The sequence below is a fragment of the Felis catus genome, chromosome A2, assembly GCF_018350175.1.
Source record: "Felis catus isolate Fca126 chromosome A2, F.catus_Fca126_mat1.0, whole genome shotgun sequence".
NCBI lineage: Eukaryota > Metazoa > Chordata > Mammalia > Carnivora > Felidae > Felis > Felis catus.
This window is the reverse complement of record NC_058369.1, coordinates 100,478,703-100,542,680: the sequence shown is the minus strand read 5'-3', so window position 1 is coordinate 100,542,680 and position 63,978 is coordinate 100,478,703. Positions and strand designations below refer to the sequence as shown.

The 63,978-nt window shown below is 39.4% G+C and overlaps 1 long non-coding RNA gene across 1 annotated transcript; it reads left to right on the top strand.

Annotated features, from left to right (window-relative positions):
* Positions 1 to 3,515: 3,515 nt before the first annotated feature.
* LOC123383883 lies at positions 3,516 to 15,509 on the top strand. The gene is made up of 3 exons (XR_006594224.1): positions 3,516 to 3,629; positions 14,200 to 14,336; positions 15,343 to 15,509. It is a non-coding gene; the product is annotated as an uncharacterized LOC123383883 (long non-coding RNA).
* Positions 15,510 to 63,978: the final 48,469 nt, after the last annotated feature.

Genomic DNA, 63,978 nt, shown 5'->3' with positions numbered 1-63,978 from the left:
AGGATAATGTTATTATCTACACCATAGTCTCATGTAAGGATTTAAAAGATCGTGAAATCCTGGTTCCCAGAATATCACATTCAATAAATGTTAGGGTGGGTTTTTTTTTAGTATTTTAATTTTATTATTTATTAAACTAATGGTATTTTTAATCATATGAGCTAAACATTTCTATACTCTAAGGATTTGGCACAAGACTTACCAAAAAGTATAAAACCAGAAAAGGATGTTGATGAATGGCAGAGAACACTAAAGTACAACATTAAATCATTATCTCAAAAAGAGAGAAAATGCATTTAAGCAACAGAACAGAATATTGCCTATTTACAGTGATTGGCTTTATATTATTACTATTTACTTCTAGGTAAGCAGGAATCAGAACTGGAATGAGGAGATTGCAAAGGGAGTTACTTTTAACTTACTTGGTTATGCCCTTTTATCACAAAAAACATGGAAATCACAGGTCAGTATCACTGATACATGTGATCATTAAGTATGTTTCCACATGGGTTGTGGAAGAGCATGTCTAGGCACCACTGCTGACTAATGGAAGAGGCAAAATGGAAGAGAATTTGCACTTAGTACTGTGTGTTCATCAGGATCTCAACAGGAAGCAGACGCCACAATTGAATTAGGAAAATCAGAGGAGGGTTTATTTACACAAAAACCATTTTCAAGGTATGGGCAAGGAACTCGGCTAGAGACAGTAGAGCTCCACCACCAACCAAAGGCCTAGGAAACTGGAAGAAACTTGGAAGGAACTAGAAGACCATAGTCATGTAGGGAAGGCCACCAGAGAGGAGTTTCCTTTATTTGAGAAGACAGCCAGACCTAGGCAAACTTCAGAAGGGGGTTAGAGAAAAGAATACCGTGACATCATGCGTCTTGCTCCCTCTGATTTCTTGCTCAAGATCCACAATGTGCTGAACCCTTCAGAAACTAGGGCCAAGGGAGATCCATTGATGTATTCCACGTTGGCCAGACAGACCCCCTTATGCAAAGAGCAGCACAAAGAAAAGTGGGGACAAGATGATCTAGATATCCAACACATGGTGCCAGGGATTGGTTTCTTCCTCATCCTATACGTCTGTCTTAAATTTGTGAAGATTTCCAACTACTATTCCAGCCTGCTTCCAACTCTCCTACCTCAGGCCTGGATCCTGGCAATGAACAACTGAATTAAGGGGTCTTTGTTTCATCTGCCCCCAGCCAAACTGTGCTTCATAGCATCTCCAGATCAAACTTCCTCTCTTCTACTTAGTTTCTATAACCCATCTTTTGAGAACCTTCCTTTAACATTCCTGGACTGAATTGCTTCTTCCCTTGTGTCCTCACAGATGTGGAATGCAGTGAAGAGAAGGAGGAGAAAATGATATGGAACAAGTCAGTTTCTATAACCCATCTTTTGAGAACCTTCCTTTAACATTCCTGGACTGAATTGCTTCTTCCCTTGTGTCCTCACAGATGTGGAATGCAGTGAAGAGAAGGAGGAGAAAATGATATGGAACAAGTCTCTGAAGGTGGATTGCCAGGTTTTGAAACCCATATTTGGCCAATTCTTATCTATAAGACCTTGGGCGAATGACCTCATCTATAAAATGGAGATAATAATAGTACCTACTTCACTTGGTTGCAAAGAGAACAGAATTTAGACCCAGTCTAAAGCAAAAACTCTGTAAACATTAGCTACTATGAGTATTACTACTACTCCACACCAGCTGCTACCACCATTGGCACCCCTGCTCCATTTCTCATGATTAATTATATTTGGTGAGACCTTTGAGGGTAGAGCCATGCCTTATGTATCTTTGAACACCATTTGCTTTTTCTCATTCGCCCTCCTCCATGTGGTCTCTTTCCTGAGAATTTCATAGTTTGGTGGAGTTAATTCCCATCACCACTGTGCTATCTTAGAAGTACATGCAAATGCTATGAAAACTCATGCTCTGCCCTCTTCTCACATTCCCTGGTTCCCCACTCTGTTCGTTAGTTAAAAGCTATCACCTGAGGATAATGACCATGCTGAGAGCAGCGGTTTTCCAACCTTGGTTGCACACTTGGATCACCTGGGTTGCTTTTTAAATGCCAATGCCAAAGCCTTACCCACAAATCTCCCCAGGTAATCACTGAGCAGCTAAGGTAGAGAATTACCTGTGGTAGAGGGCAGGAATATTATAGACTAGAAATATAGCCTGGATTTAAAAGACATTGAAGTCACAGCGGTGACATTTGTAGCTGCCATTCCTTTTTTTTTTTTTTTAATGTTTATTTACTTTTGGAACAGAGAGAGACAGAGCATGAATGGGGGAGGGGCAGAGAGAGAGGGAGACACACAGAATTGGAAGCAGGCTCCAGGCTCTGAGCCATCAGCCCAGAGCCTGACGCGGGGCACGAACCCACGGACCACGAGATCGTGACCTGAGCTGAAGTCGGACGCTTAACCGACTGAGCCACCCAGGTGCCCCTGTAGCTGCCATTCCTAATGCTACCTGCTGAGGACTACGTTGTGATTTTTCTGCATCAGTCCACCATGGTGCAGCCACATTTTTACTTCTTTGGCAGCCACATCTCCTGAGTCATTATGATTTCTTTTTAATGTTGATTATTCACTTAGTTTATGCTTCTAATTCTTTATAAAAACATCTCAAATATCAAAATTAGTTTTACTTTTTTTCAGGTGCAAAATTCTGATGCTCATTTATGTAGATATTCCACCTTCGAGAAGTGGGGCATTCCCCACCCTTCTGAATAACTCCCATAGTTATTTACTTCCAAAGAAAATGAAATGCGGCAAAAAGCATAACTTTATGGTGGAGAAAACTGGCCAACACTACCTCAGCCAGGTGATCAAAGTCAGCATCATCAATTATAAGTCATGTCAATAGTTTAACCTTTGATATGATACGATGAGAATGTCACTTTACCTCTGTGGTCTCCCTCACCCAAATGTGTAACCCTAGCCTAATTATGAGTAAAACATCAGACAAATCTTAATTGAGGGGAATTCTACAAATACCCAACCAGTACCCCTCAAAACAAGTCCATCAAAAACAAGGAAAGTTTGAGAAATTATCACCACCAAGAGAAGCTTAAAGAGACCTGATGAATAAATGTAATGTGGTATCCAGGTTGGAATCATAAAACAGATAAATGACAAGGCAAAATCTAAGGAAATCTGGACAAAGTATAGGTTGTGATTCATTAATAAAGTATAAATGTAGGTTTATTAATTGTGACAATGGTACTATACTAATGCAAGATCTTAACAATAGGGGTGTTGATGGGGTATATGGGAACTTTGTACCATCTTTGCACCATGTAAATATGAAAGTGTTCTAAAATTAAAAATTTCATTGAAAAAATATGGTGTTGTTTTGCAAGTCATTGAATGGTACGCTTTTTTTGTGACAGATGTTTCTACTTTAGTTTCAATCCATCGCTGTTTTACCAGTAGTTTCAAATTTGTGCAATTATCACATTCATCTGGAGGGCTTGTTAGAACGCCCACCCCACCTCTAGAAGTCCTGACTCGGGTGGGAGACATTTGACCAAGCCCACTTCTGCATAAAGCAGTCTCCGAATTCAGTCACAAGTTTTCCCTCATCGAGCTTTGCGAGCTGGCAAGCAACGTAAGATATTTTTGTCTTATTATGATACTTGGAGTTGATGTTATAATAACTGATGTGTAACCATTTTAGCATAATTTCCATTGCTTTTGTTTTATTATCTTGTGCACGTTTTTGGTAATCAGTAAATGCTGTTGGTAGCATTTGGTTTAGTTTTTGAAAGGCTTCATTACAACAGACGAATGGGAACTTCCAAATGAAGTGCAGCTCTACTGTAAGTCTTCAAGAATGCAATAAATAAAATATAAGTCAAAATCCCATAGGAAATCTGAAGTTTGCTGTGAAGTTTCGCAACTGGAGAGTGCATGTCCTTCAACCACAAAGAGGGGAAGGAAGTCCATGGTTGGATGTTTTCGCTTGCAGTTTTTATCTGTCATAATTAACTCAGAGGAGTGTGGGAGGGCTTATCCATTTGATCAGTGTTGGAGGATTCACAGCAAAGACCTGCATTTGTCTTTGGTTTTGGCTTGTGAGGGGGGTCAGGATGAATACCTATAAAAGCAAGCTTAACTTGCCTGAAGTCACCGTGTTTAACTACCATGAAGCTATTGATGTCTTGATTTGAAGCATCTTCCAGAGGTGTCTACTCAAAAACCTAACAGGAAATAGCACCCATAGATTTTCTTCACATAGATTGTGTAGTGTGGGAAGAGGGTTTTAAAAAGGGAATTACAGGTTAAGTGAGAAAAACACAGTCATACACACACACACACACACACACACACACACCCCAAAACGTGGGCTTCTCACCCTTCAAAATACATTGCGTTTTGGAGAGGATAGATCATTGAAAGCCTTTGACAGGTCCATAAGTTCTTTTGTATGCACAGTATCATTTCATTTTAGATCCTTACTAACATGTTTTGAAATTTAGTGACTTTAGTAATGATAGGGTAGAACCCAGTATGTCACTGTTCCTTATTACACTGATCTAGATCCTCTGTTAAAAAAAAAAAAAAATTAAGCCCACAAGGCAGGGTGCTAGATGTCTCTTTCAAAAACCAGCCAAGAAGAGCTCCCACCCATTTTGATTCTAGGGTTGTTGTTGCCGATTTCTGCAATAATTATCTGCATTCCAACACCATATTACTTTTAACTGCAGCCAGCCATGGCTCACGGCACATGAAACTCTGACTTTGGCCTCTATAAGGAGGACTTGGTTTTCTCCACCCGAGCTGCAACGGTGGCCTCCCAGGAGCAGCAGCTCAGGTGTGAGGAGGGGGCAGCCACACTGCAGGGGCGGAAGCACTCAGCTCATTTACCTACCAGATAAAGGGAGACGCGGGGAAGGAATGAAATAGCAATAGGAAAAAATAGCAACTGTCGACAGAGGGACTGACAGCTAGGATTGTCAAAAGTCCTCCCCCGGCCCTTCATGCCAAGTTTATTTAAAAATAACAATACAGGAAGCAATGGAGAAATAGGCCTTCTCTTTCAGGAAAGTTGCTCCCTCCTACTGAATACGTGGTCTTCTCCGGAGACTCCAGAGTTCAATTCTCCGTTCCTTTTGCCCCTCGCTGCTCAACTTTGCTGCTTTTCTTTGCGCCCCCAATTCCAAAACCAGGGGAATGCCAGGGTTCTGTAATTGGTATGCATTTAGAGACTTATTCTCTTAGATGTTGTTGCTATGATTAATGATCCAGATTCAATCTTTGCTATGTGTTTATTTTTTCCTTCTGTTTTTTTTATCCTTATAAATTTCTGTACCACTGTGTGTATGTCTGTCAATCTCATTTGTGCTTTCTGGCCCTCTGTTGGTTTTCTCTGACCCTAGTTAATACAAATATCCTTTTACTCCCATTTGGGGACTCTGGCTAACCCTTTTCATTTCTTCCTCTTTTTATTTTTCTTATGCTGCTGTTTTTATTTATTATAGCACTAGAGTTACTGATTTTGCACAGTACCCATTTACCACTTTTGTTAAATGTTAGCAGTGAAATCCAGCTGTGCTTACTAGTGAAGAAAAGTTTCATACTTATTTTTTAAAGTTGCACTAACTGCCCTGGGCATAGGAGTAGGACACTGGTAAATGCTACCCCTCAGGAGCCAGAAAAGAGAACTGAGAAGTTTCTTTGCAGATCTATTAAGTAAGCAACACCTAGAAGAGAAGCATCCTGGTAATAGAGATTTGGGCTCAGAGCCAGAAAGAGGTTCCTAATCCAGGTCTTGGCATTTATTAGCCATGTCACATTAGGTGTGTTTCCTAGCCTTTTAGAAACTTCATGTGCAAGTGTGAGGGGGGTGGGGATTCATCTGAAAAATGAAGATGGTACTTGCTCTCTTCCTCAGGTTGCTATACAGAGCAAGTGAGATTTTTGGATTTGAAAACCACTGGCAAACTACAAGTGCTTTTCCCAGTATACGCTGTACAGATGCAAACTGTTCTTTAATCAAGAGAAAACTAGTACTTCTTGAATTAGGAACGTTGCAACACATTTTCACGATACCTGCCTTCTCTACTGTGATGATGCCAGGGTGCCCAGCTGGGTCTCTCTGGGTGCACTTGCTGTGGCTTCTCTTCCTGGGAGCAAAATCCAAAGTCTTTGGGCAGCCTCCTCAGGGTCCATTGGCCCTTGTCTAGATAAGAGCGCAGGGGCTGGGGGCCAGACACACCTGGGCTTGAATTCCAATCTACCACAGCTGTGTGATCTTGGGAAAGTTCCCCGACTTCCCTAAGTTCGAATTCTCACCTCTGTAAAACTGGGGCAATTGTTCCCTTAGGGTTCATCAGAGTGTTTCCAACTCCTAATAAGCGTTCCATAGTCATAACACTGAACAAATAATAAGTGTTGCTTCATTTTATGCATGGCAACAATAAGCAAATAATAGAAATGAGGCCAGGAATAACATCTAGAAGGAGAGGCAGGAAGTGTTTGCTGCAAACCTTATGCATTTAATCTGAAAAATCTCTCCAGCCCCAATGTGTAAGCTTCTGATCCTTTGCTGTCCTAGGCTGACTTGATCACGGTTCCCTGTCTTCCCTTGTGATGGGCATTCCCAGGCCTTAAGCTTGAGGTACCCCCCTGATGGCAGTGGGAAAGATAAAATGTGCATTGAACCATTCTAGGGTCTCAAGCTTGGATTTTCCACATCTTCAGTCCAGAGGCAACTTGGAAACCCGACCTGATGCCTGCAACTGCTGTTACCGCACAGAGTGCAAACCCTATTTTGTTACCGTGGAGTCAAGATGTGAATTATTACTCCATGGAACGGAGGATTTGAGGTGACAAATGTCTAAGAGCTGTGCTCTACACTGCTCTTAATCAACAGGGACAAAAGGTGGAATGACGGAAATCCTCTTAGGGAGAGACTGACAGTGCCAAATAAGCCTCGTTGACAAGTCTTGCTCTGTCAGTTTTAGGCAAATTAGCAAGTTCAAATAGGTGGCAACTATTCTTATCTTTCCAGCTGTGGTGATTCTCAGGCTCAGTGTGATACTTTTAACTGCTTCCCTGATCACAAAATGCCTGAAAGCTGTGTCCATTCCTCCAGGGTATCATTAAAGGAAATGGGAGTGTATCTAGGGGCCTGCCAATCTTCCCCATCATAGGCTGTGTTTGACTGGCACGTGCCACACTCCTTCACAGTAGGTGGGAAGCCCAGACCTAGCTTTAGGTCCTTAGAGGAAATAGGAAGAGCCCAAGTCCTTTTTAAAAAGAAGCCATTTTTTGAAATGAAAGCCTGCTGTTCACCCTTCTCAATTTCATCATGTTCTTGGAACACTCTGTGTCAGATACCTTCTGAAACTTTGCGGGGTTCCTATTGGGGAAATAGCATCCTATGTTTCCTCTGCCCTGCGTCTGAGACTATAGAAAGACAGTGCCCTGTCTCTGCATCCAAGACTATAGAAAGACAGTGAGAACTCAAGTTCTTTCATTACCTTGGCTCTTCTTGCTGGTAACTTGATGGCTGAGATCTATTCATTCATTTATTCATTACCTCCTCATTTTCTCTTTGGGTCCCTGTCAGTGCTTGATGGCTTCTCTCATAAACACAGTTTGGCTTTGTGTGGATGTGGGTTGTAGAGTGGGATTTAGAAATAGAAACAAGAAGAAATCCTTCTTTTTGGACATCATGATAGCAAACGCTCAGTATACTGAAATAATGGCTTAATCCTTGCATTTAGGTTCTGCAACATATATAAAACATCTGAGAACTAGCCAAGTCCCAGATTTTTTTTTTTTAAATAGACTTACTCTGGTTCCAGAAGTATTGACTGGCTCCATCTAAAAATTCAAACTGCTTTTCTGAGTGTCTGATCACTAGCTGGTCCCATGATGATGGTTTTAAGATCTATTTTCTTCTGTCCCCCATCTGCATTTCTTAACTGAAACCCCAATCTCCCACTTGACTGATATGTCAAAGAAAGCCATTAATTTCTTTTTTTTTTAATTTTTTTTTTCAACGTTTATTTATTTTTGGGACAGAGAGAGACAGAGCATGAACGGGGGAGGGGCAGAGAGAGAGGGAGACACAGAATCGGAAACAGGCTCCAGGCTCCGAGTCATCAGCCCAGAGCCTGACGCGGGGCTCGAACTCACGGACCGCGAGATCGTGACATGGCTGAAGTCGGACGCTTAACCGACTGTGCCACCCAGGCGCCCCAATTTCTTTTATCTCTATCAAATAATACTATAGTAGTCCTGTGCTTCATTGCCTATTTTCATGGGTCAAACAAATCTGTCCTGCCTCCCCTCCCCTTGTTTTTTTGTAAATAGTTTTATTGGGACAGTCATGTTCGTTCATTTACGTATTGTCTGTTTTTTGATACCATGGTTGAGTTCAATAGTTGGGACAGGGACTGTGTGACTTACAAAGTCTAAAATGTTTTTCATCTGGCCTTGGACAGGAATAAGCTTGCCAACACCTGCTCTGAGAAAACGGTGATTGTCTTCCTTACAGGAATCCCTGTTGTAGTCCATGGATCCCACCACCTCCCTACTCTTCTGTTATCAGTCACCACCAATCCCCTTGCTCCTCACATCTTCAGTTTCTTCTGGTCCTTCCAGTGTTCAACCTGGGTTGCTTTCATTAGAGATGGTTCAGTTCCTAACTGACATAAAAAGTCCTGGAGGAACAGTGTCTGCAGAATAAATAAACTTCAGGCTCTATGAGCCAGTGCTCTCTGCAGAGCACCTCCAATCCCCATTCAGTCATCTTGTTTCTATCCCAGAGTCAAGTGGGATGATATTCCTATACCCCCCAGCTTTCACTTTTGCCAGTCACTGAAACCATCTCTTTTAGTTGTTTACTGTCCTAACCTACCTCTCTCTCAAAACTGAGTTGAAACCACACCTTTTCCCACACAATCTTTCTTTTCCTCCCCAAATCTAATCTTTTTCCTAACTCAACCACTGCCAGGCATTTGTACCCTTATGATGTTTATCATGTTCTATTTTGTATTTCAATTGCCTACTTTTTCCTCCTCCTTGTAGTCATTGAAACAATGGCAGAGTCTTTGCCTTACTCATCTTTCATGCCTTTATAATGTCTTGTGCTGTGTAAATACTACCTAGATTATGTTGAAATGGTTTGGGTTTTCCTTGCCAGGAAGGTCACTTTTGTGAATGGAGAGGTTGGGGTTTCCTAAGTTATTTTCCCTGAAATGTGTGAAAATCTAAAGAATACATGCCATGCATACCTCAGGTTTTGCCTTTTGAGTATTGTCAGCTTTTAAAAATTTCAGTACTCATTTATGGCACTTGAAAAATATCACCTTGACTGATTTTTTCATAAGTCAGCCCTGTTATTCTATCAATTTGTGCCTTGTGTGGAAATGCCAAGATGGTTACATACAACTGAACCTTTATTTTTTTATAACTGCAGAGTTTGAGATTGAATTTGCATGATAATTTCTGTGGTGTTTCAATTGTCCTTCCTGGTGAGTGCATCAGTTTAAATTTTGAATTGATAATGAGCACTGCCTCTTGAAGGGAATTAGCTGGAGAAAATATCAATGTATGTCAGGGTGGGTTTGTTTTTGTTTTTGTATTTTTTTGGGTTTTTTTAAGGATTTAAGAAAGACGGTTACAAATGCCCTTTAAGAGTTGTTCTTGAAGGCATATTTTGTATGAAACCTTGCTCATCAGCTTAAATATTTTCTTAGGTCTGCCATCCCTGCTGTTGGATTAAGTAATTTAATTCCTCTTAATGGTTGGGGTTTAGTTTAGCAGGTGACAATCTGGTGCTCAGGAAGCCAGAGTCCATGGCTTTAGTCCTCACAGAGGTCCGTGTGCTTCTGTTGCATGGCCACAGCCTACAGCCAAAACCCTGACAAGGTGTCTGGAAATGTGTGCAGTCTGGACCAAGGGAAACTTGACAACAGTGTGGCCAGGTCTCTATAAATTATTTTTGGGGGATCCCCACTCAGGACACTATAAACATTATTCAAGAAGATGAGAGGCGCCTGGGTGGCTCAGTCGGTTAAGCATCTGACTTTGGCTCAGGTCATAATCTTATAGTTCGTGGTTTCGAGCCCTGCATCAGGCTCTGTGCTGACAGCTCAAGAGCCTGGAGCCTGCTTCAGATTCTGTGTCTCCCTCTCTCTGTTCCTCCCCTGCTCACACTCTGTCTCTCTCCCTCTCTCAAAAATAAATAAACATTAAAAAAAATTTTTTTAAAGATGGAAGAAAAAGATCTAGTATCTTCAGAGAAATATTTGTTACATTCTGTCTTAGTGTCAGTTTGTGTTTTGGGGAGTTCTTAAAGTTTTGATTTAGGTCTATGGCCATAAGAATGGCTAAATGAGTCTGAATGACTTAAAAGGAGAATGGAGGCATAGAAGCCGAAAGCAATACTTTCTTATTATAAATCCTAATATGCATATTTTGTTACGGAGTAGATTGGGGAGATCAAGGACCCTGAGGCCTTGACCCAGCCCATCCCAAAGGAGTCGTAGAAGACTCTTCATCTCTTTGCAAGAAAAGAACTCAAGATTGGACCAGACAGTGGTTGACCAGTGCAAGTGAAGAGTTCATCAAAGACCATGTACTGTGTCCATTCTTTTTGAAAAAAAATGTTTTTGATGTTATTTTAGACAGAACACAAGTGTGTGTGGGGGGGGGGGTGCAGAGAGAGAGAGGGAGACACAGTATCTGAAGCAGGCTCCAGGCTGTGAGCTGTCAGCACAGAGCCCGATGTGGGGCTTTAACCCACACAATATGAGATCATGACTTGAGCCGAAGTTGGGCACTCAACAGACAGCCATCCAGGTGCCCCCAGTGTCCATTCTTACTATGTGAGAATGGGTGAGCTCAAGGGAGAGCTGCCTGCCGTGGGTTTGGGTTTATTTTTAATGATCATCATTAACTATGAGGTGGAATATTATTTGGGGAGGGGATTTGGGGGGGAGCAGAGTACATGCCTTTTCTCCCTTACTTGGTCAGGGTCTTGGGCCTTCTTAGTCTTGGGCCTGTCTGGTTTGATCTGACTTCTTGTGGCTCTATTTGTGGAATGCTGCCAGGACAGGTTGCTAACTTCTCTGATAACTGGCCCAGACTCCCTCTTTGCTGACCTCCAGGCATCTTGTTAAAACCTAACTAGCAGCTTACTCTAACAGTAATATAAGCACTACTTGAAATAATCCTAGTTTTAAGCTAAAAGCAGCCATAAATATCCATTCTCCTTACAAGCCCAAAGGGATGAGTTGCTTGATTTCAGGAGACAGAGTGGCAGTGACCTACAACTTCAACTCAGACCTCTTTGCTCCAAGTCCAGTGCTCTTGCTATTCAAGCAACTCTTTTCCTGACATTTACGACTTTGTCTTCGTGCTCCATTAAAATGCCTTCTGAACCACAACTTGAAGGTCTGACTCTACCATGCTTTGCCGGAATCTTCCTTTAAATAACTTTTAAGCAGTATGCCAGGATCATTTTTTTTTCTTGGGTATTTACACCCTCAATTCAAATAGCAGACATTTACTGCATGCTGATTATGAGGCAGGAGGCCCTGTTATAAGAGTTTTATATGTACTAACTCATTGAATGCTTGCAGAAATCCATGCCACTGGCACTGTTATGAGTTAGTAGACTCTGGCAATCTGACCAGAACCCATGCTTTGAACACTATACCTATACTGCTTGTCACATGAAACAAGCATGTACACATATCTCATTAGGAGCTACACAGAACTGTGAGAGATAATCACACGCATTTTGTGGTATGCACCAAGCCCTTACTCTTGCCCCAGGTCCATTAAAAGTGTTGTTCTAAGTCTGTCGTCATCTTGCCTACGTGTAGAAACTCATTGTCCCAAAGCATAGCTGCTGATGACTACCAGATTAAAGCTCCCTCACCTTCAGGTGGGAGTCTATTGACTCAGTGACATGAATGTGGGGTCAGATGTCTTTCAAATCTGTACTGCTATAAATTTGTCTAAGACAGTTGGATTATTCCCAGATACCAGTGCCTTTGTGTGAAAGCGTAACTATGAATAGTACAAACATGTAAGAACTTTCAAGAACCTGAGGCATGTCCATGTCCTTTATCTGTTCCTATCCTGAATTCCCTGGAGAATTTTCTTGCTTCACAATTATTCCTATATAGATTCTTTGTTAAAAAAAATGTTTACTTTGAGAGAGAAAGAAAGTACATGAGCAGGAGAGGGTGGAGAGAGGGAGAGCAAGAATCCCAAGCAGGCTCCATGCAGTCCTTGCAGAGCCTGATGCAGGACTCAGATTCAGGAACCATGAAATCATGACCTGAGCTGAAATCAAGAGTCAAGACGCTCAACCAACTTGACTTACCCAAGTGTCCCTTCTATATAGATTTTCTAAAGGAGAATGAATTTCTCCAAAGATCTCTGCAATCACCTAAACTAGTGCCTTGTTTGAACATTAGGAAAGTTTTATGGTAACTTCTTCAGTGGAAGGGGGAGAAGTGAGGGATACAGTCTTACCAGGAGGAAGACCTCAGGGCAATGGGAACAGATGGCTGTGTCGATGTTAGCTCAGGAAGGCTGAGAGTCTCCATAAATAGAGATAATCTGGAGGGTGGGAGAAACAGAAATATGTATGGCTGAGGTTGGCTAGGGACCTCACATGGACTGGACTAGAACAGAAGTCTCCTTGCTGCATGAGTGGCTGTCAGAATGACACTGGGGAGAAAATCCTAAGCTGAGAAGTGATAGAGTGCGTTGTACTGTAAGTTCACACAACCAGAGTCCAGAGTTTCATAAAAGTTGATAAAATGTTTTAACTTTCCCTAAATCACATCTGTTCATTAATTCCTAAATCAAAATCAATTTGTATGCTTTGAGACCAACTCAAGTAAATTATCCTGAACTACCTCCATTCCTGGAAAACAAATAGAATCTCATTTGGATGAATGTTTTGCCTCCATTCCATTTGGACTTAAACCTGCTTGTTCCTCTTATGTGACAAGGTCTTGACAGAAATTCCCAGTTAGTCCATAGACACTTAAGTGATTTTTCTTTCTTCTCCTTCCACAAATCCATAATTTCTCAGGAAATTTCAATAATTATAGTCAGTATGGAAGAGATTGAAGACTCCAAAAAGATGCACTCTCAGAACTGGGAACAATTTCAGAGATCATTTTCTGACCTAAAAACTTGTGGAGATCTACCTGAAATGGTTTAGATTAGTGGCCAGGAGAAGTAGCCCACATTGGAGAAAGTTTAACAGCTATGCTCCTGATGCTGTTAACAATACTTCTCAAAAACCTCACTAGTCAAGAGACTATCTTACAAATCCTACCTATATATGCCTATTTTGCAGAGAGGGAGAGAAAGAGAAGAATGAACAAAGGAATGAATGAGTAAATGAATAATAGGGGAATACTTTTTTCTTGGCAGTTAGAATAGGACCCTCCTTTGCTGAAAAGACCCACCTATTTTGATCTTATAAACTCCTGTTGGAGGTGGAGGCTGAGCCCTCACGGGGGCCTGTAGGAGGAGTTGGTGCTCAGATTAAGAGCCCAAGTGAGCTACACTGCAAAAGGGAAATGAAGTGGTCTAGTCTATAAGGTAGGAAAATGCTGAGCAGGGAAAGCCCCAAGGCTGTGCCGAGAGAGGGAATTGGGCAAAGAGAGGTGACCAAAGGCATTCTACAGTTTTGTGAGAAAATGTTCAAATACATATGACAGAATAATGCATTTCTGTGTAACCACCTGGCTTCAACAATTACCGACACATGTCCAATATCTAAACTCTACCTCCCCACCCTCCTCCCTCACTTTTTAAAAAAGTTCATTTACTTATTTTGAGAGCATGCAAGTAGGAGAGTGGCAGAGAGAGGAAGAGAGGATCCCAAGCAGGCTGTGCTGTCAGCCTGGAGCTGGAACCCACGAACAGAACTGTGAGACTATGACTTGGGCCAAAACCAAGAGTCAGAGGCTTAACTGACTGAACCACCCAGGCGCCCCCTCCCTCACTTTTTAAAGCAAATCTTAAGCATCACATTTCATTCATAAATATTTCCATATGTATTTTTTTAAATGTTGGACTTTTTTTTTTTTTACAAAAATCCAGTATTAACAAAACCCTCAGCAATTCCTTAATATCCTCCAATATCAATGTTCATATTGTCTCATAAGTGTTACTATTTTGTCTAACAGGGATGTACAAATCTTAAGTTTGCAACTTGAGGAATTGTCACAAATGAACGTACCTATGTAATGAGGACCCCAATGAAAAAGCAGATGACCAGCACCTGAGAAGTACCACCCCCCACCAGTGACTATCCCACCCAAAGGTAACCACTATCTTGAATTTTGTGTAAGTGGAATTATATGGTCTGTGCCTTGTTGGAGTGAACATTGTTCATAATAATGTTTTAAAGTGTACTTGAGGGACGCTTGGGTGGCTCAGTCAGTTAAACATCTGACTCTTGATTTCAACTCGGGTCGTGATCTCCACTGTGCGATCCAGCCCCTGTCTTGGGAATATCTGATTAATTTCTTAGGATCTGGTATCCTTTGGATGAACTGATAGAAGTTTTCTGAATCTCTACCACTGAGCTTCAGACTCTGCTGCAAAACCCCAGCTCAAAGTGACGAAAGTCTGAGAATCTTTCAGGTCTATCATTCTCCCCGCCCCCCGCCCCCCCAACCTTCCCACCATCTTCACTGGAAGAATGATGGGAGCCATCTGATGAAATACATCAAGTTTCCTCTCTGGAAACATGTGCTGGAAGCATCTAAATATCAGTACAACTTAGACAAAAACCTACAGACAAGAGGTCTTTGTTTCTGGGAACATCATAAATCGGATACGCAAAGTCATGATACAAACGTCAGTGGTGCTTAATGGATTTAGGTGCTGGTCTAAGTAAAGGAGATTAAAACAAGCTTGGCTGTTTGTTTATTGGGTTTTTTTCTCTTAGGGAATCACTTGGTAAAAGTATTCTATAAGTAAGGATAGTTTAGAGGGTTAAAACTATGGACATACTGAAACTGATAAACAAACAAGATTTTGTGTAATTTGCCTATTTAGGGAAAAGCCCAGATATCCTCAGATTTTTTAAGGGGGCACATGATCAAGAAAGAGTAAGAACACAGCAATTTCAATTTTTTTTAGGTCCATGATCTATAAAATAAGGTTTGGATGGTAGAGGGGTGGGTAATAGGTTTAAAGCTTGTTTAAGAGGCTTTGCATGGAGCAGTAAATTTTGACTTGTCCTGCCAGGCATTACTGATGGGAATTAAGTAGGGGTACCTCTGCTCACCTACATGATCACTGCCTCCAGATTCTTCTTCCAGCTTTCTTCTCAAGTAGTCTGCTGACCCTGTGATCTTAAGTTCTTCCTGGACACTTCTGGCTCATCAGTTATGTGAAAGTGATTTGCTTTCTTGGAAGAGAGGATGTATTACTTCCTTACTACAGGAAACTGTTGAACAAGAAATAAAGAGGACTCTACTAAAGGGAATGATTTTTTAATCAAGGTGAATTTTATGTAATGGGGAGAAAAACAGCTTCTGAACAAGAAAATAGGATGGCAAAGTTTCACTTAAATTTCTGCCTTTAGCCAGAAAGTTTAGATTTAGATCTTAGCAGTATTTATTAGTAGTAGACCCTTGAACAAACATGGGTTTGAACTGTGCTGGTCTGGGGCACCTGGGTGGTTCAGTGGGTTAAATGTCCAGCTCTTAATTTTGCCTCAGTTCATGGTCTCACGGTTTGTGAGACTGAACCCTGCATCGGGCTCTGTGCAGAGAGTGCAGAGCTTTTTGGATTTCATCTCCCTCTCTCTGCCCCTCACCTGCTTGCCCTCCCTCAAAAACAAATGCTTAAAATAAAAAATGAACCGTGCTGGTCCTCTTACATGTGTTTTCTTTCTTTTCCTTCTTCTTTTTTTATTCTATACAGTCCTGTAAATGTATTTCCTGTTCCTTATGATTTTCTTAATTTCTTTAGCTTACCTTTTTATAAGGGTACAGTATATTGTACAACATACAAAATGTGTGTTGTTACCAGTAAGGCTTACAGTTAACATTAGGCTATTCATAGTTTTTGGAGAGTCAAGTTACAGATTTTTGACATTATAGGGGTTAGTGCCTATAACTCCCATGTTCAAGTTTCAACTGTATAATGTTTTTTAAAATGTTGCGAAATTTCTTCTGGACATTAGCCATATTCAGATGAAGTCAGTGTCTAAAACCAGGTATAAACTGATGAATGTTGGACAGAGTTGAATCCACAGGCTTGGAAAAGGGGTACAGGCTTGGAAAGACTTGTATTCATATTTAATTAAAAATTTTGGAGATCACCTATAAATTTAGCTTCTCAAAAAATGGAGGTTGTATCAGCCCTGATAGGGCAATAAGCATTGGGAGCTAGGGCACCTGGTGTGCCAAAATCTATTCGAATCCAGCCTGCATTTCTCCTTGTTAAAATCTCCTGGGTTTTAAATTAAACACTTGAGACCCATTAAAACTTTGTGTGCTAAACTTGGATGTGATTCTGGGGACATGAGGAGTTATAAGAGCTATATTGGGGAAAGGGGACTGATGAAATTGATGGAGAATGGACTACAGGGGAGTAAACCAGGAGGTAGGAAGACCATTTGAGGATATACCTGTGGTAATCCAGACAGGAAGCCATTAGAACCTGAAGAAAGGCACAGCTGTTAGGACTAAGGAGACAATTGAGAGCTGTGGAGAGGTTAAAGCAACAGGACTTAGTGATGAGACAGAGGATTAGGAGTTTAGTGCAGGGAGAATTGAGTGACCAGTGGAAAGGTAGTGCTATTCACTATTATAGGTAATATAGAGATAAATCATTTGAAGACCATTACCCATTCTACTTCTTGAAATGACAAGACAATTCCAAGTAAATGTAACAAGAATGTGTCATATGAAGGCAAAGGGAAAGCCTGTATAAGGACTTGAATACTCTCTCAATCCAGGTCCAAACAGCTGATGCTGGTCTGTGGGCTGCTTCTCAGGCTGTGTGAGAGGCTGAGCTAGCAGTTATCATTATCTTTCAAACTAAGAAGGGTCCTACCCCGGGGACCTAGAGCAGTAATTGACCAATATAAGGGTGAATAAGACTTCTCAGGAGTGTGTTTTGGTATTCTGTTTTTTGTTTTGTGTATCAGATGCCCAGACCTTCTAAATCAATATCTCCAGAGAGAGCCTGGAGATGTGTATCACCTATAAGAGCATCCCAGGTGGTGGGGCATGTGGGTGGCTCTGTCAGTTAAGCATCCAATTCTTGGTTTCCACTCAGGTCATGATCTCACAATTCATGTGTTCACGTCCCACATTGGGTTCTGAGCTGTCAACTCTGAGCCTGCTTGGGATTCTTTCTCTCTCTGCCGCTCCCCTGCTCATGCTAGCACATGCTCGCTGTCTGTCTGTCTCTCTCTCAAAAATAAAAAAAACACCCTGGGTGGTTATTATTGCTGTGTACTTATCCCCAAATAATCTTTTATCTGTTGCTCTTATGCTTATTGCTGTATGGTTACAATTATTGTTTGCTAACTTAGAACACTTCCTTCTTCCCTACTTGAAATATGTTCATTCTCCTTATCCCACTCACCTATTAAGAATTGTTCTGTTTTTGGAATATTGGATCTTCCCAAGAAAGAAATAAAATGTATGCTTTTAAATTTTTATTGTATAATTAATAAGCATAATAAGTATAATTAATAAGGAAGTCAGAATTGTAGGGGGGGAATCTTTTGGCAAAATCAATATGATACTGATTCACTGTGAGTTGTTCTTGGATATTTCTTTCCTGTGCTTCCAAATCTGAGCAAAAGAATATGTAATAGAAGAAGATACATGGCTCTGCTGACTTTAAAACAGGATGAAAAATGGGAAGAGAGCCCCTGTTTTATATGGGCTCAGGTAAGGTTCTGTGAATATCTTTCTGCTGTTGTTGATTATATGTTTTAGGTAGAGAGGCACCTTGTAGTGTTTTAATCCGTCCCTAATACTGTGAGTAGAAGCAGAAAGATAACAAAATTGTTTACAAAATGTATTACTTTCAGATACAGCTAATCTGACAAATCAGTCCTTGGGGACCACATAGCAGTTTATATGAATAGTTTGCTTGTGGGTCCAGCTTCTTCTGGGCTAGAGAATTCTGAGTAAAGAGTACACGTAGTTATCTGTGCTCATTAGATTCTCTTCACAAATACTTGAAGCATTTGATCTTGAAACTTATTTCTACTACGTGGGGAGTAATTACTTGGGAGAACACTGAAAACATGATCTGATCCAGGACTCCCTCCAGAGACTTAATTGTATCTCAGAAAGCATTCATAGCAAAGAATGCATGTGGAATACACAAATAATTCTTTCAGATCGTCTCATACACGAGCCCTGGCTTCTTCACTTCTTTGAAAAAAGTAGACAGTCTCTGGGCTATATGACCAGCAGCAGAGGAAACAGTCAGTTTGGCCAGCTACTTGACTAGCTTTCTTCAGTGGGGTTTTATGTTTTAGTTGTGAAGCCTCCTAATTATTGAAGCATCTGGAAGATCACCGACTGATGGTACCTTGCTGTCTTTTTTTTTTTTAATTTTTTTTTCAACTTTTATTTATTTTTGGGACAGAGAGAGAGAGAGAGAGAGCATGAATGGGGGAGGGGCAGAGAGAGAGGGAGACACAGAATCGGAAGCAGGCTCCAGGCTCTGAGCCATCAGCCCAGAGCCTGACTCGGGGCTCGAACTCACAGACCGCGAGATCGTGACCTGGCTGAAGTCGGACGCTCAACCGACTGCGCCACCCAGGCGCCCCTTGGTACCTTGCTGTCTTAAAGAACACCACTGCATCTGGGAAGGGAAGCTAAGGAGGAAATGACCAACTGAGCTCAGTCTGCATGCTTCCAGGAAGGCTGCCAAAGCTACTGATGACAGGTGCAATACTATACATTACTTCCTTTTCTGGGAGAAAGAGCAGATCTGGATGTGGAAGGGAGTTTTGTCAAATACAACTTCTTCCCCACGCAGGCTGGTTTTTCTCCTGCATATCCCTTTATAAGGACAAGTTCTCTACCAGTGTTCATGATCTAAATTGAATGGCATGTCACTCTAAGTCTATATGAGGGACACTGTAAAATAAGTGAATTTGGGGTCATTCAGTGTGCTGTCTTTAAAAAGAGCGCTAGAGTTATCTCCTTTTTAACTTTGAAAGTCTAAACAGGCACCTAGTAATCAGATTGATCCTTTCTGAGGCAAAAAGGATAGCAGTTTCAGAGCACAGACTCTGTAACCATACTTCAGGGTTTTTGTTTTTTTTTTTTTTAATCCTGGCTTCACTGCTTACTATCTATCTCTGTGGCCTTGGGCACGTTATTTAACATATCTTTGCAATTTCTTCCTTATCAATAAAACAAGCATGATAAGCACAAATCCCCTAGAATGGTGATGAGCACTGCTTAAATGACTATAGTGAAAAATAATATAACTGGCAGGTAGAGAATACTGAATAAAAATTTAGCTATTATTAGAATTCAGACAATCAAAAATGAGGGACAACTAGTCATTGATCAGGAGGAGATACCAAAAATGATGATTCTCACATGAAAATGCTTAGGTTTTGGAACGCAAAACTTAAGTGATGTCACATAAACTGTTCTTCAGATGCTTTAGGTCAGGTTCCTCAATCTTTTGAAGCCATGTGTAAAGGTGTCCCTGGAAGTCCGCTATTCCACTGTCCTTTTAGAGCTAAGGAAACTAAATTGAAGAGAGGTTAAATGACTTGGGTCAAATGATTGCACTAATGCCCAAGCATTGCTTTGAGGAGACAACTTTAAAGAAGGGAAGGTGGGATTATGAGGGAAACAACTCTTCACCCATCACCCAACCCACCTCTACAGTATACCAGTGGAGAATAAACAGCCAACAGACCCAGGACTAGAAATCCAGCCATATAGGAGGAGTAGCCATGAACTTGATGAAACCCAATGACAACCTGAAGGCTTTATGGGATTGGGTTTGTTGATTCCACAAACACTTAGTAGCCACCCAACATCCGTGCTGTGTTGGGTGAGAAAGTTCTAGGCCACTTTTATATGCAGGAACATGTGGGCCTTGCTTACCTTCTGTTTCAGTTCATGTTGTAAAATAAGATACACAGCAGTAGTCCCAGATGAAAGGGATGTCCTCCTACAATATTGTGGCAGTGTGGCATCATGGGAAAACATAGGGTATAGAGTCTCCAGATAGGTATCTTGGCTCTAGTACTTACCAGTAGGAGCTATGTAGTCTTGACTTAAATCTTTATTTCATTTTTCTCATTTATGAGGGAGGGACAGTGTTGGGTGGGCTCTCAGAGGATGATACAGGGTTTGAGTAAGATGATCTGAGGACCCATTTCAAGGAACCCTACCAGTGTAGTTTGTTCTTGACTCCCTAAGTTGTGTTCTTCCAGTATGAAGCTTTTTTATTTTTCAATATATGAAATTTATTGTCAAATTGGTTTCCATACAACACCCAGTGCTCATCCCAAAAGTGCCCACCTCAATACCCATCACCCACCCTCCTCTCCCTCCCACCCCCCATCAACCCTCAGTTTGTTCTCAGTTTTTAACAGTCTCTTATGCTTTGGCTCTCTCCCACTCTAACCTCTTTTTTTTTTTTCCTTCCCCTCCTCTATGGGTTTTGGTTAAGTTTCTCAGGATCCACATAAGAGTGAAACCATATGGTATCTGTCTTTCTCTGTATGGCTTATTTCACTTAGCATCACACTCTCCAGTTCCATCCACGTTGCTACAAAAGGCCATATTTCGTTCTTTCTCATTGCCATGTAGTATTCCATTGTGTATATAAACCACAATTTCTTTATCCATTCATCAGTTGATGGACATTTAGGCTCTTTCCATAATTTGGCTATTGTTGAGAGTGCTGCTATGAACATTGGGGTACAAGTGCCCCTATGCATCAGTGCTCCTGTATCCCTTGGGTAAATTCCTAGCAGTGCTATTGCTGGGTCATAGGGTAGGTCTATTTTTAATTTTCTGAGGAACCTCCACACTGCTTTCCAGAGAGGCTGCACCAATTTGCATTCCCACCAACAGTGCAAGAGGGTTCCCGTTTCTCCACATCCTCACCAGCATCTATACTCTCCTGATTTGTTCATTTTGGCCACTCTGACTGGCGTGAGGTGATATCTGAGTGTGGTTTTGATTTGTATTTCCCTGATAAGGAGCAACGTTGAGCATCTTTTCATGTGCCTGTTGGCCATCCGGATGTCTTCCTTAGAAAAGTGTCTATTCCTGTTTTCTGCCCATTTCTTCACTGGGTTATTTGTTTTTCGTGTGTGGAGTTTGGTGAGCTCTTTATAGATTTTGGATACTAGACCTTTGTCCGATATGTCATTTGCAAATATCTTTTCCCATTCCGTTGGTTGCCTTTTCGTTTTGTTGGTTGTTTCCTTTGCTGTGCAGAAGCTTTTTATCTTCGTAAGGTCCCAGTAATTCATTTTTGCTTTTAATTCCCTTGCCTTTGGGGATGTGTCGAGTAAGAGATTGCTATGGCTGAGGTCAGAGAGGTCTTTTCCTGCTTTCTCCTCTAGGGTTTTGATGGTTTCCTGCCTCACATTCAGGTCCTTTATTCATTTTGAGTTTATTTTTGTGATTGGTGTGAGAAAGTGGTCTAGTTTCAACCTTCTGCATGTTGCTGTCCAGTTCTCCCAGCACCATTTGTTAAAGAGGCTGTCTTTTTTCCATTGGATGTTCTTTCCTGCTTTGTCAAAGATGAGTTGGCCATACGTTTGTGGGTCTAGTTCTGGGGTTTCTATTCTATTCCATTGGTCTATGTGTCTGTTTTTGTGCCAATACCATGCTGTCTTGATGATGACAGCTTTGTAGTAGAGGCTAAAGTCTGGGATTGTGATGCCTCCTGCTTTGGTCTTCTTCTTCCAAATTCCTTTGGCTATTCGGGGCCTTTTGTGGTTCCATATGAATTTTAGAATTGCTTGTTCTAGTTTCGAGAAGAATGCTGGTGCAGTTTTGATTGGGATTGCATTGAATGTGTAGATAGCTTTGGGTAGTATTGACATTTTGACAATATTTATTCTTCCAATCCATGAGCAGGGAATGTCTTTCCATTTCTTTATATCTTCTTCAATTACCTTCATAAGCTTTCTATAGTTTTCAGCATACAGATCTTTTACATCTTTGGTTAGATTTATCCCTAGGTATTTTATGCTTCTTGGTGCAATTGTGAATGGGATCAGTTTCTTTATTTGTCTTTCTGTTGCTTCATTGTTAGTGTATAAGAATGCAACTGATTTCTGTACACTGATTTTGTATCCTGCAACTTTGCTGAATTCCTGTATCAGTTCTAGCAGACTTTTGGTGGAGTCTATCGGATTTTCCATGTATAATATCATGTCATCTGCAAAAAGCGAAAGCTTGACTTCATCTTTGCCAATTTCGATGCCTTTGATTTCCTTTCGTTGTCTGATTGCTGATGCTAGCACTTCCAACACTATGTTAAACAACAGCGGTGAGAGTGGGCATCCCTGTCATGTTCCTGATCTCAGGGAAAAAGCTCTCAGTTTTTCCCCATTGAGGATGATGTTAGCTGTGGGCTTTTCATAAATGGCTTTTATGATCTTTAAGTATGTTCCTTCTATCCTGACTTTCTCAAGGGTTTTTATTAAGAAAGGGTGCTGGATTTTGTCAAAGGCCTTTTCTGCATCGATTGACAGGAACATATGGTTCTTATCTTTTCTTTTATTAATGTGATGTATCACGCTGATTGATTTGCGAGTGTTGAACCAGCCCTGCATCCCAGGAATGAATCCCACTTGATCATGGTGAATAATTCTTTTTATATGCTGTTGAATTCGATTTGCTAGTATCTTAGTGAGAATTTTTGCATCCATATTCATCAGGGATATTGGCCTGTAGTTCTCTTTTTTTACTGGGTCTCTGTCTGGTTTAGGAATCAAAGTAATACTGGCTTCATAGAATGAGTCTGGAAGTTTTCCTTCCCTTTCTATTTTTTGGAATAGCTTGAGAAGGATAGGTATTATCTCTGCTTTAAACATCTGGTAGAACTCCCCTGGGAAGCCATCTGGTCCTGGACTCTTATTTGTTGGGAGATTTTTGATAACCGATTCAATTTCTTCGCTGGTTATGGGTCTGTTCAAGCTTTCTATTTCCTCCTGATTGAGTTTTGGAAGAGTGTGGGTGTTCAGGAATTTGTCCATTTCTTCCAGGTTGTCCAATTTGTTGGCATATAATTTTTCATAGTATTCCCTGATAATTGTTTGTATCTCTGAGGGATTGGTTGTAATAATTCCATTTTCATTCATGACTTTATCTATTTGGGTCATCTCCCTTTTCTTTTTGAGAAGCCTGGCTAGAGGTTTGTCAATTTTGTTTATTTTTTCAAAAAACCAACTCTTGGTTTCGTTGATCTGCTCTACAGTTTTTTTAGATTCTATATTGTTTATTTCTGCTCTGATCTTTATTATTTCTCTTCTTCTGCTGGGTTTAGGCTGTCTTTGCTGTTCTGCTTCTAGTTCCTTTAGGTGTGCTGTTAGATTTTGTATTTGGGATTTTTCTTGTTTCTTGAGATAGGCCTGGATTGCAATGTATTTTCCTCCCAGGACTGCCTTCGCTGCGTCCCAAAGCATTTGGATTGTTGTATTTTCATTTTCATTTGTTTCCATATATTTTTTTAATTTCTTCTCTAATTGCCTGGTTGACCCACTCATTCATTAGTAGGGTGTTCTTTAACCTCCATGCTTTTGGAGGTTTTCCAGACTTTTTCCTGTGGTTGATTTCAAGCTTCATAGCATTGTGGTCTGAAAGTATGCATGGTATAATTTCAATTCTTGTAAACTTATGAAGGGCTGTTTTGTGACCCAGTATATGATCTATCTTGGAGAATGTTCCATGTGCACTCGAGAAGAAAGTATATTCTGTTGCTTTGGGATGCAGAGTTCTAAATATATGTGTCAAGTCCATCTGATCCAATGTCTCATTCAGGGCCCTTGTTTCTTTATTGACCGTGTGTCCAGATGATCTATCCATTTCTGTAAGTGGAGTGTTAAAGTCCCCTGCAATGACCACATTCTTATCAATAAGGTTGCTTATGTTTATGAGTAATTGTTTTATATATTTGGGGGCTCCAGTATTCAGCGCATAGACATTTATAATTGTTAGCTCTTCCTGATGGATAGACCCTGTAATTATTATAGAATGCCCTTCTTCATCTCTTGTTACAGCCTTTAATTTAAGGTCTAGTTTGTCTGATATAAGTATGGCTACTCCAGCTTTCTTTTGGCTTCCAGTAGCATGATAAATAGTTCTCCATCCCCTCACTTTCAATCTAAAGGTGTCCTCACGTCTAAAATGAGTCTCTTGTAGACAGCAAATAGATGGGTCTTGTTTTTTTAACCATTCTGATACCCTATGTCTTTTGGTTGGCGCATTTAATCCATTTACATTCAGTGTTATTATAGAAAGATACGGGTTTAGAGTCATTGTGATGTCTGTATGATTTATGCTTGTAGTGATGTCTCTGGTACTTTGTCTCACAGGATCCCCCTTAGGATCTCTTGTAGGGCTGGTTTAGTGGTGACAAATTCCTTCAGTTTTTGTTTGTTTGGGAAGACCTTTATCTCTCCTTCTATTCTAAATGACAGACTTGCTGGATAAAGGATTCTCGGCTGCTAATTTTTCCTGTTCAGCACATTAAAGATCTCGTGCCAATCCTTTCTGGTCTGCCAAGTTTCAAAAGAGAGATCAGTCACGAGTCTTATAGGTCTCCCTTTATATGCTAGGGCATGTTTATCCCTTGCTGCTTTCAGAATTTTCTCTTTATCCTTGTATTTTGCCCATTTCACTATGATATGTCGTGCAGAAGATCGATTCAAGTTACGTCTGAAGGGAGTTCTCTGTGCCTCTTGGATTTCAATGCCTTTTTCCTTCCCCAGTTCACGGAAGTTCTCAGCTATTATTTCTTCAAGTACCCCTTCAGCACCTTTCCCTCTCTCTTCCTCCTCTGGGATACCAATTATGTGTATATTATTTCTTTTTAGTGTATCACTTAGTTCTCTTATTTTCCCCTCATACTCCTGGATTTTTTTTTATCTCTTTTTCTCAGTGTCCTCTTTTTCCATAACTTTATCTTCTAGTTCACCTATTCTATCCTCTGCCTCTTCAATCCGAGCTGTCGTCGTTTCCATTTTATTTTGCATTTCGTTTAAAGTGTTTTTCAGCTCCTCCTGGCTGCTCCTTAGTCCCTTGATCTGCGTAGCAAGAGTTTCTCTGCTGTCCTCTATACTGTTTTCAAGCCCAGCGATTAATTTTATGACTATTATTCTAAATTCACCTTCTGTTATATTATTTAAATCCTTTTTATCAGTTCATTAGCTGTTGTTATTTCCTGGAGATTCTTCTGAGGGGAATTGTTCTGTTTTGTCATTTTGGATAGTCCCTGGAGTGGTGCGGACCTGCAGGGCACTTCCCCTGTGCTGTGGTGTGTAACTGGAGTTGGTGGGCGGAGCCACAGTCAGACCTGATGTCTGCCCCCAGCCCACCGCTGGGGCCACAGTCAGACTGGTGTGTGCCTTCTCTTCCCCTCTCCTAGGGGCGGGATTCACTGTGGGGTGGTGTGGCCCGTCGGGGCTACTTGCACACTGCCAGTCTTGTGGTGCTGGGGATCTGACGTATTAGCTGGGGTTCGTAGGCAAGGTGCAGGAGGGGCAGGCTTAGCTCACATCTCCTTAGGTGATCCACTTCAGGAGGAGCCCCTCTTCCGTGGGCCTCTCGTCTGCGCTTGGCTCCGGATACTCCGTTCTGCTAGTCTTCTGGTGGTTTTCTGGGTTAGTTAGGCAGGTGTAGGTGGAATCTAAGTGATCAGCAGGAGGCGTGATGAGCCCAGTGTCCTCCTACGCCGCCATCTTCCCCTCATGTCTATTCTCCAGTATGAAGCTTTTATGATGAATAACAGCTGGTCTGATACCATTTGTTTTCTCCTTTCCAACTCCGGGTACTCCAAAGCGTTCCTTATCTCCATGCTTTTCTAATCTTTTTTCTTGTGACTATGGTATAGTCATTAGAGATTTAGACTTCTAGCTTTTCCCGATTTGCTGTGTGTGCTATATGCACAGCTATGATGCTTCTCTCATTTGGATGTTGGGATACTAGACAACAGAAAACACCTATGAATTTGAAGAAGGAAAATCCCCAGAACCACGACTCCAGAGGCACTCAGAGCCACCTAGGGGGCACTTACAATGCTATCTAGGACAACTGTTCCAAGAGACCACAAAGAATACTGGATGGGACCATGGAAAAGAAGAATGAAAAGCTCTCCTTCTGTGTCCTTGGAATTTCCCAGTTGTCTTGGGATGTGAATTAAAAATGTGTGAGATGTCTTCAGGACCAATGGCATCATCCCCAGTTTGGTGATAAGGAAACAGAAGTTTCACAGAGATTGAGGAACAGGTAATTTGACCAGAATTCATGAAGTTTGTAAGTAGAGTTGGAATTTTTGCCCACAGATTTTCTAACTGCAGAGTTCCTTCTGCATTATTTGCTTCTGGATGATTTCCCCTTGGTAAATGAGAACTTCTACAGCTTCTGAGTTGTACAGAGTATGGCATTAGTCTGAATGAAGCTAAACTGGTTGAAAATACATAATTCAGGATCTATGCTATCTGTAGTTTCACAAGTTATCACTGTTGTCATTAAATATTACGCTTATGAAAACATTGCTTTAAAGCAATACTATAATCTCATACTTCTCATGTGTGATCTCCAGGCCAGATTGTCAACATCAGCTGGGAACTCCTTAGAAATGAGAATCCTCAGGCCTGACCCCAGATCTGCCTAATCAGAAACTCTGCTGGTAAGGCACAGGAGTCTGTTTTCACAACTCTTCAGGTGTATCTGGGTGCACACTCAGGTTTGAGAATTTCTTCCATAATCTAAAGGAAAACTTGGCATCCTATAATTAAAGAAATGGTGGTCTAGTGTTTCTACTCCAGACAAGATTTGGATATTTGTGTATCCACTGAATGCCATGCTCTGTGACAAGCGAATACTGAAGCAAAAGAAGAAATGGAATTCAGTGCCCATATTCACCTGTTTCTACATATAAAAGTTGAGGACAGATACCTACATTTAAGGACATGTAGTTATGCTGTTAAAGGCCTTTCTTCTTCTATAAAACTCTTTCTTCACTTAAAACTTTGAAACAATCTCAGGATTTTACCTGAATTCCAATGCAAATTGCAGATCGTAATGACCTAAGTATTCTTCAGGCAGTAAAGCTGCTTCACAGGTTGTAATTAGCTGTAATTTAGTAATCTGGGAGTTGCTGACCACCCTCTTCACCCCAACACACACACACACACACACACACACACACACACACACACACACACACACATCCTCCTTTTCATAGCAAAGCCAGAATGAGCTGTCTGAAAATATTAGGAAAGGTGTTTGAAAGAATACCAAGCCCATGGCTATAATGTCATCTTAGTTTAGTTGACTTGCCCTGAATAGCCCCTCAGAAGGACCTTTACATGGTCTTACTTTTTATTCTTGGAAGACTCTATCTTCAAGAGTGTTTAAAAGACTTATTTAATAGTAGTATTCTCATTTCTGAAAAAGTTAAAAATATCCTTAGCCTTAGTCAATTTCATTTTTTTCATTCGTATTTTCTTTATTCCTCTGTATCTTGGATTGCAAAAACAGGAGTTCTTCATTCATTATTAATCATTAAAACAAAAATGACTTAAAAACTGTGCATTGCTACTACTTAAAATAAATATCTCATTAATTAAATGTGCTAAGAATATACCATAATTTAAAAATAAGGAATAATATTTGAATAATAGCTACTTAATAGCTTTACTTCCAGGAAAAATGGACTTTGGTCCTGGGCTACCGGGGATCTGATGCTCTCACTATTTCAGAAGCTAGGCTGAGTGTCAGTCATATACCAGACCATAAATGGGTGTAGATCCACTGGGATTTTGCTATGCTGTTATGGTCACATTAGGTTCCATTATAGCAGGAACTGTGCCAATTTTAGTGTCAGCAAATATAACTAATGAGTGCACATCCCCAGAGCCTATGTTTCCTGCCTCATGATCTAAGCTGGGGCCCAAGACTGCAGTCAAAAGAAAGAAAAATAAGCTGTTTGCAAATGAACAGAGTGTGTGTGTGTGTGTGTGTGTGTGTGTGTGTGTGTGTGTGTAGTGAGGTCAGTTATCCAAACTGTGCCATAATCTAGACAGGAGTTGAAAAAGTGCTGTATTTGGACACAAAATTTAGGTTCAAATCCCAGTTTCTCCATTTCTAGCTGTGTAAACGTGAGCAACTTCCTTGATATTTTAGAACTTTGAGTGTCAATGGGGAGAGTACTATCTTCCTTAGATTTATTAGGAGAAAGATACTACTTCATGGTTATGAATTGTTTTTTTTCAAAGAAATATTAAAAGCCTAAATTTCCCCAGAATCTGAGTGTACATTGTGAGTAGGCAGCCTAGGTTCCAGTAACTAGAGGGGCCTGCAGAGGGCTTGGATTCAGAAAAGGAACATGTAGAAGTGTCAGAGCCCAGAGAGATCTATCGTTTGGCAAGTGTGGAGGCGTCTCTTCTTCCAGGGATTATGCTGCCCAACACCAGGCATGATCAGCATCCAGTGGCAGGTAGCAATAGGAATGGTGTCCTCTAATATATATAGTTGGGTGTTCTTTTTGGCTATGTGGTTCCTTGTCAAATAGCCTCTAACCTGCTCTTCAGGCTTTCCTAAGATGCACTGAGGTGCCTAACATCCTTTGATAAATTCTGTTCCACATAAGGCAACTAGTATGGATTGTCTTGTTAACAACTGAAAATCCTGATTGATAAAAAGGGTATTTATGCAGTCTTTTTGTCCTGTAATTCTTACCTCACTTATCTCTGTACTGTATTTTTTTTCATGGCTCACAGAACTGTAAAATTTTGAGCTAGAAGAAAGTAAACCCACTCAGTAACCACCTCACTACCTGCCACCTCACAGAAAATTGTAAGTAAAAGTGAAATGAGTTGAATAGTAGGTCTGGACTCAGAGTCCAAACACAGTCCAAACACAGGTCTCTCTACTCTCAGTCTGGTGTTCATTCCAGTGGTCAGTCTCTAGGCAACACTCTACCAGAGAGTATGCTGAGCTACAAAGCAAGGGCTATGTGCTGGAGAACCGGATATAAGTGCATTAAGGAGCTTTTAAGAATGCTGTAAATAAAGTATCCTCCTAAAAGAACATAAGTTATTGTCTTGGTCCAGTACTATCCCAACTTCAATATTTTAATAAGTACTGTAAAAGTACGTTTTACCCCAGAGCTCTCAAAATGTTGAATCAGAAACCTACTCCTTTAACAATAGCAAGTGACAGCTTCTAAAGTGTAGCAACCTGCAATCATCTCTGAAATTACTCATAGTTTTCCAAATTAAACTCTGTAGTGCATTCATACCATGTGCAAAGGATATATCATGATTGATTGACAAATTTATGGTGGCAAATCTTAATTGCAGGTTCATTCCAAGTTAACAGCTAATCTACTTAACTACTTAGTAATTTGCATTGTACATGCCTCAATATTCTATTTATATTTAATAAAACTTGATAAATTTCTGCATTCTCATTGTTAAAATTTATGGAAGTAGAAGAAGCAAAAATACTACAGCCATCCTGCTGTATAACCTCAAGATGGTATGGATCTTTCCTGACAGTATATAATCTCTACTGGATAGCCCCTTAATAAGTGGGAGGTAGGCTCCTCTCATGCTTCCCTAATGTTTCCTTTCCTCTAGGATATTTGGGCCAAAAATTCCCATTTCCACTGAGACCTACTTTGCTTCTTCCACTAGCTCTGAACATATCTTGTACTTGGTCGTGGCCCTCTATCACTTGGCCCTCAGGCATTGGTCCTGAGGACTTTCACCTTCCTTTGTGTGAGGTGGTACTTGTCACTATGACTTCAGAAGTGGGCCAGGGAAGACCACATTTTTCCACCTAATTCCATCCTAGTTCTAATGGCCTATTCTACCAGTGGCACAAAGGTGTCCTGTATGACAGAACTTTGGAACGTTTGAGGACAATTCAGGGATTATACTATAGGAAGGGGGAAAAAAACTTCAAATTGTATTCGAAATGTGGTTTCTCCCAGAATCTGAGAAGATGTGAATTTTGTAACCTGGTCATCCCTCAGTGGTTTTTTTTTTTTTTAATTTTTTTTTCCAAGTTTATTTTATTTTTGGGACAGAGAGAGACAGAGCATGAACGGGGGAGGGGCAGAGAGAGAGGGAGACACAGAATCGGAAACAGGCTCCAGGCTCTGAGCCATCAGCCAAGAGCCTGACGCGAGGCTTGAACTCACGGACCGCGAGATCGTGACCTGGCTGAAGTCAGACGCTTAACCAACTGCGCCACCCAGGCGCCCCCAGTGTTGTTTTCTTGATTCATAGTCTTCCTCTCCCACTCTCCTTGTCTTCTAAGGCCAGATAACCTGAGCTAAAGATATGGAATGATGTACATGACATGTAAGGTCATGAAACAAGTATATTCTAAAACACAGTTCATATAATAATGTACCTATATAAATAGCACATAAAAGTTGAAACAAAATTCCTCTGTTAGAAATAATCGAGTAATGGGGCATCTGGGTGGCTCACTTGGTTAAGTGTCTGACTTCAGCTTAGGTCATGATCTCATGGTTTGTTAGTTCAGGTCCCATGTCAGGCTCTGGGCTCATAGCTCAGAGGCTGGGGTCTGCTTCAGATTCTATCTCCCTCTCTCTGTTCCTCCCCTGTTCACACTCTTAATCTCAAAAATAAACCAGCATTAACAAAAATTAAAAGATAAAAAAAATAATCATGGGATTAAAAACCTTTGTGTGTCTATGTATGAAAGAGCACATACCATTTAGGAGTTTTTTGTTTGAGGAATAAATTCCTAGAGGTAAAATTGCTAGGCCAAAGTGACGTGACATTTTATATTTTGACTGGCTCTGCAAAATTAATCTCCAAGGAGTTTGACAACATACAGTCTCAACAGCAATATTTGAGAGTGTTTTTCAATTTTATTAAATGTCAGCAATCATTATTATAAGACATCCTATTGTTTGCCTCGACTTTTCTTGATTATTAATGCAGTTGAGCTTGTGTTGAAATATTCATTACTTTGTGTGTGTTTATACTCTGCTTCTATGGAGCCTATAGATACATCCTCAGAGAATCAATCCTTAACCACCAACCCTATTTGAGCAAAGGTTTAAGAGGGAATAAATCAACTTGGATTAATCCTTTGAACCCAACTGAGAGGAAAGTTTTCTTGGCTCACCCAATCATATCAGCCTGCCTCCCTCTAGTCTCTCCATGTCCATGTGACCCTGAAATAATGCCAACAAACTGGAAATTCGGAGCATATTATACTCATAGTAGGGTATACATGAGCAGAAAAATCTCTGCTGAGAATTAGAGTTGAGGCAAATGGACCCAACAGGAAGCAACCTAATCAGTTGCAGAATTTTCATGTTTAGCAAGTACATTTTGAAGTTAACTTTAAAATTAGCATGTTCAGGACATATTTAAGAACCTCTAGCTGGAAGAGACCAACAAAAACAACTAGGTATGTAAAATTTGATGGTATCTCCTGTGTTGCCCTGCTGAATCTGCCATTGACAATGGCAGATCCTCTCTCACAGTGAAGCTTAGTAAGTTAAAAAGCTTGGGCTCTAGGAACAGATCGTCTGAGTTTAAAATCTGGCCCTCTTATTTATTAGCTATTCATGACCTGGGAAAGTGTTTATATCTGTTTGTTTGTTTCATCAACTATAAAATGAGGATAATAGTACTTAGAGAGTTAGTATAGGAATTAAAAGTGATCATACTTCTAAAGAGTTTAGCACAGTGTTTGGTGCACTGAGGCCAGTAAATGTTGTTACTTTAACGGTGTGATTCATTGTTTGGATTTTTTTTTAACATTCAATGCATAAGCAGGAGAATTTTGTATCCTTTACACATTGATGTACCAATTAAACTCTAATGAACACTGATAATCTAAATAATGAAAGCAAAAATATTTTAGCAAGCATTAGATACTGATGGGTGGATGCTAGTGTTCCCAAAACACAATCTGCATCAACATCCTCCTCTCTCCTCCCTCCTCTGTCCCCCACTTATTAAGTTTCTAAAACCAAAGCTTTGTAATTTACTATTTAGGTGCTTACTCTCCTTCCCTTTTGTACTCTTTCCAACATGTAAAAAGTTAGTATGTGGAAGTCAGGGGAAGAAAAGTTTTAGGAGAAAACCTACACTAAAATTTGTTTCCAGTAGCCCAAGCATTTTTAGGGAAGACACATGAAGTATATTTGACACTCACTGGTTAATTGCCTACCCCATGTACGAAGTATAATGCTGTGGTGCCTAGAAAGAATAGAAAGATTCCTACAATTTGTTCCTTACCTTCAGAGGAGCTCACGGTTCGGTGAAGGAGACAAACAAGGACACCATAAAAGTGTCCAAACAAGGACAACATAGGAGTTTGTGATGGAGGAGGAATTGGGGTAGAGATACTTGGGGGAGGAGGTTGGTGGTGTGTAAGCTGAGCTTAGAGCTAGAGTCTTGGTCTTCTCTGAGGGGGGGACCTGTAATTCTACTCATTAATTGTGGTCAAGCTTGGGCTTGAAATGGGAGATGAGGTCTAATGGAGAAGTTGCTTAAATATAAAAATATTTATATTTTTCCTGAGGTAACACATGATTACAGGAGAAAATTTAGAAAGGGAAAATATAAAAAATCATTAGTCTAATTCCAGAGATAACCATAGATCACACTTTGATGTATTGCTTTCAATTTTATTGTGTGTGTTGAAAAATTTTTACGTTACTTTTAAATTCCTTATGTTGAAGAATGGAAAGGCTAATTTTAGAGATAACACAACATGTGTGGTTTTTTCACCTAAATTTTTCCCTTAACATCTCCTGATGATTTTACTATGCCATTATAGTAGAATAATATTGTAATAATGTAATGTAATATAATTTAAATTATAATTTGAATGACTATACAATAGTCTATAGAACATATAACTATAATTTATATAATCCTCAATCACTGGAGATTTCAAGGTCACTATTATGTCACATCAAAAAACACCATTAGTTTAGTGTTTTTGATTACTTTATATAACAGCCTTAGTTATTCCTTAGGCTGAATTCTTAAAAGTGGAATTGCTGACTCTAAAGTTCACGCATTTAAAGTCAGAATTTGATTTGCTATCAGAAAAGCTACATTTTTTTACTGTGGCAAGATAGATGTAACAAAATTTACCACTTTAATCATTAAGTGCATAGTTCAGTTGCGCTATGTACATTGCTATCACCACCATCTATCTCTGGAACTTTTTATCATTCCAAAGAGAAAGTCTGATAACCAATAACTCCCATTCCCCACACCCTCAGCTCCCACTGACCTCTATCCTAATTTGTATTTCTCTAAACTTGCCTGTTCTAATTATCTTATATACGTGGAATCCTACAATATTTGTCTTTGTGTGCCTGGCTTATTTCACTTAACATGTTTTCAAGGTTCATCCAGGTTGTAGCACGCGTCAGAGCTTTGTAGGGCTAAATAATACTCCACTGTGTGAATATACCATGTTTCATTTATTCATTCATCAGCTAATGGACATGTGGGTTGTTGAACAGCTGCTTTTAAACCAATGTGGACTGACTACATTGATAGACAAGGTACTTTTGACAATCTTGTTTTTTTTACAGCCTGTTCATTTGTGTAGACAAAAATGAAGAGCTGTCAGGGTTTACTAGTTACTTAAGTCTGTAGTGGAGGCAAGCCAGTTACTGCAAATTGGCACATGACGTAACTTTTTCTCAATATAGTGGTTCAACATTTCTATAAATTAATCAGTGCTCATCATGATAAGTGTACAGGTATTCTTAATCCCCCTCATCTGTCTCACCCCTCCCCCAACCTACCTCCAGGCTGGTAACCGTCAATTTATTCACCATATTTAAGAGTCTGGGCTGTTTTTTTCTTTCTTTTTTTTGGCCTTTTTTGTTTCTTTCTTTCACTTATTTCACTTAGCATTATACCTTCTAGATCCATATTGTTGCAAATGGCAAGATTATGTTCTTTTTAATGGTTGAGTAATATTCCATCGTGTGTGTGTGTGTGTGTGTGTGTGTGTGTGTGTGTGGTATATATATCACATCTTTATCCATTCATCTATTGATGGACCTGTAGATTTCTTCCATAACTTTGTTATTGTAAATAATGCTGCAGTAAATATAAGGGTACACACAGCTTTTTGAATTAGTGGTTTTGTATTCTTTGGGTAAATACCCGGTCATGGAATTATATGGTAATTCTATTTTTTAGGAACCTCTATATTGTCTTCCACAGTGGTTGCCTCAGTTTGTATTCTCACCAACAGTGCATGAAATCCTTTTTTCTCCACATCCTACTGACAACTGGTTGTTTTGTTTATTTTAGCCATTCTGACAGGTGTGAGGTGATCTCTAATTGTGGTTTTGACTTGCATTTCCCTGATGATTAGTTATGGGGAGGATATTTTAATGTGTCTATTGGCCTCTGTATATCTTTTTTGAAGAAAAGTCTATTCACGTCTTCCCATTTTATTTAAATTTTTATTTTAATTCCAGTTATCTAACATAGAGTGATATATTAGTTTCAGGTGTACAATACAGTAATTCAATACTTCGATACATCACTGTGTGCTCATCACAAGTGCACTCCTAAACCCCCCTCACCCCTGAACTCCCCAGGCCCCTCTCCTTTGGTAACCATCTGTTTGTTCTTTATAATTCTGTTTCTTGCTTTGTCTCTTATTTTTTCTTTTTGCTTGTTTTGTTTCTTAAATTCCACATATGAGGGAAATCATATAGCATTTGTCTTTCTCTGACTTATTTTACTCAGCATTATACACTCTAGCTCCATCCATGACATAGAAAATGGCAAAATTTCATTCTTTTTCATAGCTGAATTATATTCCATTATACACACACACCACATCTTCTCTATCCATTCATCAATTGATGGGCACTTGTGCTGCTTCCATATCTTGGTTTTTGCCATTTTTTAAATTGGATTGTTTTTTGGTGTTCAGTTGTATTAGTTCTTTATATATTTTGCATATTAGCCCTTTATTGGATATGTTATTTGCAAACGTCTTCTTCTATTCAGTAGTTTGTCTTTTAGTTTTGTTGATTCTTTCCTTTGTTCTGCAGAAGTTTTTATTTTGATGTAGTCCCAATGGTTTGTGCCTTTGTCTCCCTTGCCTCCGGAGACCTATCTGGAAAAAAGTTGCTATGGCTGATGTCAGAGATATTACTGCCTGTGTTCTCTTCTAGAACTTCTATAGTTTCAGGTCTCAAATTTAGGTCCTTAATCTATTTTGAGTTTATCTTTGTGTATGGTATAAGCCAGTTGTCCAGTTTCATTTGCTCTCCACTTCTCCCAACACCATTTATTGAAGAGGCTATCTTTTTCCCATTGCATGTTCTTTCCTCCTTTGTCAAAGATTAATTGACCATATAAATATGGGTTTATTTCTGGGCTTTCTATTCTTTTCTATTGGTCTATTGTTTCTATTGTACCTATTTTTGTGTCCATGCCATCGTGTTTTGATTACCACAGTTTCGTAGTATAACTTGAAATCTTAAATGGTGATACCCCTAGGTTTGTTTTCTCAAGATTGGTTTGGCTATTTGGGATCTTCTGTTGGTTCCAAACAAGTTTTAGGTTTGTCTTTTCCAGTTCTGTGGAAAATTTTGTTGGTATTTTGATAGGGATTGAATTAAATCTGTAGATTGCTTGGGTAGTATGGACACTTTAACAATATTTGTTTTTCCAGTCCCTGAGCATGGGATATCTTTCTACTTGTTTGTGTCATCTTCAGTATCTTTCATCAGTTTTTTATAGTTCTCAGAGTATAGGTCTTTTACAACTTTAAGTTTATTCCTAGGTATGTTTTTGGTGCAATTGTAAATGGGATTACCTTTTTAATGTTCATTTTTGAGAGGGAGGGAGGGAGAGGGAAGGAGGGAGGAGAGAGAGAATCCCAAGCAGGATCCATACTGTCAGCTCAGTCTGAGGTGGGGCTTGATCTCATGAACTGTGAGATCAAGACCTGAGCCAAAATCAGAGCTGGACTCTTAACTGACTAAGCCACCCAGGCACCCCTGTAAATGGAATTACTTTCGTTTGCTTCATTATTAGTATATAAAAATGCAACAGATTTCTGTATATTGCTTTTATATCCTGCGATCTTAATGAATTCATTTATCAGTTCTAGTAGTTTTTTGGGAGAGTCTTTTTTCTCTATATAGTGTCATGCCGTTGCGAATAGTGAACGTTTTACTTCTTCCTTGCCAATTTGTATGCGTTGTACTCCTTTCTCTTGTCTGATTGCTGTGGCTAGGACTTCCAGATCTATGTTAAATAGAAGTGGTGAGAGTGGACATCCCTGTCTTGTTCCTGGCCTTAAAGGAAATACTCAGTTTTTCACTATTGTGTACGATGTTAGCTGCAGGTTTTTCACATATGGCCTTTATTATGTTGAGGTATGTTCCCTCTAATGCTACTTTGTTGAGGGTTTTTATCATGAATGGATGTTGTACTTTGTCAAATGCCTTTTCTGCATCTATTGAAATGATCATATGATTCTTATCCCTTCTCTTATTGATGTGATGCATCATGTTGATTGATTGACTTGCAAGTAGTGAACCATCCTTGTATCCCAGGGATAGATCTCACTTGATTTTGATGGATGATTATAATGTATCAGTGGATTTAGTTAGCTAACACTTTGAGAATTTTTGCATTTATGTTCATCAGAGATACTGGCCTATGGTTCTCTGGTTGTGGTATTGGGGCGATGCTAGCTTCATAGAATTAAGTTTTCCTTCCTCTTCTATTTTTTGGAATACTTTGAGAAGAATAGGTGTTAACACTTCTTTAAACGTTTGGTAGAATTCACCTGTGAAACCATCTGGTCCTGGACTTTCATTTGTTAGGATTTTTTTTTTTGTTACTAATTTTATTTAATTGCTAGTAATCAATTTGTTCAAATTTTCTATTTCTGATTCTGTTTTGGGAGGTTATGTGTTCTAGGAATTTATCCATTTCTTCTGGTTTGTCCAATTTGTTGGCATATAATATTTCATAATCTCCTATTCTTTTGTATCTCTATGGTGTGAGTTGTTTCTCTCCTTTAATTTCTGATACTATTTATTTGAATCCTCTGGGGTTTTGTTGTTGTTGTTGTTATTGTTGTTGTGTTTTGGGTGTACTTTTTGTTTGTTGGAATTTGGCTAAAATTTTATCTATTTTTTTTATCTTTTCAAAGAACCAGCTCCTGGTTTCATTGATATGTTCTACTGGTTTTTTTGTTTGTTTGTTTTTACTTTTTAGTTTCTATTTTATTTCTGCTTTAATTTTCATTTTTTTCCCCCTTTTATTGGTTCTGGGTTTTGTTTGTTGTTCTTTTTCCAGTCCCTTTAAATTTTTTTTTTCAACGTTTATTTATTTTTGGGACAGAGAGAGACAGAGCATGAACGGGGGAGGGGCAGAGAGAGAGGGAGACACAGAATCGGAAACAGGCTCCAGGCTCTGAGCCATCAGCCCAGAGCCTGACACGGGGCTCGAACTCACGGACCGCGAGATCGTGACCTGGCTGAAGTCGGACGCTTAACCAACTGCGCCACCCAGGCGCCCCTACAGTCCCTTTAGATGGAAGTTTAGGTGGTTTATTTGTTTTGTTTTATTTTTGTTGTTTTTGCTTCTTGAGGTAGGCCTGTGTTGCTTTAAACTTCCCTCTTAGAACAGTTTTTGCTGTATCTTAAAGATTTTGGACCATTATATTTTTGTTTTCATTTGTTTTTATGCAATTTTCATTCTTTGATTTCTTGGTTGACTCATTAATTATTTTAAAAAATGTTATTTAACCTCCATGTAGGTTTATTCTTTCCATGTTTTTTCTTGTTGGTTGATTTATAGTTTCATAGAATGTGGTGAGAAAAGATGCATGCTTTGGGTTTGATCTCTTTGAATTTGTTAAGACTGGTTTTCTGGCCTAATATGTGACCTATTCTGGAGAATGTTCTGTGTACACTTGAAAAGAATGTGTATTCTGTTTTAGGATGAAATGTTCTGGACAGATCTCTTGGATCCACCTATTCCATTGTCATTCAAAACCACTGTTACCTTGTTGACTTTCAGTCTGAATGATCTATCCCCTACTATTACCCCTACTATTAATAGTAGTCCTCTACTATTACCATTGTTTATTTCCTTTATTTTTGCTACTAACTGCTTTATGTATTTGGGTGCATAATTATTTACAATTGTTATATCTTTTTGTTCAATTGTGCTTTTTCTTATTACATAGTGTCCTTCTTGGTCTCTTGCTACAGTCTTTGTTTTAAAGTCTATTTTGTCTGATGTAAGTATTGGTACTCTGGCTTTCTTTTTACTTCCATTTTCATGGTAAAGGTTTCTCCATCCCTTCACTTCCAGTCTACGTGTGTCTTTAGGTTTGAAAGGGTTTATAATAGGTAGCATATTGATTTTGTTTTGTTTTTTCTGTTTCTTTGGTTTTTTTGTTTGTTTTTCCATCCTGTCACCCTAGGTCTTTTGGAGCATTTATTTCATTTACATCAAAGAAATTATTGGTATGTGGGTATTCATTGCCATTTTTTTACTTGTTTTGTGGGTGTTTTAATAGTTTCTCTGTTTCTTGCTCTTTTCTCTCATGATTACTTAAATTTCTTTATAATATACTTAGATTTTTACTCTTTATTTTTTGCATATCTACTGCTGTTTTTTTCATTTGTGGTTACCATTCAGTTTATAGATAATATCTTCCATATATAGCAGTCTATATTAAGTTGATGGTCACTTAATTTTGGACCCATTATTTATTCCTCTCCCCTCCACATTTCAGATATTTGGCATCATATTTTGTATCCTCTTTGTTTTGTTCTTCTCTTGACTGATGTTTATAGATAAATTTTGATTTTTTTTTGCTTTTGTGCTTTCTATTTTTTGAACTTTTATGGTTTTTGTTTTCCACTCAAAATTTCCCTTGACATTTCTTATATGGCTGAATTAGTGCTCATAAATTTCTTTAACTTTTGTTTGTCTGGAAAACGATCTCTCCTTCTATTCTGAATTACAGCCTTGCTGGATAGAGTATTCTTGGCTGCAGATTTTTCCCTTTCAGCATTTTGAATACATCATGACTCTCCCTTCTTACCTGCAAAGTTACTGTGGAAAAATCAGCTCATAGCCTTATAGAGTTTGTCTGTATCTATCTTCTTTTCTCTTGTAACTTTTAAAATTCTTTATCAGTTTTTTTTTTTGTGTTTTGTTTTGTTTTGTTTTGCCATTTTAACTACCATGTATCGTGGTGTGGACCTCCTTGGGTTGAATTTGTTGGGGGATCCCTGGGCCTCCTGAATCTGGATCTGTTTCCCTCCCCAGATTCAGGAAGTTTTAAGCTATTCTTTCTTCAAATAAATTTTATGCTGCTCTTTCTCTCTTTTTTCCTTTATGAGATCCCTATAATGTGAATGTTACTACACTTGATGGTGTTATTGAGTTCTCTAAGTCTATTCTATTCATGGAGTATTTTTTTTGCCTCTCACTTGTTCTTGATTTCTTTCCATTACTCTATCCTTCAAGTCACGGATACATTCCTTGTTCCCTGTAATGTACTATTTATTCCTTCTATTGTAATTTTAATTTTATTTATTGAATCTGTCGTCTTTGAGATGTTAATTTTTTATTTCTCAAGGGCCTCACTGATGTCCTCTACTCTTAAGTTTTCTCAAGTTTATGGCATCTCCATATGCCATAAATGGCATCTTTATTACCATTACTTTCAATTTTCTATCAGGCATATTACTTATGTCTGTTTCGTTTAGCTCTCTTACTGTGATTTAGTTGCCTTTGCTGTGTCCTGTTCTTCTGTTTGGGATATGTCTCCTCATTTTATCTAATTCTTTGTGACTGTTTCTATGTGGTAGAAAAGTCAGCTATGTCACCTGCTCTTGAAAGTAGTAGCCTTATGAAGAAGATGTCCTGTAGTGCCCTGAAATGCAATGTCCCCTGTTCACAAGAACCTGGCACTTCAGGGATGTCTCCTATGTGTGTTGTATGTGGCTACTATTGTGGCTGAGCCACTTTTTCTGAGTCCAGACATCTACAGTGGTTCTCTTTGCCTGTTATAGGAAGTTTTTGGTCCCTGGGGTGGTAGTGGGCCTGTCTGGGGCCACCTTGGGCTCGAGGGAGTCAGACCAGGCATTTACCAGAGCGATGGTAGCACCAAATTGCAGGGCACTCCCTGTGTGGTCTCCTGAGAGGCTTTCATTGGAAAGCAGAACCTGCAGTTAGACCACATGTCTGCCTTCAATCCAAGGCTGGGGCTGCAGTTAGACCAGGGTTGTGTGTGGCTCTTGTCCCCTATCCTTAGGACAGGAGTCCCTTTGTAGTGGTGCTGGCCCCTTTCAGAACTGCTTGCACACTGCCAGACTTGTGGTATTGCTTTAGGGGGATACCTGACAAGGGCATGTTGGAAGGGGCAGGTTAACAGGAAGACACGAGGTTGGGAGGTGCACAATAACAGCAAGGTCCACAAGGGTCTGTTGTGGGAGGGAAGCTACAACAGCCTGGGCAAACTGCCAAGGACAGAGGGGGTGTGCTCTTAGCAAGCTAGGTAGAGAGTGTTGTGCTGTACTGGTTCCCCCAGGTGTCTGTGTATCCAGCCTGGAGGATAGGGGAGGGATATGGTGCCAGACAGTTCTTTTGTTCTTAGAGGAGTCTCACAAAGATCCCTGCCCCTCCAGCAGCACATGCTCTGCGATTAGTGAATAAGCCTCCTTCCTGTGTACCTCAGGCATTTTTCAAGCTGCTGCTTTTCTGTTCTATCTCAGTGGGGCTTTTTGTTGGGCTTGAAGCATAGGAACTCCATTTTCTATGCTGTCTGGCTCTCCCAAAGCCAAACCTACTCATTCTTTTTTCAATTTTTTAAATGTTTATTTTATTTTTAATTTTTAAAAATATTTATTTTTGAGAGACCAAAAGCATGAGCAGGGGAGGGGCAGAGAGAGAGGGAGACACAGAATCTGAAGCAGACTCCAGGCTCTGAGCTGTCAGCACAGAGCCCAATGAAGGGCTCAAACCCAAGAGCTGCAAGATCATCAAATGAGCCGAAGTCGAACGCTTAACTGACTGACTCACCCAGCTGCCCCCCTCCTTTTAAAAAAAATTTTTTAATGTTTATTTTTGAGAGAGAGCGTGCAAGTGGGGGAGGGACAGACCAAACCTACTGATTTTTAAAGTTCCAAGTGTTAAGCCTTACTGATTATAAGAACTCATGAAGTTAGGCCCCCTTTGGGTTTCAAAGCCTAATGTTACAGAGATTCATCTTTCCAGTGTGAGTCTCCTGTGCCTGGTTGGGGTCTGCTTCTCTCCCCTCTCCATGTCTGTGGCATCTCTTCCTCCCATGGGCAGTCCCGCAGGTTAGTTTGGCTCCCAACCGTGCCCTCCACCCTTCCTACCCTCTTCGATGTGGCCTCCTCTTTACGTTTAGCTGTAGAGAGTCTGTTCGGCCAGTCTTCAGGCATTTTCTGGGTTATTTACAATGATGTGGTTGTTATGGAGGTGTATACATGGGACCAGGTGAGCTCAGGTTCTCCTCCTCTGCCATTTTCCCTAGAAGTCTCCTCCATGAGGTAATTTGTTTAAAAGCCCTTGACCCGAGCAAAGGAAACTTTCTTGAAAGGAATTAGGAAAAAAGCCTGATCAAGGAAATATTATTGATGATATATGATTAAAATAGAGGAAATATATAGATCCTTACCAGAAGAATTATGTATACTTTGTTGTATTTCAGATACTGTGTGTTTCATAGATGTATAGTGGAGCCTTATCAATTTTGATAGAAATTGAAAATTTAGCTTGAATCAAAAGAATAAACTCTAGTTCAAGGTACTAGAAGTATTTGTATCCTATAATAACCTTCTTCCAAAGCTTTCATTAGACAGTGCTGGCGAAATGTTGATAGTTGTTGAGTGATGGGTATACAGGGGGCTCATTGTACTATTCTTTCTACTTTTGTGTATGTTTGAAATTTTTCATAATTAAACATTGTCTTTATTTATTTTTTTTAATTTTTTTCAACGTTTTTTATTTATTTTTGGGACAGAGAGAGACAGACCATGAACGGGGGAGGGGCAGAGAGAGAGGGAGACACAGAATCGGAAACAGGCTCCAGGCTCCGAGCCATCAGCCCAGAGCCCGACGCGGGGCTCGAACTCACGGACCGCGAGATCGTGACCTGGCTGAAGTCGGACGCTTAACCGACTGCGCCACCCAGGCGCCCCTAAACATTGTCTTTAAAGAATAAAAAATTTACATGACCTTGGGCAATGTAGTACCAATACCACCTTGTTTGGGAAGTAATGCAATGTGCTAATTTGTTGGAAGACCAGTGTGTTGCAGCAATCTTAGTATGACAGAGAACTTGCTGTAATTCTGGTTTCATATCCAAATCTTTTTCTTTTCTGTTTCAGAGATTGGTACAAAAAATAGCTACCCCCAAAATGTTGACAGGTATACTCAGGGCTGGCATGCTCAACTGAACTGAGAGCTGAAATATAACTTATTTCCAAAGCACCAGTGACAGCACTATCTATCTTGGTTAGTTCCTGAGCCTACAAAGGCTTTGCACACGTGTATATGAACCAAATAAACACTACCTGTCAAAGATAGAATTCTAGGGCATCCATTATATATCATTTAAAAATATACTTAGCTTTTAAATGTTTAGCAGTTTGGAAGGTCGGCAGGTTTGAAAACTCATTCTTCATCCCAGGGCAGGCAAAGTAAAATGCATTTGAGCAACTTTTTTTTTTTTTTTCTCCGTCAAACCTTCACCTAATTAGTACCTTAAGTTATATTCTATTGCATGGGAGATGGAAGTGCTAATTTTAAGGACATAACAACAGTGCAACTAAAGTTACATGTGATTCCGGCTTCTAATATTTAGAACTCTTGGTAGGATGTGACAGACAGAAAGATGGTAGTGACGGGTGAAGAAAATGTCAGTCTTTCATTCATTGATTTGGTGGGCTTAATTGGTTGAATAACTAACTGCTGAGAGTAGCCAACAGACCAAAGGTGTCTCTTGGCAGGTTTGGGGCCAACAGTGTGAACTGGTATGTTAAATGGTAGACTGTACAAAAAGCAAGGCAAATATTGAGAGATAAATTCCACCAAAAAATGAGATCCTCTAAACATTCATGTAGTAAGTGTGTGAAGTTAGGGAATTTAGGACCAATTAGTCCATTGTGTTGCATGGAGAACTCACTTTACGTGCAGCCAACGTTAGAGCATTGCTCTTTGCCAAAAAAGGGGGTGTAGTCTCTGCCTTCAAAATAATCTGCAGGTAGAGAAATTAGTTCCGGAATGATGAAAAACTTCCATTTGAAATACGCACAGGGTTGTCTTTAGACTTGAGTGCATATAAACAATGGGAACATTTTCTCTAGGAATGTGTTAGAATTCTGAATTTCAAGTCCTAGAAACCCAATCTGTACTAGCATAGGTAGAAAACAAATTCTGAAACATAGGGGAAATAAAAAAAGACAGGGTGGAACTGACTTTGATTTGTAATCTTTCTCTCTCATCATTTTTTTTGGGGGGGTGGTAAAATATATGTAACATAAATTTTATTATTTTAAGCATTCAATTCAGTGACGTTAAATATGTGAACATTATTCAACCATCACAACTGTCCACTTCCATCCCTTTTGCCTCCTCTCAAACAGAAACCCTGTACCCATTAATAATTTCCATTCCTCTGCTCCCCCACCCCCTAGTAATAACTATTCAACTTTATGTCTATAAATTTACCTATTTTAGGTACCTCACATAAACAGAGCCATAGAATATATGTTCTTTTGTGTCTAGCTTATTTCACTTAGCATAATGTTTTCAAGGTTCATCTCTATTGTAGCATGTAGCATCATTCCTTTTAAGGCTGAATAATATTCCATCATAAGGATATACAACATTTCAATTATCCATTCATATATTGATGGACATTTGGGTTGTTTCCATCTTTTGGCTATCATTACTAATGCTGCTGTGAACATTGGTGTACATATATCTGTTTGAGTGCCTGCTTTCAATTCTTTTGAGTATATATCTAGGAGTAGAATTGCTGGATCATATCATAATTCTTAGCTTCTTGAGGGATTCATTCTCTTTCATGTTGGCTTCATGCTTTCAGAATGATATCTTTGCAGGGATCTAAAAGCCATGGTTTCCAGCAGCTCCAGGTTTACATACTCAGTGTTGTGACCAAAGAGGAGAAAGCTATTTCCCCCCTAACTCAAGGCCCAAAAACCTAGGAAGGAAACCTACTTGGCTAACTTGGCTTACACATCATATCTCAGACAATATCACTGTTGAAGGACAGAAGTGGAACTTAGAGGTGGATTGTTAGACACTGCAATGAGTGGACTAAGTAGAGTCTGGTTCCCACCCTTCAGCTGGGGAAGTGGAATCATGTAAGAAAATGACAGTTGCCATTGGGGCATGTGTCTAAATCTGTGAGGAGGGAAGTACAATCCCCTAAAAGAAGAGGGACAGTTTGGACATGGAAACTGGGGAAGACCTTGCGAGCTAAGAGATCCCAAATCTATAAATGTCAAAATAATTTGTTACTCTGCTTTGTAGTTAACCTAGTCAAGGTAGGTACACATGCAAAGAAAGGATCCCGAGACAATTTAGAGTATTTCACGTAACAGTCCAGAGGAAATTTCTCTGAACACTTTTTTAACATGTACAGCAGCATTTTTGCAAGGAAAAGACTGTGAATATCTCTTCATTTAGACAAATAGCTGAGGGTTCAATCTTAAAAAATCTATGCTTCCAATATGCACTTTTCAGCTTTAGTGCCATCACTGACACATTCCCAAACTACATTAGATAGAGCAGCAGAGGATAGAAGCTGTTTACCTTTAATCTATGTGTTTGATTTCTACTCTTAGTTGTACCTTGAATTCAAATTATGTCAAATAGAAGGACAATGCCTGAAAATATCCATTGGGAATTACATTACTAGCAACTTCTACTGGGTTTGGAACACAAAGCCAACAGGTGTTATGACTTACTCAGTTCTATCAAATTAAATTAGTAAACTATTGATCAGGAGATTTATTAGGCCTTTTAAAACTTCTATTTTATATTTATACATCCAGCATCAGAGCTATCTTCTTGAAGTATATAATACAAGTCCAAGGATATACCTATTATTCTCTAGCATCTTATCCCAAATAATCATTATTTCCTCACATAACTATACTATTACACTATTTCCTGATCATTTTTTAAATTTATTCTGCATCTTGCATTTTCCATTTTAAGCATTAGTTTTATGCTATCATTCCATCATCATTTCCTATCTTTTATTCCTCTCAGAGGTCATTCCCTCTGTATCTTAGTTCTTCCCACATAATTAAGAAGCATAATGTTAAAAGAATGTCTTGATCATATGCATTTATTGGCATACTTGATTACTACTTTTTTATAAAGGAAGGGGAGGTTAATAGAGTTGAGAGAAGGAAATCAAAGAGACCCAAATTGAGCATGACCATTCATTTCCTCATAAAACAATACTTAATCAGCTATAAATTGACTTGTAGAATTAAATTAACATTTTATACATTATGGTGTCTCTCTCTCTTCCTCCAACTCTAGTCCTCTGTCTCCCTCCCCACTATCTTCCTTTCCACCTCTCTCCCAAATGCAAACCCTTAAATCTTCTGGAAATAGATAAATTATCTTAAGATGTTTATCTAAGTCTCTTCAATTTAAACAAAGCAGATACCAAAGGGAAGGATTGATTGAGTCTGTCTTTTCTCCTTGGAACTTTATCTGAAAAGGAGATGTGCTTTTGTTGCCCTGGATTTGGCTAGAAAAGCACACACTGCTGCTATCACCAGATCCAAGAATAGGGAAGTAGTCTTTGGAAAAAGGTGCACAAGGAAAACAAAGGAGAGTTGGAAAGCAAGGGGGCATATAAAGGGAAAAGAGAAAGACTTTTAGAATTTTCAAACACTTATGCTGTCTCAATATCAAGAGATTGCAGCATACTTTAAAGTAATCAATTTGAGTGTTAGTAACTAATTCCTGTTGCTTCTCTTTCCCTCTCCTCATTAGTCACTTTTTTCTCCCTTGGTGAACCTCACTGATCCTATTGATTTCCTTCTCACCAACTAATTATACAAATTTTGAAATGTATATGTTGCTAGTTGGCATCCTGGCTTCTATTTTTCAATCCTGACCTACTGATTATCATGCTTTTCCAGTCCAGAAGCTCATATTATGCTTTCTTTCTAATGGCTTTGCCTTTCCTATGCTGAAGTCAGACCAGCTTCTTGTCATACAGTAGTTCCCATAATCTGAGTTGCATCCTATTGAAGAAGAATCTCCTTTGCAAAACTGAGAAAATAATAGCCCAAATGCCAGTTCTTCACACACTTGGTGGAAGCTATGAACTTCAGATTTCTCCTGAAAATTTAATACAAGGCCTTTCACATTTTAATGGATTCCATTTCCTGCTCTTTTCATTATTTCTGTTTCTTTCCCTTAAAGCTTCTCATTTTTCAAGATAAAGATCTAAAGCCAGACACATCACACTAATAAGATTCTGGCCAGTGTAGAAATAATGAGGTTTCCACAATACTTAAGTGCTTATCTTTTACTGTATTCTGTCATGAATGCTTTCTAAAATCTTACAGGAAACCCAGATTTGCGAATTACAATACTCCTGGTCATATGATTCCTTCTGGACTCCACAGATACCCACTTCCAGAGAGACCGTTGGCTTTTGACAGTCTTGTGGTCTTTTTTTCTTAGAATATCCTCAGAAAAGTGTTTCCTGTAGCCGGGCCTAGAGAGAAAACAAGGTATTCCCCCACCCCCCACCCTCCTCTGGCCAACTAAGAAGTAAACTTGAAATATAAGGCATGCATGGGCTTGAAAGGGTGATAAACAGGATTGGCTACATAATTCAAAACCTGGTGCAGAATGGAAATGTGGGATCCCTTGTTCAAAAAAGAAGAATTTCAAGATGGTGAAAGCAGAGTATTATACCAAGCATGGGACTGTTGTGAATACATGTGCCTGAATAGGTCATGTGCTTATTAAAAAAGTTCTGGCAGTGAGGAACACTTCATAGAAGGCAAGGGGTATCACACTTTGTCTTTCCCTGGTTCTCTAGGCACAAGTCCTTTGTTTAGGATTTGTGAATGATCAAAATTTCCTAATCACTAGGATATTAAAATGTGTTCTCCTAATATGTGAGATGTGTTTAATATTTCTTTGCTAATTCGTTTCAGTGTGTGTCCCCTTTCTTTTTTATCATAACCAGTAAGGAAATTTTCCTCCTATCCTAGCAGACTGACATGAATTTAATTTCATTGACTTTTTTTTCTTGTGAAACACTGTTCTTTCCTAGAAATGTGCATAATTGCACAAAGGGAGTGCATGGAGTATGTGTGGATTATCTATTACAAACAAGGCTTTTGGATGTGAATATGTAGAAAACACAGTCCTTGCCTTCAAGAGCTTTTTACTTGAGGATATAAGGCAAAAATAAACAAAGACCTAAATCAACATGACTTTAAAATCTCTGTAGGAGACAATTCAGTGGCATCTAGAAGTAATGATGTTGTACTGACTTTGTTCAGTTCTGTTTTATTTTTTTTTTAATTTTTTTTTCTTCAACGTTTATTTATTTTTGGGACAGAGAGAGACAGAGCATTGAACGGGGGAGGGGCAGAGAGAGAGAGGGAGACACAGAATCGGAAACAGGCTCCAGGCTCTGAGCCATCAGCCCAGAGCCCGACGCGGGGCTCGAACTCACGGACCGCGAGATCGTGACCTGGCTGAAGTCGGACGCTTAACCGACTGCGCCACCCAGGCGCCCCTGTTCAGTTCTGTTTTAATTCTCAGTTGTGATTTGCTGGGATAGGATGAGGCCAGGCCCTTCCCAAGCACTATTTTGTATATATTAGACTTCGTTCTTCAGGAGACAGTAAATAACTTAGGGATCAGTCCTTATACTCATTCAGTATCTCCACCTGTCCTATCATAGTCCCGAGCTAAAATACCAGCTCATGTGTCAGAGCAGAAGGACCACTACATTAGGACCTAAAGATCATGGTTAGTCTGTCTCATCAGCTAATGGAGCTTAGGGCACATCTCCTTTCACCTTTTTTAAGCCTTAGTTTCCTCATTTGCTAAAGTGAGGTTAGTAATGCCTTCCTGACTGAATTTGCAAACTTACTATGAGTATCAAGTAGAATTAATTCAGTATGCATGTTTAGGGGTTTTCCTTCTATAAGTGATACAATCTGAGAGATGGAGACATTACCAGACATAGTCTCTGTCCCCAGGGACCTTTATAAGCTATAAAATAATTGAAATAAACACAGAAAACAAAAACTACAAAAGAAAGGGGAAATAATAAGTCCCATAAGGGTTGAAATTGCTTAAAAAATTCAGAGTAGGGAAAGCAGTATAAAAGGGGAGTATTGGAGTTTGGAGCCTTGGATAGGCTTTGTCCTTAAGGTGGAAGTTCAAGAAAACATATTCTAAGAAATGGGAAGGATATTAGGGATATGAGAGAGTCTGCAACATTTGAAGAACCCAAAAGAAAATAATTTTGACTAAAACCTAAGGACTACGAAGGAAACAGAAAGAGCTATGATCAAGGCCCTCCAGGAACTCTGACCTCAAAGTCAGAAGTTTTTTCAGCATACAGTGTAGAGCCTTTAAAGGAGTTTGGAGAGAAGTATTATCAGATCAATTGAGATTTTATATGTGAAAACAGTGTTAAAACAAATGAGGTTATGGTATAGTAAGCATTCAACTCATATCCTGCTAGATGAACTATGTATTCACTCATATCAGTATACCAGTAGGCAGTACCAACCTAGTGTTCTATGAGATATAGTACCTACTCATGCCAAATAGTGTAACATTTAATTCTGCCTGCCAAGGGATCAGAAATAATCAATCTCACCCATTATTTCAATGGCTAGAATAATAGAAAATAACCCACGTATACAAAAATCTTATAAATGCCAGAGCCTTAGGAACTTTGAAATAATCTTATGCATTATCCAGCAAAGGTGGCTGAGTATAGTGACTAATAATGCAATAATAAGAAAAACAACTCCCTTCTATGGGTTGCTTGCTATTTTTCCAGGAACTCTATAATTGCCTTAATAACATTATTAAATTTGGCCCTCACAACACTTCTCTGACACAAATTTTATATTCTCTTTACAGGCAAGGAAAATGATATTTAGGGGGAGTGAGTAACTTGACCAGGACCACATGGGTGCTGATTTTCCAAACTAAAGTGCTGTATCATCCAGAGCCTGAGCTTTTCCCTACCTTGTTGTTTAATTTTTATTCTGTTTCCTAACTTCACCACAATGAACATATATTACTCGTGTATTTAAAGAAAAGAATTCATTTCACTTTTTAAGAATCGCTTTATTCCTTTTTTTGAGAGAGAGAGAGAGAGAGAGAGAGAGAGAGAGAGAGAGAGAGAGAATGAGCAGGAGAAGGGACAGAGAGAGAAACAGAATCTGAAGCAGGCTCCAGGCTCTGAGCTGTCTGCACGGAGCCTGATGCAGGATTTGAACTCATGAACCACAAGATCATGACTTGAGCTGAGGTCAGACACTTAACTGACTCAACCACCCAGGCACCCCAAAATCACTTTATTTTTTTAAAATTTATTTTGAGAAGAGAGGGTGAGGGGTGGGGGGAGGAGAGAATCCCAAGCAGGCTCCACACTGTCAGCACAGAGCTTGATGTGAGGCCCCAACCCATGAAATGTGAAATCGTGACCTAAGCCAAAATCCAGGGTTGGTGGCTTAACTGACCAAGCCACCCAGCTGCCATTAAGTCACTTTAAAAAACAGGATTTGCCACCAAATTTCCCACCAAAGCAGATTATGGCTTCTGTTTAAACATTTTAGGGTTGAGTTTCACCAAGATGGAAGAATCTTTTCATTTTCTTAATTATGTCTGTCAAGATGTTTTGAATCTACCCTAATGAGACACTTCTAAGCTATTTTACTTCTCTACGGCTCTGACTCCAAATCGAAAGTACAATAATAAATATTGATCTTAGCTTTTGCAGAAATGTAAAATAAGCCTGATTCCAATAGGGATGTTAAGTCTGGTGGTGATGGTGACAGGTGGCACTGACCTATGTCAGACACCTTGCTGTCCATTATCTGAGTATGGAGAATGGGTAAGCGTTATTCTTTTTTTCTTCTCAACACAGCTCACATTCATCAGGTCTTCCTGCCCCTTCCATGGCCTTGAGGCCCCAGGAGGAAGAGAAGGCACAGTTAACACACAGAAGCCTTCCTCACTAGGGATCATTGAATGACAGATACAGATGCTATTTGGGGGATGGTCTCATCCAATTATTGCCATTACAGAGAAGGAAGAAAAGTGACTTGATCAATGTCTCCTAGTAATCAACAAAAGTTTCAACAGATGTTCTTCTATAAACTGCAAGATATTCATGAATAGACAAGTGTACATACGTAGTGAGGGACAGAAAAGTGAAGAAGTCAAGAGTCATGAACAGTATCTTAATAAGTGTAAAACTCAGAACTCACTGATGTTTCGTTCAACTTGTATATTTGTTTTATGGACTCCTATTAAAAAAAAAAAAAAAAACTAAGGTTTCCATTTCTAGACCTATACAAAGTCTAGTGCTGCTGTATTCAGCTAGGATGCAAGATGTTTTTAACCCCCAAACTTAGATTTTTAAAAAAAAAAATTGCTTTAAATCACCTGAATGGACTTGTTTTGCTTCTGCCCAGAGTCAATTTCTTTGTTCACCCATCAGTCTCATTTGGTGGGCAAGCTGTCTTTGGAATCTTTCTCCTCGCCAACTGTCTGATTTGATTGACATTTGAGTCTGTTAGTCATACGTCCTTTGGTGAATGGTGGGTGGCAATTAGCTTCTCTTCAAGGTACCTCCTGGTGCACATAGCCTCCTTGTCACTTTGTTCGGAAAATGGCTAGGTAATGATTGTCATCTCCCAGTGATCTGCCTTTCTGAAGATAGAATTGGCATCTCATCTCTGATTATGCTCATTAAAAGATGTGTTGTCAGCTTACCTGGGAGGAGTAGGACTCTTATTAGGCATGTGATTTGTTCCTTGTAACACTCATTAAAACCTAGTTTCAGTTGGAAAAAGTAGCAGCTTTTCTAAAGGGCATACCAGAAAAACAGATGTGGAATCTGTAGGTAGCAGCTGTTGGAAAACGAGAAAATAAAGCTTGGCAGCATCTAACAAACAAAGAATGTTTGAAGACTGAAAATACTTTGAAAATACTTTGGAGCTCAAACTGGTTCCTAGCTCACTGTTGATTCTAGAGAAATATTAACTGTTAGACATCAGAAAATAATATTCAAATTCATGTGAAAAACATTTCTGACATTAAGGCTTTAGGTGGATAGCTCTTCAATTTTTGACAAGAAGTAAAGTAACATCAGTTACTTCCATTATTATCAGTAACAACATAGAATGTCTGGGGCAGTATGATCAGAGCCACTCACTACTTAGACTGGAATATGTTCATCCATTAGTATTCTAGAATCACAAAATCCCCTAAATCCTGGCCCTAGAGAGAGGGGATTGATTTGCTCTTCCTTCTTTTCAATTGTTTTTCTCCTCTAAGGAATTTAAGGCAGAGGCTTAAAATGTCTGGATCTTCCCCACATATCCCTGGTCAACCCTTAGTCTACACTTGTATGGTAGAAATATTACTTGGTGATTTGATGCTTAGAGAACTACAGATATATAGTTGTTGAACAGACCCTAAGAAGTGATTAATGAGTAGCTGTCTGGTCTTGCAGCCTTGTCCAAAATTGACTAGTTCCTATACCTTTCTCCAACTTATTTCCAAAACTTTGTTCATTGTGTTTTTTGTTTTGCTGGTCAGTGGTTGGTGATGATCCCATTTTATGTGTTAGATATCACCCTCAAAATCTGGATTTTTTTTTGGATTAAGCCATGTTTCTAATTCATGATCTTAAAATTCTGAGCTCACTTCCCTAAAAGGAAAATGCTAGCATAAATGACTTAAAATCCCAAAGTTAAAGAAACATTCTTGTTTGTGTGAACTATGTGTATTTAACTTAAAAAGGCAATAAAATGGCAAGTCAATCTTCATTATAATTGCATATAATTATTAAAATTGCAGAAACACCAGGGCGCCTGGGTGGCTCAAGTAGGCTAAACGTCCGACTTCAGCTCATGTCATGATCTCACAGTTTGTGAGTTTGAGCCCCATGTCGGGCTCTGTGCTTACAGCTCAGAGCCTAGAGCATGCTTCACATTCTGTGTCTTCCTCTCTCTCTGCCCCTCTCCTGCTTGCATTCTCTCTCTCAAAAATAAATATTAAAAGATTTTTTTTAAACTGCAGACACAACAAAATACAGGCTATAGCTGCCTGTTTGGATATAGTATATATATCCCTAAACTTACAATATATCATTCATAATTGTGCTCCTCTCCCTGGATAGGTTACTTGATGGGAGGTATTATGTCACAGACATTTTTGTGTTTAGACTCTTGAAGACATTTCTGTGTTAGTAGGAAACAAGGATTTAAATTAGAGGATTATACAAATTTATAATATTCAGACGTAAAGGCTTTATTTCACACTTACCTAGAATACCCCCTCCCATATTTCAGCTATATCGCTATCTTACCACTGTGGTTACCATGTCATTGATTATTCTTTATAGGGGAGACTTTCACATTAAATCTCTAAAAGCATGGAAAGTAACTAACTGGTGAGAAAAATCTGCCTGCTCTGATGGTTACAGTTTATATATAAAAGCCTTATGAGAGTCTTACAAAGCCCCAGTGGGCTTAACACTGTGCTATTGGCAAACTTCCCACTGGGGAACATTTTCTCCTAGCTGGTTCTGCATGTAGGGGGCTACTGGAGTGGGGAGGGCAACAGCCGTGAGGCCTGATGTAGAAGACTCCATTCTGGGATGGAGTGACCTAAAATACACTATTACCCCAACTCAGGATTCATGGGACTGTGTTTTTTGCAAGACTATAGTTGCCTCTGCTATTTGTTCAGGATCCTTGCAAAGCTGAGAAAGCACATTTTTTTTAAACAAACATTTTCTATCAGTGCTGAGTCCTTGTGTATTTAAAAAGAAATATAGTCCTCTTATGCAGGATTCAAGAATCATTGGACGGTTCACCAACAGAATTTAAAGAAGCAACTTATTTTTTTTTACTTCACTAACTTTTTCTTATTTTCTCTGAAACTTAAGTACTATTGGTATTCCTCATAGTGAGCATGCCTTGACTGAAAGCATGCATGTGCTAAATAATACATCAGTCTGTGGCAAGATGAGTTAGAAGTATACTTAAAAAGAACAGCACTAGTCACAAAGAATTTTAAATCCTATATTACAGCACAGAAGAACTTTGTATAAAGATTGGTAAGACTTAAAATCTTTATTTGGTTTAGTAAAATATTTGAATTATATTTTCTGTATATTCTGAGCCACAATTCTATATAGACTTCCCTCCTGGGATATTTATTTTCCTTAGCTATGCAGGTTGGGAATTAATGAAAAGATCTCTCCACTTATACAGACCAATTATCTGTACTCTGACAAAAATCTGTTTCTGGTTAAGACAGATGGAATAATTTTCAAATGCACTTGTCCAGTTCTTTCATGTTGGCCCAATGTGCATAGAAAAGTATTCTACTAACTTGCCCATGCAGAGATCTATCATCATCACCTCTCATAAATTGTTTATTTGAGTAGTTATAAAAGCTTTGTCAAATCTTTTTTTTTTCTCTCTCTCTCTTTTCCATTCTTATGTTTCATAGAAACTGCTTGGACAAAAGAAATAGCCATTTTCTGTCAGGAGGACTAAATCACCAAATGGCTTTATTTCTAGCAAAACTATACCCAAAGGCATTTCTTTTGGGGATTCAGGTAATTAAAAAATTAGGAAATGAGAAATAATTTTCCTCCCTCCATTTTTAAGTATTGTTTCCCTTTGGGGGATATGGGCTGTCTTAGGAGGAGAGAGCAAAGATCTTCTGAATCCATTTTATCCTTGAAAAACAGTAAAATGATGTAAAAGTTCAGTAAGGATTATCTAGAACAGTGCCTCTCCTTCAACTCCTCATCCCATTGTATCCCATTTCAAGATCTTCTAGACTTCCAAGAAGAACAAAATACCAAACTTAGGACATCATTGTCATGGCATATTAAGAAGGGATTTCTCTAAAGAACAGACCACTCTCAAAGTACAAGAGCCCTAAATTAGATAGCTCTTTTAATGTGGGAATCCCTGTTTTTACCAGAACTTGGAGGAGTGTTTATCTATATTGTCCAGATGTAAAGCTGTTGCTTCCAAGGTACGATTTCAGTTTGGGGAGAAAAGTAAAGGACAGTTACTTAGCATGTGTGTGTCATCAGAAATCCAGGGCTGCTCAAAGCCAATAATTGACCAAATATTGGAAGCTCTAGTAATCTGACACACTTATCAGCAGAGGCAGATGGTGGAGTGCAAAACAGCACAGTTGTAGCAACTGGATGCAACTCCATTCACATCTCAGCTATCATTAGCGTGAGACCTCAGAGAAGTTACTTAACTTCAGCAAGCTTAACTTTCTGTATCTTTAAAAAGAGGGTAACGTCAACTTCATACATAGGCTGAATGATTTGGATCTTTAGTGGCCAGTCCCCAGGAACCCTAACATTGAAAGCTGAGCATCCCATTTGTGTGAGAGCACTTAAATTACCTGCCACAACCATATTTTGAAGAATGTGGAAGGTCATTAGGAATTCCATTTTTAGAAACCACACACACAGACAAATAGCTCATCTCACTGATTTTTTGTTGACACTGCAAGGAGCTCTCAATTTTTTTTTGTATCCATATATAGAAGTTAACATAGCTCCCATATATATATGGGAGGCTCCCCAAGATCCTCCCCAAATCTCCTAAAAAGAACCCTGAGACAATCTAAAAGAGAACATGAACTTACATAAATGCCAGGTGGAATATGTGAAGAAAACAAATCTTTAACCAACCTCCTATTGTGGTCAAGACTTTCGAGGGATATTAAGGTCTCAGAGGACACTCTGGAAAGATGTCGATATTTTCATTGCTAATGAGAACTTTTATCCCAAATCCCAGTGGGGTCAAAAGATCTCTACTGAGCAACATCTGCTTTGTGGAAAAACCTGGAGAAACAGTGACTATTTGGCAGGTACCTAAAATCCTTTGGGGAATAAGGCATGGCTGGAAATAGGAAAAGTGAGGGGGGTGGGTAAGGGAGGAAAAGATAACCAGAGAGACAGACAGACAGACAGACAGAGAGACAGACAAAACCTATTTGGTCTAAACAAGAAAGACCTAACAGGAGATTTTACTTGCCCTTTTCCTGTGAAGGAATACTGCAGGATTATCATTAGTAGTTTTTCCCATTTCCACTGAAGATAGGAGAAAATGAACCTGAACCTGTCGACAACTTATTAAATTAGATGTGACAGTGACCCTATACAAGCCATCTTGACCTCTCTAGATCTCTGTTTTCTCATCTATACTAGGGGAAGAATAGACTGTGATTCCCAAGATTACTTCCAGTTTTAATTTGTAATTTGTTATCCATAGTAGTTAAGACTTGAGAATATTTTGTAGTAACCTAAGGAGGCCCTTTCACTGAAGGATTTTATGCAATAATGGTATAACATTTTTTCTGAGATGCTTTACATAGAGGGTTGCCTGAAGTATGGGGATAGAGTTCATGAATCTATCTAAGTGTTCCCCCTAATGTATATGGAATGCATAGGAACATGATAAAAGCCTGAATGGTAATCTGGGAAGCCTTCTAGGAGTAGTAAGTTCTGAACTAGTTTGAAGGAACTGCTGATAAGGACTAGAAAAGGGAGCTTATTGCTAAGAAAAAGCAGGATTCATCCATAAAAATAGAAGACTTAGTAAGTGGAAAGCCAGATGGTTCTTAAACATTCCTCTGTGTTGGGAAGGATAGTGTGTTTGTAATAATGTAATTGTGTCATAGCTTCAGAGTGACACAGGTTTGAATTTGAGTCTCAGCTCTATCCTTCAGCAAGCCCCCCAACAGAGTTAGATGATTTCTCATCAGTAAAACATGAATAAAACCTACTTCTATGGGGTTATTGAAAAATTAAACATAAGATGTATAGAATGTCTTGTATCATACCTGTAATTTAGTAGGAGAACAGCAAATACTAGTCCCTGCCCTTTGCATCCTGGGACAACCCAATATCCTACTGGGAACTGCACACATGACTTTATGAGAAAAGAGCAAACTAGTACAGGGACACAGGAACTCGGCTGGAAATTAGAGACCAGACTTATGATTGCATATGTGGGCTCTAACAAGCCTATGTATCAAGATTATTAGATTTAGTTTTCTAAAAATTTTTAGTTTTATGATCCCTCAGTTCTCTTCTAGTTCCAACATCCTAGATTCAGTCCCTGCCCTTATGATGATACTAACATCCCAGAAGACCACACATGTAAAATAATTTAATGCCAGTCCAGGCTGAGATAAAAGGAGTATGAAACAATGGCACACCATGGAGCTTTCCAGCTTAGACATGGTAGAAGTCAACTGTGAGGAAATAAAGTCCACAAACTTGTACTACATTGCTCTGAATACATTAAGGATATTAGTCTGCATTATTCACTCATCAGAACTTCATTGAGTTCCTACTGTGTTCCAAGCACCTACCAGGGTTGGGGATACAAACAAATAGCACACGCTCTCTCTCTCAAAGGTGCTCCCCGTCTAGGGGGAATCTGGTCATCACGGAACAGTGCGTTAAGTGCAATAATGTGTATATAAGGCATGCTACGGGAGCACAAAGAATGTAGGCACATTCCAGAGAAGAGGAGGGAAGGAAGCCTTCAAGGAATTACCAGTAAAGTAACAGGTCATCTGAGGTTTAAAGGGTGACTAGGGATTAGACACCTTATCATTTACAGAGCAACCAAGCTTGATACCAGAAGTCTTGGTAAGAAGACAGAATATCATCAGCTAGGGCTGATGCCCACAAAGGCATCTCAGCTACTCAGATTCCTTGAGCAAACTTTAATACTAGAAATTCCCCTTCTTGCACCAGCCTTACCTTTCAACAAAATTTTTAGTCCAAAGATGATTTTAAACACTTTGTGACAGTGAAGGTTTTGGTTGCCAAAAGTAAAAACCAACTCAAGCCAACTTAGAGGAAAGAGAGCATGCTTTAGAATATTAGATCACCCACAGAATCAATGAAGACATGAGAGAAGTCATGAAAAACTATACGGAGCAAGCTAAGATGACCTCTGGCTCTAGTGCCATCCTGATAGGATGCTTATGGCCATGCCCTGGACTCTGCTGCCTCTGGACACTTGCACTTACTGCTAGACTCACTTCAGCCCCATTAGTGTGAATAATCTCTATCCTTAGAACTTTGTTTCATTCTTATGCTTGTGAAGACTTTCCACAAAGCTTGTGAAGAAACCTCTGCCCTGAAGGCACTTGGTTTTTATCTATTTACAGATATTGGACAGTCAGAAACACACACACACACACACACACACACACACACACACACACTAAACATTGTCTCCTGCCTGGCTCATGGGGATGTTTTGAGCCCTTGTAATAATAGGCAGTAAATATGATGAAGCAAATTGCTGTCCATGAATAAAATATTAACGTCAGTGATTACCTTTAGTCTGTAAAAAATATAAATCATCTCATTTACGCTTTTTGTAACAAGAGAATAGTTGTCATTTTCTCTGAAATGATCTAAATTCACTACATTTTGGAGTGAGGCTTAATGTTATTACTGTATAATACATTAAGCTCCTTCAAAAGGAATATTTGTGTGTTTAAATTTAAGTGAGGTATAAATAGACTTATAGGTCCTAAATTATAATAGTATTATTATATAGCAAACATGTCTTGTATTTATAGACGTTATGCTAACAAGTATTTTTTTAAATATATGAAATTTATTGTCAAATTGGTTTCCATACAACACCTAGTGCTCATCCCAAAAGGTGCCCTGCTCAATACCCATCACCCACCCTCCCCTCCCTCCCACCCCCCATCAACCCTCAGTTTGTTCTCAGTTTTTAACAGTCTCTTATGCTTTGGCTCTCTCCCACTCTAACCTCTTTTTTTTTTCCCTTCCCCTCCCCCATGGGTTTCTGTTAAGTTTCTCAGGATCCACATAAGAGTGAAACCATATGGTATCTGTCTTTCTCTGTATGGCTTATTTCACTGAGCATCACACTCTCCAGTTCCATCCACGTTGCTACAAAAGGCCATATTTCATTTTTTTCTCATTGCCACGTAGTATTCCATTGTGTATATAAACCACAATTTCTTTATCCATTCATCAGTTGATGGACATTTAGGCTCTTTCCATAATTTGGCTATTGTTGAGAGTGCTGCTATCAACATTGGGGTGTAAGTGCCCCTATGCATCAGTACTCCTGTATCCCTTGGATAAATTCCTAGCAGTGCTATTGCTGGGTCATAGGGTAGGTCTATTTTTAATTTTCTGAGGAACCTCCACACTGCTTTCCAGAGTGGCTGCACCAATTTGCATTCCCAGCTAACAAGTATTTTGAATAACATTTTAAAGTTACTTAAATTTGGTGTTCTAACTCCGTGCTTTTGATGTCAAGTTACCATAAGAACCAAGATTCTATTTGTATTAAAGTAAGTTAGGCCAGCTACTGTAACCAACCAAGAAAATCCCAATGGCTTAAAACCTTAAAGGAGGATTTTTGTTCACATCAGAGTCCAATATGGGCCAACAGGATTATGTTCTCCACATAGACATTTGGAGAGGCAACCTCCTTCTAGCTAGTATCTTAGCTTTATCCTAAAGCCTTAGAGCTTGCCACTGGACCCTGCATCGAGCCAGAAGAGAGAGAGTGAGAAATATAAAGGAATACAGAGCCTAGTCACATGACCATGCCCAACTTCAAAAGAGGCAGGGGAATGTTGTCTATCTGAGGACCAAGAAAGAAAAGTTAACATTTTGGTTAACAGCTCAGTCTTCTATCACATGGACTTACTTATAGGGATTCTTAGCAACAGCATAGGAGTGAGTGAATAGGGAGAGAACTCTCTATTACATTATTTCAAAAGGGGTAAAACCAGAAGGACAGTTGGTTGACTTACGTACTCTGAACCCTCTATGTGGTGAACAGGTCTGACTGACAAAGTTCATACTTAATCAGTACTATCCCTGAGATTTTTCTCCTCAGTGTGACTAGTTGATCAAAACACTTTTGTTTTTATACAGTATTTGGGAATTTTAGTTGGCAGAATAATGGCCCTGAAAGATGCTCACATCCTAATGCTAGAACCTGTGAATCCTACCTTACATGGCAGAGGGGAATTGCTGATCAGCTAGCTTTAGAATGGGGGAGACAAGGGGTGCCTGGGTGGCTCAGTTGGTTAAGTGTCCGACTTCAGCTCAGGTCATGCTCTCACACTCCATGAGTTCGAGCCCTGCGTCAGGCTCTGCTGACAGCTCAGAGCCTGGAGCCTGCTTCAGATTCTGTGTCTCCCTCTCTCTCTTCCCCTCCCCTGCTCATGCTCTGTCTCTCTCTGTCTCAAAAATAAATAAAAACATTAAATAAAAATTTAAAAAAATAGAATGGAGATGATCCTGAATTAACCAGATGGGCTCAATGTAATCACAAGAGCCCATGGCCGTGAAAGAGATGGAAGGAGGTCAAAGTGATGTCATGTGAGGAAGACGTGACTCACTGATGGTGGCTTCGTGAATGGAGTAAGGGGCCCATAATTCAAGGGATGTGGGAAAGAAAGACACGGAAATGGGTTTACCCCTAGAGCCTCCAGAGTGATCGACAGCTCTGCTGACACCTTGATTTTTAACCCAGTGAGATTCAGGTCAGGTTTCTAAAATAAAGAACTATAAGATGATAAATTTGTGTTGTTTGAAGCCACTACACTTTCAGTACTCTGTTATAGCATGAATGGTAATAAGTCATTGCTCATATAAAAAACATAAAGATGGGTGCCACCTACTAAAATGTTGGTCACTGGAAGAGCTGCCCAGAGAGAGGTGGCTGTGCCCATGACACTTAATCTTACAGAATAAAGTCACCCAAGAGGTCCTACACTGTCTAAAATGTTTTCTAAACTAGCCGAGATACCATCATCTTGTCCCTGAGATGGGATTTTTTTTATTCCCTTTAAACACAGCTTCTACAGGAGCTAGAGAAACACAGTCCACCAGGGTCCAACTGAAAACTGACGTTCGGTAACATCCGAACATGTCTCCACTTGCCCTGAATCCTTTTGACCTGTTAATGTCAAGAATTATTTGAGAAAAGCCATCAAGGTATGAAATTGAAATCTATTGTCAACTAAACCTCTTACCTTCTATAAAACATGAACTCCAAACGAATAAGTGCCCCTGTACCTTCAACTCTAAAATCCCCAAGAGGGCATCATGAACAAGCCCTCCTCTCCTTTTGTTTTACAGTCTCCTATCTTCTTCGCACTGAGGGCAGTCTTAGTGTTCTAATTTTTCTATAGGGGAGAAAGCTATTACCAGATTTAACAGATCTAGTGCTCCAAGATAACATTGTCTAGACGCTGCCCACAGCATTAGCAATAGGGTTTTTAAGCAGCATGGAATTTTCAGAAGAAAGGTGTTAAAGAGAATGTATAAATATATTCCAGTCTACTGGCCCAAATAATAAACTAGAAATATTTCAATGGAGTGAAAAGCTTAAAGAGCTTCATTTAAAATTGTTATGTTCCTTCTGGAAAGTTAATAAAAAGAAGCCAGGGAACTGAATTACAAGAGTCTTTCATGTTGCCACCCATCTCTCAAACTGACAGAATATTCTAGTTTTTCATAAGGTGCCTTGATGTGGCCAGAGTGTGACTTGATTTCATCAAGAACTAATAACTTGAGCAGTGAAGAGAAAAAATATTGCAGGCAATGTTAAACCTAGTTTTTGTGTAACAGTTTTCACATCTGAGGAGCACACAATGAGAAGATAATTTTATTTTCTTTCGTGACTATCAAGTACTTAGATCTCAGGATACTTTGTCTTGAGGTGGTACCACCACATTGGTGAAAAGTTCCAGCCAAGCTAATTTCTTTCTGGCATGAAGCAGAATGAGTGTTGATTTTTTTTCCAAAACTGTTCATTTAATTGAGAGCTATACATTCCAAACTTCAAAATAAGTAATTTTAAAGTAAAATGTTAAGGGTATGCATAGGAGAACAAAGTTCACATAAAGAAATGATTATTAAAAATAATTTTGAAAATAATTGTCAAACTTTTCCATTTTGGGGGCCCCCTTTGTACAAGATTTTCCAGGTTTTCAGAACATCAAAAAAGGCTAGAATCTTCTCCTGCTAGATTTGCAAAACATAAAGCTGATACAGGACAAATACACACACCAAACATCCATTTGTACTACTAATTTTGAGTAGAAAATTAGAGGCTGCTTGCTTTATGTGCTATGGAAACTTACCTCTTTGTTTTATAACCACATTTCATACAAATAACTATACACCGCCCCCCTCCATTTCCCCAGGCCACATCTGCCTGAGAGGTAGGAAAATAAATCACATCCCAACTATGGTTATCTCATATCTTGTAGGCTTCATTTGGGAAATCACTAAACCCCTATCACACCAATCTGTCCCTTCCTGTTCACAATCCATAGGTCCTCATCCACACCATCCCAAAGCATTCCAGCCTGCCTTTGCCACCTTGCACTAAGTGGCAGCTCCTGCAACTAACATTAACCCCCTTGGCTGCCTCTATTACAGAAGATGGAGAAGCTAAATACTAGAGATCCTGGCCTGTCTTTGGGATGGTGTGGCTGTGCCAACACAGTTCTGACCAATAATATGTAAGAGGAAGTCTCCTGGTGCCACATTTTTCCTTTCTCCTATCGGCCTGGAACAGGCAGCGTGTCTTGAGGTGTAATAGCCATCTTGGGCCCATGCTAGGTGTGGTAGAGAGATTTTAAAGTGGCTGTCATGATCCCTGCTTTCTGATGTTTGTGCCTTTGTGCAATTCCTTCCCCTTGAGTGTGGGAAGAATCTGTGACTTCTAACAGCAAAATTGATGCGCTGTCACTCCCATGATTATGTTACATAAGATGGTAACATCTTTTTGAGAAATTCTCTCTTGCTGGCTTTGAAGAAGCAAGTGGCCATGTTGGGGAGGGAGGTACATGTGGCAAGAAACTAGAACGGGCCTCTGGCCAATAACCAGTTGAAAACAACTAGTAACAATGAGGCCCTCAGTCTAAACACTGCATAAGGAACTGAATATTGCCAACCACTATACAAGTTTGGAAGCCGCCCTTTCCTAAAACTTTCATCTGAGAACCTGGACCTGGACAACATCTTGATTGCTGTCTTGCAGAGGATCCAGCTAAACCAATCCCAGACTCCTGACCCACAGAAACTGTAAGATAACAAGGGTGGTTGTTTTAAGCTGTCAAATTAGTAGTAACATTGTTATACTGCGATAGATAACAAATACACCAGAGATTAAGGAGCAGATAAAGAGTCCTAGTTCCCTGAAGGCATTTAGAGCTAGTACTCCAGTTCTGGACTGCCTATTCTGGATTTTTAATGAATGAGATAAGTTCCTATGTATGTCAGATCTTTCATTTCTCAATCTTTCTGTGGTTTGGATTTCAAAGCAATCTTCACTGGTACAAGGTGGCTTGTAACCCCTATTGTTTCCTTCACTCTGAGCACAATCTTCCTCTCACTTAGGACAACTCTGATTTGAAGGGTTGTGGCTGATTAATAATGGTCTCAAGACATTGAGTTTGGTTCTCTTTTGCTCCAGTAAGTATTAAGGTAAGCTGGGGGAAGGACTCTCCTTCATCCAGTATTAAAATAGGAACAGAAGGAAATTGAAAGGGAGAACTGGAAAGAGGAAGGGAAGATTGTTTTTTGTTTGTTTTTAGTACCCAAATTACGGTTCAAGATCTTATTAGTTTACTATGGGCAGATAAATATGATTAAAACGTGTATGTTAGAATTTCCATCAGATGAGATGTTTTTAGTTATGACATTTTCCATTTCTATCCCAACCCCCAAACTTGGCATGAGCCCCCATAGAATATTCTCTTGTACCCACCTACTACCTATTGGAAGTTCTTCTCACTTTCAACATGGTAAGGTGCTTCTAGCCTTTGGGAGATGAGAGTCTCCACTTTTTCCCAGTAACATGAATATTTGGTTCTGAAAATTTCCCCCAAGTCTTCCCATCTCCTGAGTTTTATCCCACTTTAATGCAATCTGAGGTCATTTAGTCTGGGAGGGGTCCTCATTTCATGCTCAAAACTCCAGCTACATAGGTGAGCCTTTGTCATGGATTATTTTATCCCTGTACCCAGTAAGTCCGTAGAGTGTTAACTCCATTACAGAGACAAGAAAACTTGTCTTGAGAAGAGACTTTTTTTAACTTGAGAAGAGATTTTCAAGAGGTTCCAAAAAAGAGGTGTTTGGAAATAAATTATGTGTATGATTTCACTAGTAATGGCTCCAACCCTTACAAGCCCTGTGACCTTGGTAAAATCCTTGACTCAATTACCGAAACCTTCTACCTGATGAGTGAAACTTCTTGCCTTCTCCATAGTGCTTTGGTAAAAAATAAGAGAGTCATGAATATGAATGGATTTTGCAAGTTCTAAACCCTGAAGTGTACACAAACTG